The following is a 60,948-nucleotide window of genomic DNA, read 5'->3' on the forward strand; positions in this document are numbered from 1 at the left end:
CCTAGGATATATTGTGTGCATCAATATATTTGGTGCTATTATTTTGCTTTAAAATCTGCTTGCTACTGCCTTGTATAGAATGTATGTTACACACATGTAATATAGTTTATTCTGCCAATACTGACTAGACACTCTTTTTTGAAGTTCAAACTAGTACTGAAAATCACATTTTCAGCCTGGTGCAGTGGCTCACACCTGTAATCCTCGCATTTTGGGAGGGTGAGACAGGAGGATTTCTTGAATTCAGGAGTTTGAGATCAGACTGAGTGACATGGCGAGACCTCTAGAAAAAATAACAAGAAATTAGACTTCAGTGAGCCATGATCACACACTGAGTGACCAAAAGAGACCCTGTCTCAACAACAACAAAAATATTTGTATATATGTTTGAATATTTGTTCAAGTCATCTGCATTTTTATAGGATTAGCATTGTCGAATTACAATGGCAAAGGAAAAACTTTTTAAGTATTTTTTTGTTTTTTGTTTGTTTGTTTGTGTGCTTTTGAGATAGCAGTCTAGTCACCCAGGCTGGAGTGCAGTGGCGCGATCTCAGCTCACTGCAACTGCCGCCTCCTGGGTTCAAGCGATTCTCATGTCTCAGCCTCCCAAGTAGCTATTACAGGCATGTGCCCCCATGCCAGGCTAATTTTTTTTGTATTTTTAGTAGCGACAAGGTTTTGCCATGTTGGCCAGGCTGGTCTCGAACTCCTGAACTCAAGTGATCCTCCCACCTCGGCCTCCCAAAGTGCTGGGATTACAGGCGTGAGCCACCAAGCTCAGCCTTTGTTTCTACTTCACAGTCTACAGTGTTGGAATGTCTACATAACTGTTGCTTCTATGCTCGTTTGGAGAGCATGTTCCCATACATTGGGAATATGTTCAGTTTTTGTCTTTTTATTTTCTTATCTTGTAGGTATTTTGCATTTAGACATAATGACATTTTAATAGTAAATACTGAAAGTATTTTTGCAAATTTTGTTTATATTCAATGTGTTATCTCGTTGGGTTTCATTTCACAAATAGATAAGTCTTCTGTGGCCTGTTCAACTGTAGAGAAGCAAGGATGTAAGAGCAAGGTAAATTTGGTAGATGTGATTTTGAGCCATCAGAAAGACTTTTTTTTTTTCTAATTAGAGACAAGGTCTCACTCTGTCACCCAGGCTGGAGTGCAGTGCCACAATGACAGCTCACTGAAGCCTTGACCTCCGTGGCTCAAGGATGCCTCCTGCCTCAACCTCCCAAGTAGCTGGGACTACAGGTGCGCACCATCACGCCCAACTAATTTTTTTTTTATTTTTTTTATTTTTTTATTTTTATTTTTTGTAGAGACGGGCTCAGTCTACGTTGTCCAGGCTAGAAATAACTTATCAAGACAAAAGTTTAAAGGCAGATTGTCATTATTTACCTGATTCCAAGAATTTGGGATGTAAAGCAAATTTCTCCAAGTTACAGAGATAGGTAACAAAGGCTGTATTTTAATTTGGGTGGTCTCTATGCCTCAGGGCCTAAGCTGTTCCCACAACCCCAGTTAGGATGACTGGTAAGTAGATGGGATGTGGGGATTGTGGTTCCAACTATGTGGAATAGCTAGGGCACAATAATAAAGGCACGGAAATAAAAGACTAGGGCTAGGGGAGGATAATTTGTGTTTGGCTAGAATGTGGTGGAGGTTAGGACCACCTGAAATAAATTCAGGTTTGTTTCATCTTGTTTTGTTCTTAAGAAAGAAATATCTTCCCACCCACAGCAACCAATGATTTGAGGCAACAGCTGTTTTCCTAACAGCTGCTTAGCTTGGCATCATTTTCTCTGAGCAGCCAAAGGCTGGAAGAGCAGTTGTCTGGCTGAGCTGTGACTGTCGGCAGGCTGTGTGTGGGACCCCTTTTGGCAGTTGGAATTAAAGGGTCCGAAGATTCAAAGGACTTCAAGGGCTGCCACCAATGTGAGAAATCAGTGGGACTGTAGTGAGGTCATCAGCTGCCTCCAGGAAGGACAGTGAGATCTGAGAGCATATCTGCTTCCCACTGAAGAGTACCCACAGAACTCAACCTCTTGAAGAAAGCCCACCTTGGTCCAGACCTTCACCGACAGCCCAATGGCAGTGGCAGCAGCTCTGACCGGACTCCAAGCAGAAGCTAAGTGCTCCATCTGTCTGGATTACCTGAGTGACCCCGTCACCATCGAATGTGGGCACAACTTCTGTCGTTCCTGCATCCAACAGTCCTGGCTGGATCTACAGGAATTGTTCCCTTGCCCTGTCTGTCGTCACCAGTGTCAAGAGGGGCACTTCAGGAGCAACACCCAGCTGGGAAGGATGATTGAAATTGCCAAGCTACTCCAGAGCACCAAGAGTAATAAAAGGAAGCAGGAAGAGACAACCTTGTGCGAGAAACACAACCAGCCCCTGAGCGTTTTCTGCAAGGAGGACCTGATGGTGTTGTGTCCCCTGTGCACTCAGCCCCCTGACCACCAGGGCCACCATGTGAGGCCCATAGAGAAAGCTGCCATTCATTACAGGAAAAGATTCTGCAGTTACATCCAGCCCCTGAAAAAGCAATTGGCAGACCTCCAAAAATTAATAAGCACTCAAAGCAAAAAACCCTTAGAACTGAGAGAGATGGTGGAAAACCAAAGGCAGGAATTATCCTCTGAATTTGAGCACCTCAACCAGTTTTTAGACCGTGAGCAACAGGCAGTTCTCTCCAGATTAGCTGAAGAAGAGAAGGACAATCAACAGAAACTCAGTGCAAACATAACAGCATTTTCAAACTACAGTGCCACACTCAAAAGCCAGTTAAGTAAGGTAGTAGAGCTCAGTGAGCTGTCTGAACTGGAATTGCTGTCACAAATTAAAATTTTCTACGAATCTGAAAATGAGAGTAGCCCATCGATCTTTTCAATTCATTTAAAGAGAGATGGCTGCAGTTTTCCTCCCCAATATTCTGCTCTGCAGAGAATTATAAAGAAATTTAAAGTAGAAATAATTCTAGACCCTGAAACAGCACACCCTAACCTGATTGTATCTGAAGATAAAAAATGTGTGAGATTTACAAAGAGAAAACAAAAGGTTCCTGGTTTCCCAAAAAGATTTACAGTCAAGCCAGTTGTTCTGGGTTTTCCGTATTTTCATTCTGGCAGGCATTTCTGGGAGATTGAAGTGGGGGATAAGTCAGAATGGGCTATTGGCATTTGCAAAGATTCTCTTCCCACAAAGGCGAGGAGACCCTCATCAGCCCAGCAGGAATGTTGGAGAATTGAGCTGCAAGATGATGGCTATCATGCACCAGGGGCTTTTCCAACCCCTCTGTTGTTAGAGGTGAAAGCCAGGGCCATTGGCATTTTCCTGGACTATGAGATGGGTGAGATCTCATTCTATAACATGGCTGAGAAATCTCACATCTGTACTTTCACTGACACTTTTACTGGGCCTCTTCGGCCTTATTTCTATGTAGGACCAAATTCACAACCTCTCAGAATCTGTACAGGGACAGTTTGTGAATGAAAACCCACCTGTTAGGCTGAACTATTTTACTAGTTGTTGTCGTCGTTTTTTTTTTTTTTGTTTTGTTTTTAATGGAAGATGCAGAGGCTATTGTATTAAAATATGTATGAATGCAATCCCTCTAGGTTTTTTCTTTTACAGTTTCCAAGAAGAAAACTTTATGTTGCTCTAACAACTATCTATAAAACAGTGCTAAGAATAGCTCCCTCCCAGGAATGTCGTGGGGGTTACCTATCATGTGCATGGACCTGGCACATTGCTGAGTATAAGGGTGATTATTTCTGTTTTTCAGAAACTGCAGATGGAGCTTGCAAGGGATGAACCAGAACAAACTTACCAATTTTGTCTCCTCTGTATAAAGGTTGGATTGTGCTATTCCTGACACATACTAAGCAGGGAGCAGGTTGTAACCCTTAGTTAAACCACAAGGCACAATTTAAAGGGATGGAGTGGGCACCACAGGGAGAGGGTAAGCATTTTTAGCCTTTAACATGTGGGGCTTTGACAGTTTTTTCTGTTATCCCCAGAAGCCACCTACTGGTGGCACTCACTACATTAGGTTTCTGCTCCCAAAATTTTCATTTCTTCCTGTATTCTTTGCTATTGTGCATAGTACTTTGGAATACAGTGACTTATTATGACACTGGAGAGAACTGGAAAATCTTGTTACTAATGGACATTACCATTAGATACCATGTCAGAGACTAAAAGATGAATCACTGGGCAGGATGGTATACCTATATTTACTCAGAATGTTTTCTTATAAAGACAGCTAACATTTATTGAGCCCTAACTATGTCCCAGGAGTTGCAGTATTTTCAGAACAACTCTGAGATGTAGGCAGTGTGCTGTTAAAAAAAAAAGAGTTTAAAATCAAGAAAACAGTTTCAAGACAAAGTATCCTAGTTAAGATGACTCAGCCAGTGGTAAAGAGATGTCCAGGGGTGCCTTCAATCACTGACAAACCAGCCCCTTAACTGGTTTGTCAATGGAATGCTTTATTACACAGAAAGTAATAAGGTATTATTTTTCCCTCTGACTATGAAAAAGGAGATGTGCACAGGTCCATGTATAAACTCTTAGGATGCTACACTAACTTAACCAGAAGGATCTGGGTTTATATCTAGGTTCTGCTAATGTCTGGTAGTGGGCTTACACTCGGGCGTAAAATGGATGTAATACTTTATTTTGCATGAAAGTTATCAAGGTGAAGTTATATATGTGTGTGTATGCGCCAAAGTTAATTTATATATATATATATGTGTGTGTGTGTATATATATATATATATATATTTTTTTTTTTTTTAATAGAGACAGGGACTCACTATATTGCCCAGGTTGTTCTTGAACTCCTGAGCTCAAGTGGTTCCACCTGCCTCAGCCTCCCAAAATGATGGGATTACAGATGTAAGCCACTGCGCCCAGCCCTTATCTACTTTATTTTATTTATTTTTCAATTTTTTCAGAGATGAGGTCTCACCCTGTTGCCCAGGCTAGAGTGCAGTGGCACAATCATAGCTTACCGTAACCTTGAACTCCTGGGCTCAAGGGATCTTCTCACCTCAGCCTCTAAATAGCTTGGATTGTGGGCTCATGCCATCGCACTTAGCCATTTTTTTTTTTTTTTTTTTTGAGATAGGGTCTTGCTCTGTTACTCAGGCTGGAGTGCAGTGACAGGATCATGTTCACTGCAGCCTGAACCTCCCAGGCTCAAGCAATCCTACCACCTCAGCCTCCCGAGTAGCTGGGACCCCAGGCATGTACATGCCACCGTGCTCGGTTAACTTTTTTTTTTTTTTTTTTTTTTGAGACGGAGTTTTGCTTCTGTCACCCAGGCTGGAGTGCAATGACGCGATCTAAGCTCACTGCAACCTCTGCCTCCTGGGTTCAAGCGATTCTCCTGCCTCAGCCTTCCAAGTAGCTGGGATTACAGGCGCCTGCCACCCAGTTACCTTTAAATTTTTTAATTTTTTGTAGAGACAGGGTCTCACTTTGTTGCTCAGCCTGGGCTCAAACTCCTAGGCTCAAGTGATACTCCCTCCTCCACCTCCCAAAGCACTGGGATTACAGCATGAGCCACCACGCCCAACCCATCCAGGCAATTTTTATTTATTTATTATTTTATTTTATTTTATTTTTTAGTAGAGACTGGGTCTCACTACGTTGACCAAGCTCATTGTGAACTCCTGGCCTCAAGTGACCCTCCTGCCTTGGCCTCCCAAACAGAGTGCTAGGAATATAGGCATGAACCACTATGCCCAGCCCAAAAAAAGATATTTCTGACTCAGCGAGGGAAATGTGAGTATGGCAGGGTGTTAGGTGACAACAGGGAGCTGTTAATTCTGCTAGGTGTGACAGCATTGTGATTGAGGAAATGCTCTTATCCAGAGTAAAATATTTAGGGGTGAAATTGTATTTCTATGATTTTCATTAAAGAGCTCCAGCCAAAAAAAAAAAAAGAAATAAACGAAGCAAATGTGACAAAATGTCGATAATTGTCAAGTCTAGGTGATGGACGTTTTACTTTATGTACTATTCTTTGTACTTTAAATAAAAAGAACAAGCAAAAATGTTTCCCTTTATCCATATGTTCTGAGTTAAGGTTTCTGTATGACTGCCACTTCTACCTGAAGTTTAACTGGGCCCACTTACAGTTGAATGAACATATTTATCCCTACTCTCCCGTCTAAAACTCAGTGAAATTGTGTATTTTGACTAGTTTTAAATTTCTTAAGATTTGAGAAACTAGCTATTGAGCTATAAATATTAATAACTGTCCATTTCCTTAGAATTGGACCCAGTGCAAACTGGATCACCTTTAAATATTTGTTATCAAACGGGATCTGTATTGGCTATATACACACACACACATATCTATATATACATATACACTTTTTCCTTTTTTTTTTTTTTCGTCTCACTCTGTTGCCCAGGCTAGAGTGCAGTTGTGCGATCTCTTCTCACTGCAACCTCTGCCTCAGCCTCCCAAGTAGCTGGGATTACAGCTGCCTGCCACCACGCCTGGCTAATTTTTGTATTTTTAGTAGAGATGGTGCTTTACCATCTTGGCCAGGCTGGTCTTGAACTCCTGACCTTGTGATCCATCCACTTCAGCCTCTAGGATTACAGGCATGAGCCACTGCATCCATCCATATATAAATCTTTTCTAACCACTAGGCAACCAGGTATATATATACATATATATATATATGATATAGGTATCATATATATGAATATCATATATTCTTTTAATAAGATAGTGTAAGAAAAAACCTGGTGCCTTTTTTTTTTTTTTTTTTTTTTTTGAGACTGCTGTTGTCATCCAGGCTGGAGTACAATGGCCTGATCTCGGCTCACTGTGACCTCCGCCTCCTGGGTTGAAGCAATTCCTCCTGCCTCAGCCTCCCTAGTGACTGGGATTACAGGCATCTGCCACCACACCCAGCTAATTTTTGTATTTTTAGTAGAGACGGGGTTTCACCATGTTGGCCAGGCTGGTCTCGAATTCCTGACCCTAGGTGATCTGCCCACCTCAGCCTCCTAAAGTTCTGGGATTACAGGCATGAGCCACCGCGCCCAGGCCAGCCTCTTCTATTGTTTAATACCTAGTTTTCTATTTAAATTATGTTATAAACTTTTCAGGATTACACTTCACCTTTTTTTTGAGACAGGGTCTTGCTTTGTCACCCAGGCTGAAGTGCAGTGGCGTGATCTCGGCTCACTGCAACCTCCGAGCCCCTCTACCACACCAGTCTCAAGCGATCCTCCCACCTCAGCCTCCTAAATAGCTGGAACCACAGGCCCGCACCACCACATTTGGCAATTTTGGGGGGTTTTTAGTAGAGACGGTCTCTACCCAGCCTGCCCAGGGTGGTCTCGAACTCCTGAGCTCAAGCGAACCACCCGCCCCTAAAGTGCTGGGATTACAGGCACGAGCCATTGTGCCTGGCCACATTTCACTTTTGGTTTCCAATTGGGTAACTACTTCTGATTATTATACTAGTAATTTTACATCCTTACTAAAAATCAAATAATAGGCATATATAAATAAAAATTATTAGTGTAACCTCACCTATCCGTACATGTGCACCCATTTTTGGTATATATCTATAGAGATTTCTTTGGCCTACATAAACTAGTTCATGTAAGTTCTTTTTATATGAACTAATCTGTAATAAGGCCAATGTTAGAATTCTAATGATAGGAAGAAAGTAGATCATAAATTTGTTAGTACATTTTGGGACCTTAAGAATGGGAAGCTAATGAGAAGCTTGAACCAGGGAACTGATACAATCAGATTTTCCTGTCTCATTGGCTGTATCACTCAAATTCCGAATATTAGTCTTAGCTAGATATATAAATTTAGAAGTCAGCAGTAATTGCATAGAAACTAGGCTGGGTGCTGTGGCTCATACCTGTGATCCCAGCACTTTGGGAGGCCGAGGCAGGCAGATCACTTAAGGTCAGGGGTTCAAGACCAGCCTGGCTAATATGGTAAAACCCCGCCTCTACTAAAAATACAAAAATCAGCCGGGCATAGTGGCACGCACCTGTAGCTACTCAAGAGGCTGGGGCAGGAGAATGACTTGAACCCGGGAGGCGAAGGTTGCAGTGAGCCAAGATTGCGCCACTGCACTCCAGCCTGAGCATCACAGTGAGACGCTGTCTCAAAACAAAACAACAAAAAAAGTGAAAACTACAACTTTAAAGTTCCAGAAGCAGAGAGGATGGTATACAGATCACAAGAGGAATGTTCAACCTTTGACATGTGGAGAGGTAATTCCTTGATTTTAAAAAAGGTTCCTGGCTGAGGGCCGTGGCTCACACCTGTAACCCCAGCACTTTGGGAGGCCAAGGCGGGCGGATCACCTGAAGACATGAGTTCAAGACCAGCCAGGCCAACATGGTGAAACCCTGTCTCTACTAAAAATACAAAAATTAGGCCAAGCACAGTGGTTCACGCCTGTAATCCCAACACTTTGGGAGGCCGAGGTGGGCGGATCATGAGGTCAGGAGTTTGAGAGCAGCCTAGCCAACATGGTGAAACCCTGTCTCTACCAAAAGTACAAAAAAATTAGCCGGGTATGGTGGCACATGCCTGTAATCCCAGCTACTTGGGATACTGAAGCAGGAGAATCACTTGAACCTGGGCGGTGAAGGTTGCAGTGAGCCGAGATCGCGCCATTGCACTCCACCCTGGGCAACAAGAGTGAAACTCCGTCTTAAAAAAAAAAAAAATTAGCTGGGCATGGTGGCATGGGCATATAGTCCCCAGCTACTGGAGAGGCTGAGGCAGGAGAATCACTTGAACTCAGGAGGTGGAAGTTGCCCCACTGCACTCCAGCCTGGGTGACAAAGCAAGACTCCATCTCAAAAAAATAAAAAATAAAATAAAAAATAAAAAAGGTTCCAGTGGAATTGTAAAAACATAAATAATAGAAAATTTAAAAAGGTAAGGAGGAGTGGATGGGATCAATATAGGTCTCATAAATTCCTTATGAGAAGTTGAGGGATTTCCCATCTCATGACCTCTTTTTTGTTTTTGAGACAGAGTTTCACTCTTGTTGCCCAGGCTGGAGTGCAATAGTGCGATCTCGGCTCACTGCAACCTCTGCCTCCCGGGTTCAAGCGATTCTCCTGCCTCAGCCTCCTGAGTAGCTGGGGTTACAGGTGTGCACCACCACGACCGGCTAATTTTTTTTATTTTAGTAGAGACAGGGTTTCACCATGTTGGCCAGGCTGGTCTCAAACTCCTGATCTCAGGTGATCCACCCTCCTCGGCTTCCCAAAGTGCTGTGATTACAGGCGTGAGCCACCACGTCCGGCCTCATGACCTCTATTTTTAATCCTGATACACACCATTTTTTTCAATTAAAAATTTTTTCTTGGTGTAAATTACTACAAAACATTATACATATTGTGGATCTGGTTTCAAGTCATATAGAAAGTCATTTCCTATACCACGATTGTAAAAATGGTCTCCAATATTTTCTCGTATCTTCATGCTTTTTAGAAGCATGCTTTTGGATGGGCATGGTGGCTCATGCCCGTAATCCCAGCACTTTGGAAGGCCAAGACTGGAGGATCACTTGAGGCCAGGAGTTCCAGACCAGCCTGGACAACATAGTGAGACCTCATGTCTACAATAAATAAATAAATAAATTTAAAAAATAAACAGAAAAAGGACCTTTTAGATTACTGTGGGCCCAGAGAGCTGAGTAAAGAAAATCTCACTATCTCTCTTGATTCCTAATTTAATCACACTGCAAATTCTCTTGCTATGTAAATTAAAATATTCACAGGTTCTTGGGATTAAGACATGAACATCTTTGGGGCCGGGACATGATTTTGTCTACTATAGTCCATCTTCTGGTGCCAAACATGCACATCTGTCTTACATGCAAAATACTTTCACCTCATCTCAACATCTCCAGAGTCTCAACCTGTTACTATTGTAATATTGGTTATACAACTTTATGACCATTTTTCAAAAATCATAGAACTATATACCAACAGTGAATTTTATTGAATATAAACATTAAAATGGGTATAGAAAAAGAGGAAACAGCAAAGGAGACTGAGAAGTCACCAATAAGGTGGGAAGAAACCAAGAGATTGTGCTGACCTGGAAGCCAAATAAAGAAAGTATATTAAGGAGGGTGTAATATGGCCGGGCAAGGTGGGTCATGACTGTAATCCCAGCATTTTTGGAGGCCGAGGTGGGCGGATCACCTGAGATGGGGAGTTCGAGACCAGCCTGACCAACATGGCGAAATCCCGTCTCTACTAAAAATACAAAATGAGCTGGGTGTGGTAGCACACACCTGTAATCCCAGCTACTTGGGAGGCTGAGGCAGGCGGATCTCCAGAGGTAGGGAGTTCACGACCAGCCTGACCAACACACAGAAACCCTGTCTCTACTAAAAATACAAAATGAGCCGGGCATGGTGGCACGTGCCTGTAATCCCAGCTGGTCAGGAGGCTGAGGCAGGAGAATTGCTTGAACCCAGGAGGCAGAGGTTGCGGTGAGATGAGATCACACCATTGCACTCCAGCCAGGGCAACAAGAGCAAACTCCCTCTCCAAAAAAAAAAAAAACCAACCAGTTTTTTTGTTTTGTTTTTGTTTTTTTTGAGACAGAGTCTCGCTCTGTCACCCAGGCTGGAGTGCAGTGGCGCGATCTCGGCTGACTGCAAGATCCGCCTCCCGGGTTCATGCCATTCTCCTGTCTCAGCCTCCCGAGTAGCTGGGACCACAGGCGCCTGCCACCACACCCAGCTAATTTTTTGTATTTTTAGCAGAGACGGGGTTTCACCGTGTTAGCCAGGATGGTCTCAACCTCCTGACCTTGTGATCTGCCTGCCTCAGCCTCCCAAAGTGCTGGGATTACAGGCTTGAGCCACCGTGCCCGACCATTTTTTTTTTTTTTTTTTGAGGAAGAGTCTCATTCTGTCACCCAGGCTGGAGTGCAGTGGCACAATCTTGGCTCTCAGTAACCTCTGCCTCCCGGGTTCAAGCGATTCTCCTGCCTCAGCCTCCCGACTAGCTGGGACTACAGGCACGCACCACCACGCCCGGCTCATTTTTGTATTTTTAGTAGAGACGGGGTTTCACCATATTGGTCAGGCTGGTCTCAAACTCCTGACCTTGTGATCCACCCACTTTGGCCTCCCAGGGCTGAGATTACAGGTGTGAGCCACCGTGCCCAGCCTGAAACAACATCTTTTATATACTAAATTCTCATATACACTTTGGTCTATTTCTAAATTTACTATTTTGTTTCATTGATGTAATTATTCATGGGCAGTAGCACACTGTTTTAATTATTATATTATTATAATACACTTAATACCTTGTAGAATTAATCCTCTCATACATAGAGAGAGAATTGCCATGTTTATGACGTCAAGACTTTCCATCCAAGGACACAGCATACCATTTCAAGTCTTCTTATTCTTCTTCAGTGGTGTTTTAAAGTTTTCTTCAAAAAGATCTGGGTACTTCATCTTTTTTGTTATTATTGTAAATGGGGCCTTTTCTTCAATTGTGTCTTCTAACTGGTAGTTGCTTGTATTAAAGCAACTGATTTTTACCTATTAATTTCGCACCCAGAACCTTACTGAATACTCTTATTTATATATTTTTGTGATAGTTTATCTTTTCTTTTCTTTTTTTTTTTTTTTTTTGAGACAGAGTCTCGCTCTGTTGCCCAGGCTGGAGTGCAGTGGTGCAATCTCGGTTCACTGCAACCTCTGTCTCCCAGGTTCAAGCAATTCTCCTGCCTCAGCCTCCCAAGTAGCTGAGATTACAGGTGCCTGCCAACACACCCAGCTAATTTTTTAATTTCTCGTAGAGCCGGGATTTCACTATGTTGGCCAGGCTTGTCTTGAAATCGTGACCTCAAGTGATCCGCCCCCCTCAGTCTCCCAAAATGCTGGGATTATAGGCGTGAGACACCACACCCAGCCTGTGATAGTTTTTCTGCTTAGGTTCTTTGGAGTTAGCTGGTAGTCAATCCTTATTTGATAAGAAAATGCAATCTATATAACTCCATATGCTTTTTCTTATCTAAATGTTTTGTTGGATCTTCCAGAACAATAAGAAATAGCAATAATATGAGTGAATATTTTTATGAACATGTCTGGTGTTTCCTACTAACTTTATCCATTTATTTTATTTTATTTTAATATTATTTTTTAAAAGATAAAGAGATGGGGCCTCACTAAGGTGCCCAGGCTGGTCTCAAACTCCTGGGCTCAAGCAATCCTCATACCTCGTCCTCTCAAAGTGCTGGGATTATAGGCATGAACCACCATGACTGGCCATCTGTTTTCTTTTTTTTTTTCTTTTTTTTTTTTTTTTGAGACGGAGTCTTGCTCTGTCACCCAGGCTGGAGTGCAGTGGCACAATCTCAGCTCACTGCAAGCTCCGCCTCCCAGGTTCACGCCATTCTCCTGCCTCAGCCTCCCGAGTTGCTGGGACTACAGGCGCCCGCCACCATGCGCAGCTAATGTTTTGTATTTTTAGTAGAGGCGGGGTTTCACCATGTTAGCCAGGATGGTCTCGATCATCTGAGCTCGCGATCCACCCACCTCGTCCTCCCAAAGTGCTGGGATTACAGGCGTGAGCCACCGCGCCCGGCCTAAACTGGTTCTTTTTGGTATGTAAGAAAATTGTTATCTTCATGTTTTACAGTTTGCCACCCTTGCTTTCTAATAGTTTTTCTTAAATTCTCTAGATGTCTAATGGTTAATTCTTAAATTTTCTAGATATTAATATATAACCATCCCATGCACAAATTAATCCTGCTCCTTTATCCAACTGTATTGATGGGCACTTTTGGACAATAGTAAATAGCAGTGATTATAAAAACTAGCAGTCTTATCTCTTTTATTTCTGATATGTTGTTAGTTTTTAGTGTATCCTAGACATAAACTTTTAAACAAGACCTTAAAAAAATAATCTTTCAGTTCAGGACATCATAAACAGAAAGTGAAAACAGAGCCCAGGTTACAGCTGGATTACAGGAACAGGCTTTGAGCATGTGTGAGCATAGTTTTTCTACTACAATTCCAGTAGTGAAATCACTGAAGTTAGTGACATTAATTCATCAACGGATATTGAGTGCCTACTTTGTGCCAGACACTGTTCTATGTATGAAGGACACAGTAGTAAGCAAAAGATAGAGCTTACATTCTATCAGGAGACACAGACAAAGTAAACAAGTAAGTTACATGCAGTATTTTCCCCTTATCTACAGGGGAAACATTACAAGACCTCAGGTGATGCCTGGAGCCACAGGTCTGCAGGGGAATCATTGCAAGACCTCAGGTGATGCCTGGAACCACAGATAGTACTAAACCCTACGAACACTATATTTTTTCCTATCCACACATAACTACAATAAAGTTAAATTTATAAATTAGGCACAGACAGTAACAACATTAATAACAAAATAGAACAATTATAACAACATACTATAATAAAAGTTATGTGTGGTGTTGTGGTGCACATCCATAATCCCAGCTACTCAGGAGGCTCACTGAAGTGGGAGGATTTTTTTTGGGGCGGGGGGGACGGATTCTCACTCTGTCACCCAGGCTGGAGTACAGCTGTGCGATCTTGGCTCACTGCAACCTCCACCTCCCAGGTTCAAGTGATTCTCCTGCCTCAGCCTCCTGAATAGCTAGGATTACAGACACGTGCCACCACGGCTGGCTAATTTTTGTATTTTTAGTAGAGACAGGGTTTCATCGTGTTGGCCAGGCTGGTCTCCCAACTCCTGACCTCAAGTGATCCACCCACCTCAGCCTCCCAAAGTGCTGGGATTACAAGCGTGAGCCACCACACCTGGCCACAAGTGACATTTGAACAAAGACTTGAAAAAGATATATGGGAGTTGATCATTCCAGGCAGAGGGAACAGCAACCACAAAGGTCCTCAGGTAAGAATGTGCTTAGCAATCCAAAAGCCACAATGTGACTGACACAGGCTATACAAAGGAAGAGTAGGAGAGAGGAGGTGGGGTGGGGTGGGAAGTGGAGATTTTCTAGGTCCCTTAAGGCCACTGTCCAGGCTTTGGCTTTTACTGAATGAAAAAGGGAACCATCAGAGTAGTGTTTTAGAAGGATATTGTTGGCTGCTTTTTGTGTGTGTGCATGGGGCTGGGGGGTCACAGTGGAGAGGTAGTGAGAAGCAGAAAGACCACTTAAAAGACTCTTATAGGCCAGGTATGGTGGCTCATGCCTGTAATCCCAGTACTTTGGGAGGCCAAGGAGGGAGGATCATGAGGTCAGGAGTTCCAGACCAGCCTAGTCAGCATGGTGAAACCTCGTCTCTACTAAAAATAAAAAAAGCATGCCTATAATCCCAGCTACTCAGGAGGCTGAGGAAGAAGAACTGCTTGAACCTGGGCAGTGGAGGTTGTAGTGAGCCAAGACTGCGCCACTGCACTCCAGCCTGTGCGACAGGAGTGAGACTCCATCTCAAGAAAAAAAAAAAAAAGAAAGAAAAAGAAAAAGAAAAACACTATTATAATAGGGCCGGGCACAATGACTCATGCCTGTAATTGCAGCACTTCGGGAGGCCAAGGCGGGTGGATGACCTGAGGTCCGGAGTTCAAGACCAGCCTGGCTAACATGGTGAAACCCCCTTTCTACTAAAAATATAAAAAATTTACCTGGGTGTGGTGGTATGTGCCGGTAATCCCAGCTACTCAGGAGGCTGAGGCAGGAGAATCACTTGAACCTGGGAGGCGGAGGTTGCTGTGAGCCCAGATCGCGCCACTGCACTCCAGCCTGGGCAACAGAGCGAGACTCCATCTAAAAAAAAAAAAGCCAAAAAAACCAAAAGACTATTATAATAGTCTAGGTGAAGATTATAGTGGCTGGGGAAGTAGCATTGGGGGGTGCCAAGAACTGGTTGGACTCTGGGTATGTTTTAAAGGAAAAGCCAGCAGGATTTGCTGATTAATTGTCTATAGGGTTTGAGAGAAAGAGGAGCTGCCATTACAGGGGTGGAAGAGACTGTGGCAGATAGCTCAGCTGGGGACATGTTCTGTTTGAGGTGTATTTTTATATACCCAAGTAGTGATCTAGAAGAGGCAGTTGGACACATTAAGTCTGGAGTTCAGGGAGGAAGGCCTGGCTGAAGATTCACATTTGGAAATTATCAGCTCATAATTTCTATCAAAGTCATGAGATTGTGTGAGACCACCAAGAGAGTGAATGCTGATGGAGAAGCCAAGAGGCCGAGGGGTTGAGCTCTGGAGAATACCAACAAAAAGGAACTTGCAAAGCAGATAAAAGAAGAAGCTAGTGAAGTAGAAGAAAACTAGGAGAATGTAGTGTCCTGGAAGCCAAGCTGAAATAAAGAGTCAAGGAGGAAGTGATCAACTGTGAGGAAAAGAGAGAGAGATCAGATTGTTACTGTGTCTATGTAGAAAAAGAAGACATAAGAAACTCCATTTTGATCTGTACTAAGAAAAATTGTTTCTGCTTTGAGATGCTGTTAACCTATAACTTTAGCCCCAACCCTGTGCTCACAGAAGCATGTGCTGTATTGAATCAGTTTAATGGATTTAGGGCTGTGCAGGATGTGCCTTGTTAACAATATGTTTGCAGGTGGTATGCTTGGTAAAAGTCATCGCCTTTCTCCATTCTCGATTAACCAGGGACACAATGCACTGCGGAAAGCCGCAGGGACCTCTGCCCAAGAAAGCCTGGGTATTGTCCAAGGTTTCCTCCCACTGAGACAGCCTGAGATACGGCCTCGTGGGAAAGGAAAGGCCTTACCATCCCCCAGCCCGACACCTGTAAAGGGTCTGTGCTGAGGAGGAGTAGTGAAAGAGGGAGGCCTCTTTGCAGTTGAGATAAGAGGAAGGCTTCTGTCTCCTGCTCGTCCCTGGGAATGGAATGTCTCGGTGTAAAGCCGACCATTCCCATTCATTCTATTCTGAGATAGGAGAAAACTGCCCTGTGGCTGGAGGCGAGATATGCTGGCAGCAATACTGCTCTGTTACTCTTTGCTACACTGAAATGTTTGTGTAAAGAGAAACATAAATCTAACCTACATGCACATCTGGACACAGTACCTTTCCTTGAACTTATTCATGATACAGATTCCTTTGCTCACGTTTCCCTGTTGACCTTCTCCCCACCTGTTGCCCTGCTACACTCCCCTCGTCAAGATATTAAAAATAATGATCAATAAATACTAACGGAACTCAGAGACCGGCGCCGGTGCAGGTCCTCGCATGCTGGGTGTGCCGGTCCCCTGGGCCCACTGTTCTTTCTTTATACTTTGTCTCTGTGTCTTATTTCTTTTCTCAGTCTCTCGTCCCACCTGACGAGAAATACCCACAGGTGTGGAGGGGCAGACCCCCCCCCCCGCCAATCAACTGAGCCAAGTGTTACTGATAAGTTAAAAGAGGAGACCTATGCATTCATCTCCAATTTAAGCAATGTGGAAGGAAGCTATTGGTGACCTTGCCAAGAACAGTTTCAGGAGAGTAGTAGAGTGAAAGGTGAGACTGGATAGAGAGGAGGGGAGAAGAATTAGAGATAGGCTTCCCTGGTTTACGAATGAAACAATTTTCCTTAGGAAACCTAGGGAATGTTTTGAGATCTCAAATTTGTGATTGTCACATATTCAAAGTTTGATTCTTCAAGAACTCAAGAGCTTACCAGATGTGAGTTTTGTATTCAAGATTTATTTATTTATTTATTTATTTATTGAGACAGAGTCTCGCTCTGTCACCCAGGCCGGAGTGTAGTGGTGCGATCTCGGCTCACTGCCACCTCCGCCTCCCGGGTTCAAGCAATTCTCCTGCCTCAGCCTCCTGAGTAGCTGGGATTACAGGTGCACTTCACTGCACCTGGCTATTTTGTATTTTTAGTAGAGACGGGGTTTCTCCATGTTGGTCAGGCTGGTCTCAAACTCCTGACCTCATGATCCGCCCACCTCGGCCTCCCAAAGTGCTGGAATTACAGGTGTGAGCCACTGCGCCCAGCCTTAATTTTGTATTTTTAGTAGAAATGGGGTTTCTCCATGTTGGTCAGGCTGGTCTCGAACTCCTGACCTCAAGTGATCTGCCTGCCTCGGTCTCCCAAAGTGCTGGGATTACAGGCGGGAGCCACCACGCCCAGCCAGAAGATTCTATTTGTTAAGAAAAAGAATATCCTGGGACAATAATAAGCAAAGGACTTGAATATACATGTCATAAAAGATTTATAAAAGACCATATAATTTGGAAAAAATGTTTAACACTTCATTAGTATCCAAAGAAATACAATTTGAAACAATGACATACTCATCAGATGGGTCAAGACTTAAATAAGGTAACACCCACTATTGGTAAGGGTATGGAGACCAGGTGAGCTGGCTCATGCCTATAATCCCAGCATTTTGGGAGGCCAAAGCAGGTGGATCACCTGAGGTAAGGAAGTCAAGATCAGCCTGGCCAACATGGTGAATCCCCGTCTCTACTAGAAATACAATTTTTTTTCTTTTCTTTCTTTCTTTTTTTTTTTTGTGATGGAGTCTTGCTCTGCTCTGTCGCCAGGCTGGAGTGCAGTGGCACCATCTCGGCTCACTGCAATCTCTGCCTCCCAGGCTCAAGCAATTCTCCTGCCTCAGCCTCCTGAGTAGCTGGGATTACAGGCACGCACCACCACACCCAGCTAATGTTGCTAATATTTTTGTATTTTTTGTAGAGATAGGGTTTCACCATGCTGGCCAGGATGGCCTCGATCTGCTGACCTTGTGATCTGTCCGCCTCGGCCTCCCAAAGTGCTGAGATTACAGGTGTGAGCCACCGTGCCCAGCCGAAATACAAAATTTTTAGTTTTTTTTTTTTTTTTTTTTTGAGATGGAGCCTGCTCTGTGGCCCAGGCTAGAGTACAGTGGCATGATCTTGCCTCACGGCAACCTCCACCTGCTAAGTTCAAGCAGTTCTCCTGCCTCAGCCTCCAGAGTAGCTGGGATTACAGGCACCCTGCACCACACCCGGCTGATATTTGTATTTTTAGTAGAGATGGGGTTTCACCATCTTGGCCAGGCTGGTCTCTAACTCCTGACCTTGTGATCCACTCACCTTGGCCTCCCAAAGTGCTGGGATTACAGGCGTAAGCTACCACACCCGGCCCAAATGTTTAATATTTTTGTACTAAAAAATAGTGGCATGCGTCTGTAGTACTAGCTACTTGGGAGGCTTAGGTAGGAGAATCGCTTGAACCCGGTAGAAGGAGGTTGCAGTGAGCCCAGATCACACCACTGCACTCCAGCCTGGGAGACAGAGTGAGACTAAAAACAAAAAACAAAACAAAAAAAAGTGTACATTGGTATAATCCCTTGGTAGTGAGATTTCAAATAATTGTTTTGCTTTATATTTTTCCATATTGCCATTTTTAAAAAGATGAGCTTTTAACTTTATAATAAGTCATGATACTGTTGTCATTTGGAATACATATACATACATATATACCTATATCTATCTATATACCTATACACATACATACTTATAATAAAAGGTTTACTATACCTGCCCTAGTTCAGGGCCATATCTTTCTGCCACACATATTTCCTCCATATTGAACTACGATCTGATCCTGCTGAAACTAAAACTGATGTTGTCACTTCCTTGCTTGAAATGCTTCAGAGGATCCCATTATCAACAAGATAAAGTTCAGTCTTCCAGCATAGTATCAAGGCCCTCCAAGCTCTGACCCTGTCTACCTCTCCACCCAGGTCCTGCCTCACACTTTTGGTTCCAGCTGTACACAGTGCTTGTGATATTTTGTAGCTATTTGCCTTCCTACTTTACTCATTGTTTTGTCTGGCATTCTTAAAACCCTCTACCCTCCTGCCCCCAGGGTACCCCCTGACTTGGAGCTCCTACAGCACGTTGGGCCTACTGTCATTACTGCACTTAGCACAGAGTCTGGAAATCTATTCCTCGCTCTCTTTAGAATGTAAGCTGCCAACCAGAGTCTTTAATTTTTGTATCCTCAGTGCTAGCACAATTACCAGCCTGGTGAATAGAATGTTTAACATTTAAATTGTTTTGTTCATTTTTCTGTTTTGTTACTTCTTTTTTTTTGAGATCGAGTCTAGCTCTGTCGCCCAAGCTGGAATGCAGTGGTGCAATTTCAGCTCACCGCAACCTCTGCCTCCTGTGTTCAAGCAATTCTCCTGCCTCAGCCTCCTGAGTAGTTGGGATTACAGATGCGTGCCACCATGCCTGGCTTATTTTGTATTTTTAGTAAAGATGGGGTTTTACGATGTTGGCCAGGCTGGTCTTGAGCTCCTAACCTCAGGTGATCCACCTGCCTCAGCCTCCCGAAGTGCTGGGATTACAGGCGTGAGCCACTGCATCAGCTGTTTTGCTACTTCTGATACTTAGTTTCATTTTCATTTATTGTTTGAAATGTTCATTATTGCATTCAGAAAAATGTTGATGATTATACAACAAACATGTTGATGATTACATGAGAACATAGGCACCCTAACTTTTTAACTACACTGTTCCCTGTAAACCAAAGTTCATCCCATAAATCTCAGATACTGACTATAGATCCAAATTAAATTTTAAAAATAAATAAGAGTTAATCATCTACCACTGGTGTTCCCTTTTGAAAAGAAAAACAACTGAAGGCAAAGTTTATACGCTCTTCCAGAACAGAGAAACAGATTTCTAGAGAAGGCAATGGCTTTGAGATACATACACTTATTAAAAAGAAAGGAAGGCCAGGCACAGTGGCTCATGCCTGTAATCCCAACACTTTGGGAGGCCAAGGAGGGCGGATCAAAAGGTCAGGAGTTTGAGACCAGCCTGGCCAGCATGGTGAAACCCCGCCTGTACTAAAAATACAAAAATTAGCCAGGCATGGTGGCATGTGCCTGTAATCCCAGCTACTCAGCAGGCTGAGGTAGGAGAATTTCTTAATCCCAGGAGGTGGAGGTTGCAGTGAGCTGAGATCATGCTACTGCGCTCCAGCCTGGGCAACAGAGCGAGACTCCGTCTAAAAAAAAATGAAAGAAAGAAAGGAAGGCGCCATTGCACTCCAGCCTGGGCGACAGGGTGAGACTCTGTCTCAAAAACAACAACAACAAAAAAACCCCAAAAAACAAAAAAAAAAAACAGAAGGGAGAAAGGAAATTTTAAAAATACAATTTGGCTTTAGTTTGTGAATGTTGTGTGCAGGTGACACACGATCTTTTTTTTTTTTTTTTGAGAGACAGTGTCTCATTGTTGCCCAGGCTGGTCTCAAACTCCTGGCCTCGAGTGATCCTCCTGCCTCAGCCTCCCAAAGTACTAAGATTACAGGCATGAGCAACTGCTCCCAGCCATACACAATCATCTTTATCTTAGTAGAAAACTTTTAGAATGCCCCGGCAATGGCTGTATCTAAAAGAAACAGGTATTTGTCCTCCATAAATCAACTAGATGTGGCCAAATCAATATATCCCTTGCCTATATAGTTATATCGAACACATCCCTATATGGTTACATATCAAATATTGAATATTCAGCTAATGATCAAAAAAGATTAACACAGTCACAAATATCCCCTCCCCTCATATTCAGCCTTCAACCAAAAGTCTTTCTAAGGCAGCATATAACAGTGCTAACAGCAAATTGACAAATTAAAGGGGCATACTAGGAAAAATGGAGAAATAATGCCATTTGCTCTGAAAAATACTTCATTTTTATCTTCAGAATCAGATATGTTTAATATCTGCATATAACTTAATATACATTTCTTCCATTACAGTTTTTAAGTATAATCCAAGGCTTTAAAAGGTATCTTTTTTTAACAGTAATTTAAAATTATAGAAGATGCCTTTCCTATAATTGAAGTTATTGATCAATTGAAGGTATAACCAGACTGAAATATACAGCAACTTCTTGAAGAATGGCAAAAATAAAGTGAAAATTCTAAATTCTTCTCTGAATTTTTCAGCTATTGCTAATGGAAGGTGCTGCCAATATAATAGGCAACACAGGTTTGTCTAACACAGGTCGGTCTAACATTGGTCCAAGTAATCAATCATCATATCTTATTTCTTTTCTTTTTCTTTTTTTTTTTTTTTGAGACGGAGTCTCGCTCTGTTGCCCAGGCTGGAGTGCAGTGGCGTGATCTCGGCTCACTGCAAGCTCCGCCTCCCGGGTCCACACCATTCTCCTGCCTCAGCCTCCTGGGTGGCTGGGACTACAGGCGCCCACCACCATGCTCGGCTAATTTTTTTTGTATTTTTAGTAGAGACAGGGTTTCACCGTGTTAGCCAGGATGGTCTCGATTTCCTGACCTCATGATCCGCTGCGCCCGGCCCTTATTTCTTAAGAATAGAAAACTGTAGGAGTTTGCATAGTAGATCACCTGGTGAGACCTCAGTCCTATGGTGAGAAAAATTCTCTATAAAAGCTATATGGTCCATGATGTCATCCAACAGCACATAAGCATATAAAATACATGATAAGGCTCTCCAGGAAAAAACATCAGCTTCTTTCATCAGCTTAAAAGTGGGAAGAACTTATTTGATTAAAACCCTGTTTAAAATCGATTGTCTTGTTAAGACTTCCCCTATCCATAATGAAATCATTACAGGGTTCTAATGTCAGGTGGAAAAGTGTTGACTATGGAGTTGTTTAGCCTCTGATCCTAGGATAAACCAAGCAGTTAAATAATTTCCAAAAGTACAAAACAGACATTCCCCTCAAGTTATCCAGGCTTCTACAGGTACTTTTCAAGTGACCCACAAGCCCTATATTTTAAACAGCCACAGAAGTCAGAACCAAATTCAGGTTTCCGACAAACACTGTAAAATGCTATTCAGCAAGAGCTGCAGTTCCCCATGGCAGCTTGTCAGGTGGTCAGTCAGTCTCAATTACTCTGGGTTCCTCTGCAATTGCTGTCATGACCGTGAGCCTCTCACGTTCTACTTGGCTGACAGCCCAGGTCTGAGGAAGTGAGAGCCAACAATCGCTTACTCAGCAGCGCATTGTGTCGCTTCAGGTATTCAATGGTGTCTCCTTGCTTTTCAACAATTTCTTCTAGGCTTGAAATAGTCCTGCAAATAATCAAGATATAAATGGGTTACACATATTCACCAATACTCATTAGTGTCTTTGCAGACGAGTACCTACTAGTTTTTAGTAAAGCATATTGTATTTGTCACCTTTTCTTAGATGTCAGAAGCCAGGGTACTATTGCCAAATAAGATTATTTTCATAAATCATTTTAGTAACTTCTACTCTTGAAATAAATTTAAAATGTTATAAACTTTCACACCTCTATGTTTTAAAAAAGGCCATCATTGCTTTATTTAAGAAGGATCCTAATTTGTTAGAGTAAGATAATTGAGTATAAGTAATCAACTTAAATGGTGTTTAAAGATAAATAAATGCAAAATTCATTCAATAATCAAATGACGATTAAAATAGACTACTCTGACCATGGGAAACAATTTTTTAAATGTATGGCATTTGTTTATTTTTGCATTTCTCCTTTTTTCTCCCATACCACAAAAATGTATCTTTTTGCACCTGACACAAATAAAAATATTATATAAGTATATAAAACAAACAAAAAAAATCTAACTCCTTCCTACACTACTGCCCCAACCCACTTTGGTCTCACTGCTCAGAAGTAATAGCTATAAAGTGTTTTTAATTTCCTTCCACTAATTTCAGATATTAGTACTAGGAATAGTGATGATGATAATGATAATGACAATAATATGCCAGATGAATTTTAATGTTGACTAAAAATTGCCTATTCAAGAAATAAAATGTTATTGGATGTGTTTTACTCAGATATTCTATATGTGCTAAAAGGGAACTATTTCAAGGCATGGTAAGTGAGAAATTCAGCATGAAAAATATCACATGGGAATGGTCCCATGTGAACAAAAAATATTTATTCTTAGAAATAAATAGTTATGCTTATAAATAATGTGGTTACAGGAATGGGCTATGTAACCACATTACTATTATTATTATTTTTTGAGACAGAGTCTAGCTCTGTTGCCCAGGCTGGAGTGCAGTGGCATGATCTCTGCTTACTGCAACCTGCACCTCCTGGGTTTAAGCAATTCTCCTGCCTCAGCTTCCCAAGTAGCTGAGATTACAGGCGCCTGCCACCATGCCCAGCTAATTTTTGTATTTTTAGTAGAGACAGGGTTTTACCATGTTGGCCAGGCTGGTCTCAAACTCCTGACCTCAGGTGATCTGCCCGCCTCAGCTTCCCAAAGTGCTGGGATTACAGGTGTGAGCCACCGCGCCCGGCCAATAACCACATTATTTATAAGCATAACATTAAAAAAACTTTGAATATGCTATTATTTATAAGTATGTTCAGAAAAAGACTATCTGAATTCTAATCCTGACTTTGTCACCCACAGACTGTGTGAATTTAATAAGTTACCTAAACTCTCTGGTCTTCAGAGGTTAACACAACAACAAACATTTAGCACTTAATATGTATAAACCACCTAGGAGCCTCCCACTCTTTTTTTTTTTTTTTTTTTCTGAGCTGGGCTATTCACTGAAAAGTTACTCTTTATATAAAGGTTTTCAAGTTATCTTGATGGAACTGAGAAGGGATATGCTCTGAGTAGAGTCAACTCTTGTATATACTGACTTTTTTTTTTGAGACTGAGTCTCTATTTTTTTTTTTTTTTTTTTGAGACGGAATCTTGCTCTGTTGCCCAGGCTGGAGCACAGTGGTGCGATCTCGGCTCACTGCAAGCTCCGCCTCATGGGTTCATGCCATTTTCCTGCCTCAGCCTCCTAAGTAGCTGGGACTATAAGCGCCCATCACCACGTCCGGCTAATTTTTTTTTTTTTTCGTATTTTTCAGTAGAGATGGGGTTTCACCGTATTAGCCAGGATGGTCTTGATATCCTGACCCCATGATCCACCCGCCTCAGCCTCCCAAAGTGCTGGGATTACAGGCGTAAGCCACCGCATCTGGCAGAGACCGAGTCTTGCTCTGTGGCCCAGGCTGGAGTGCAATGGCGCGATCTCAGCTCACTGCAACCTCTGCCTCCCGGGTTCAAGCTATTCTTCTGCCTCAGCCTCTAGGATTACAGGCATGTACCACCATGCCCGGCTAATTTTTGTATTTTTAGTAGAGACGGGGTTTCACCATGTTGACCAGGCTGGTCTCAAACTGCTGACCTCAAGTGATCCGCCCTCCTTGGCCTCCTGTAGTGCTGGGATTACAGGCGTGAGCCACCATGACTGACCATCTTCTTTTTTTTTTTTTTTTCAACACAGAGTCTCACTCCATTGCCCAGGCTGGAGTGCAGTGGCATGATCTCGGCTCACAGCAACCTCCGCCTCCAGGGTTCCCGCGATTCTCCTGCCTCACCCTCCCGAGTAGCTGGGACTACAGGCGTGCACTACCACACCCAGCTAATTTTTATATTTTTAGTAGAGATGGGGTTTCAGCACGTTGACCAGGCTGGTCTTAAACTCCTGACCTCAAGTGATCCACCCGCCTCAGCCTCTCAACGTGCTGGGATTACAGGCCTAAGCCACCACACCCAGACCTGGACATCTTCTACATACAGTAGACTTTCAATTAACATCCCTGTTCCCTGCCCTATGTTCCACTCCTGGGCATCCTGTTCATTTCTGAGTTCCAAGTCTCTCTGGGGCTACACAAAAAGAGTGGCTGCCTCCTTGGCTTTATTTCTCCCCGTGTCCTCTAAATGTAGCCTCTCTGCCCTGTGGTATTGTTTACTGCTCCTTCATCTGTATTCTGTAGCTCATACATTTTCAGAAATCACTCAACCATCGATGGTCCCTTTCTCCTCCAGTTTTCCTGCTAGTGTGGGTAAGGTGGTCTTTTTTAATCCTTCACTATCCTTTTGGAAGGATCTGGGGAGGGTGAAGGGATAAACGTGTGGCTAGATTTACCTTCTTTCATTGGAAGCTGATTCAAATTTTCAAACTGAGATGCATTTTCAAAGAAGCATTCCATACAAATTTTAAAAGTAAAAGAGGAATATAAACTGAATTTTTCTTTTTTTTTTGGAACAAAGTTTCACTCTCGTTGCCCAGGCTGGAGTGCAATGGCGCGATCTCGGCTCACTGCAACCTCTGCCTCCCGGGTTCAAGCGATTCTCCTGCCTCAGCCTCCTGAGTAGCTGGGATTACAGGCACACGCCACCACGCCCGGCTAATTTGTGTATACTCAGTAGAGACAGGGTTTCACCATGCTGACCAGGCTGGTCTGAACTTCTGACCTCAGGTGATCCATCCGCCTTGGCCTCACAAAGTGCTGGGATTACAGGCATGAGCCACCACGTCCGGCATAAACTGAATTTTACTGCCCCAAAGTTAACCCCATGAGGTGAAGGGAATACATTTTAAAAAGCTTTCCATTAAGTCATAAGAGAGCAATAAACTCTTCAGTGCTCAGGGGGAACAAAATGAAATATGAAAAGGGTCAAGCTCAGGAAGAACAGTCTGAATTTAATAAGCCCAAAAGTCAACAAAGAGATAATCAACAATTGACACTAAAGTTATTCCTCTATTTAGGTTAGAATGAAGAAAAAGAGTAAACAAAATAAGAAGGTAGATCATGGTAAGTGAAAAGTGACAAAAAAAGTTGTATTTTCTAGGGGAAAGAATCTATTTCACTAAAGACACCTCCGTTTTCATAGTTCTGTACCTATTGAGAATTATAGACGGTATAATCCAGGCTTCAAGAAACCAAGGGTAAAGGATTCTAGAACTATCAAGATATCATCAGTTTACACTGTGGGACAGAGATAACGATCCCAAGATGAAGAACCTTGGACTTGCTGCTCATTAAGTGTTTGTTTTTGTTTTTTGTTCTTTTTTCTTTTTATTCATTAAGTATTTATATTCCACACTATAATAAAAAGCAATGTGCATCCTGATTCAACACTGTCACACCTGTGTTGTCACTTCACACCTGTGCCTAACAACAGTTCAGTTTATAAAAGCTAATTTAAAAATGACACTAATTCGAAAATTGGCCTTACTAAAAGCCAATACATTATATTTATTTCAACAAGTGTTTTTAAAAGTATCTCTTTCCTTTATCTATAAAGTTTTTTGTTGTTGTTGTTTTGTTTCGAGACAGAGTCTTGCTCTGTTATCCAGGCTGGAGTGCAGTGGCGCAATCTTAGCTCACTGCAACCTCCGCCTCACGGGTTCAAGCGATTCTCCTGCCTCAGCCACCTGAGTAGCTGGGACTACAGGTGTGCATCACTTTGCCCACCTAATTTTTGTATTTTTAGTAGAGATGGGGTTTCACCATGTTGGTCAGGCTGGACTCAAACTCCTGACCTCGTGATCTGCCCACCTCAGCCTCTTAAAAGTGCTAGGATTACAGGTATGAGCCACCGCGCCCAGTCATGTTTTTTTCTTTTTCTTTTTTTAACTAGTACACCAGTAATGGCACTGAGTCCATTTCTTAAGCCCCTAAATAATACACTTTCTTTTTTTTTGTTTGAGATGGAGTCTCGCTCTGTTGCCCAGGCTGGAGTACAGTGGCGCCATCTTGGCTCACTGCAACCTCTGTCTCCCGGGTTCAAGCGATTCTCCTGCCTCAGCCTCACAAGTAGCTGGGATTACAGGTATGCGCCACTGTGCCTGGCTAGTTTTTGTATTTTTAGTAGAGATGGGGTTTCATCATGTTGGCCAGGCTGGTCTTGAACTCCTGACCTCAGGTGATCTACCCACCTTGGCCTCCGAAAGTGCTGGGATTACAGGCGTGAGCTGCCCCACCTGGCCCACACTTTCTTTATATATACTGACTATATTCTTACGTCTGTTGCTATCCACTTCAGATGATGTTAAGGAATAACTTGTGTCCCAGATTATATAGATCCAAAAGCAGGATGAGAAGAACCACAGACGTGGCCAGGAGTGGTGTAATCATGCCTGTAATCCCAGCACTTTGGGAGGCCGAGGTGGGTGGATCACTTGAGGTCAGGAGTTTGAGACCAGCCTGGCAAACATGGTGAAACCTTGTCACTACTAAAAATACAAAAATTAGCTGGGTGTGGTGGCACATGCATGTAGTCCCAGCTACTTGAGAGGCTGAGGCAGGAGAGGCTGAGGCAGGAGAATCACTTGAACCCAGGAAGTCAAGGCTGCAGTGAGCCAAAATCACAGCAGTGCACTCCAGCCTGGGTGACAGAGCTCTCGCCCTGTCTCAAAAAAAAAAAAAAAAAAAAAAAAAAGGGCTGGCCGCGGTGGCTCACACCTGTAACTCCAGCACCTTGGGAGGCCCAGGCAGGCGGATCACTTAAGGTCAGGAGTTCAAGACCAGCCTGGCCAACATGGTGAAACCCTGTCTCTATTAAAAATACAAAAATTAGCTGGATGTGGTGGCGGGTATCTGTAAACCCAATTACTCACAAGGCTGAGGCTGGACAATCACTTGAATCTGGGAGGCAGAGGTTGCAGTGAGCCGGGATCGTGCCATTGCACTCCAGCCTGGGCGACACAGTGAGACTCCTCTCAAAAAAAAAAAAAAGAGGGCAGGTGCGGTGGCTCACGCCTGTAATCCCAGAACTTTGGGAGGCTGAGGTGGGCGGATCACGAGGTCAGGAGATCAAGACCATCCTGGCTAACAGAGTGAAAGCCAGTCTCTACTAAAAATACAGAAAAAAATTAGCCGGGCGTGGTGGCGAGCGCCTGTAGTCCCAGCTACTCAGGAGGCTGAGGCAGGAGAATGGTGTGAACCCGGGAGGCAGAGCTTGCAGTGAGCTGAGATTGTGCCACTGCACTCCAGCCTGGGCAACAGAGTGAGACTCCGCCTTAAAAAAAAAAAAAAAAAAAAGAAAGAAGAACCACAGACATGACACAGATAAAGAAGAAAAGAGGCCTAAAGCCTGAGCTTTGGGCACACCAATCTTTAGGAGTCTTGAAGGGGAAGGGGAGCAGGATAAAGAGACTGAAAAAGGAAGGGAAGGTTGATGGCAAGGAAACCAGGAAAGTGTCATGCCCCAGAGCCCAGGGAAAGAAGCATTTCAAGGAAAAGACAGTGATTAACTGTGCCCACTGCCATTGAGAGGGCAAACACAAGGACCAAGAGTCAGTTCACTCTGGATTGGGCAAAGTAGAGGCCTTCGGAGGGACTGCAGGGGAAGATGGGAGTGGGGCGACCAGTAAGGAGACTCTTGCACATCCAGGTGAGAGATGTTAGTGGCAGTGGAGGTAGAGAGCAGTGGTTGGATTATTACCTTATTTTTACTTTATTATTATTATTATTTTTTGAGACAGAGTCTCACTCTGTTGCCCAGGCTGGAGTGCAGTGATGCAATCTTGGCTCACCTCAACCTCCGCCTCCCAGGTTTAAGTGATTCTTCTGTCTCAGCCTCCCAAGTAGCTGAGATTATAGGTGTGAGCCACTGCACCCAGCCAGATTATTATTTTAGAGACAGACCCAACAGGACTTGCTGATGGGTTATCTGGGTGGAGGTGGGGTGAAGGAAACAGGAGTCAAGGATGATGCCAGCTTTCTGGCCTGAGCAACCTGTTGAATAGCGATGCCACTTCCCAAGATGGGAGAAGGCTGGATTTGAGTTGGGGGAGGGCTCTGTGTTGGACACATTAAGTTTGCAGACATCCAACTGGAGATGCTGATGGCTAATGAGAAAGTCAGACACACAAATCTGGACCACAGGGGAAATACACAGATGGAGATACATGCTTGGGAGTCAGCAGCATATTTATGGGATCTATTTTTTTTATTGTTTTTTATATCTACTTAATACTCATACAGAGTTTAAAAAAAAAAAATCACAATGAAAAACAACAATCCCCCCTTCACTCCTCACGACCCACCACCTCTGAGTTTCAGGCCCAAAGGTAGCCACTTTCAACTCTTTGTAACTGTTTCTTCTGTATTTCTCTATATATTTCTAAATAACGAGATTATACAATTTCTTGATTTTTCAATTTTTGCTATTATCTGTGGACTTCCTATATAAGAAATTAGAATTTAGCTTTCTCACTTTCCCCAAATCCATATACATATACATTTATGTCTTCTTTCTTGTAGCCTCTCAATCCAGTAAGCAATATTACAATTTTGGGTTAAATCAATATTCAGAAACTGTAATATCACTATGTAGATATTAGCCATGGTTAAACATGTAACAATTGGCTAAATATTAGTTAGAGTTAAGCCATGTAAATCAGCCTTCTGATTTACCTAGAATTAATAATCACCTCATTTTTTGGTTTACATAGTCTTGTTTTTTGATTTTTGTTTTTTGTTTTTTGAGTCAGGGTCTCACTCTGTCACCCAGGCTGCAGTGCAGTGGCACGATCTCAGCTCTCTGCAGCCTTAATCTCCTGGGCTCAATCAATCCTCCCACCTCAGCCTCTTGAGTAGCTGGGACCACAGGTGTCTGCCACCACACTTGGCTAATTTTTTTGTACTTTTTGCAGAGACAGGGTTTTGGCATGTTGCCCAGGCAGGTTGTGAACTCCAGGGCTTCGGTGATTCACCCACCTCAACTTCCCAAAGTGCTGAGATTACAGGTGTGAGCCACCACACGGGCATGTATAGTTTTTTACATCTACTTTAGCCCCAAGATCTCCAACAGATATGAATGATATTTTAATTACCATGGAAGTCACTTAGGGAGAGACTGGATAGAAACAAGGGTGGGCAGACCGGGCTGGCTGTTCGGGAGGCTAAAATGGGAGGATTGCTTGAGCCCAGGAGTTTGAGGCCAGCCTGGGCAATACAGAGAGACTCCATCCCTTAAAAAGAAAACAACAGGCCGGGCGAGGTGGCTCACACCTGTGATCCCAGCACTTTGGGAGGCTGAGGCGGGCGGATCACCTGAGGTCAGGAGTTCGAGACCAGCCTGACCAACATGGAGAAACCCCATCTCTACTAAAAATACAAAATTAGCCAGGCGTGGTGGTGCATGCCTGTAATCCCAGCTACTGGGAGGCTGAGGCAGGAGAATCGCTTGAAACTGGGAGTGGAGACTACGGTGAGCCAAGATCATGCCATTGCACTCCAGCCTGGGCAACAAGAGCAAAACTCGATCTCAAAAAAAAAAAAAAAAAAAAAAGACACCTATAAAAAAAGGTGCTTCAAGGAGGGAGTAACCAGTTAATGATGTCAAAAGCTCTTGAGAGGTTAAATAGGTTGGCTAAGTGGCTAATTTTTTGCATCAAATATATGGCCTATTTAATACATTTACACATCCTGATTTAGACTTGATTTTACCACAGCTGAAAGGAAATAAACAAATCAAACAAATGTAAAAGTACAAATACACAATCATAAATTCCAAGCATCAGAATGGTTTCTGGCTTTCTAGGGGAAAAAACTCAATTATTTTATTCTCACCTAAATCTTACCTGAATCCAGTCTCTGAGGTAATATTGCTGGGGTAAGCATAGATTTTTTCTTCTTCAAGTATATCAGGCTCTGGTTTAGCTTTATTAAATCTCCGGATTTTCACTAAAATAATAAAGTCATTATTAGATCGAATTCTGAAAGACAAGTCTAGTTTCATTTTTTCAAATTATGCTAATTTGCTGTTCTTATTAACGTCCTCGAATATTTCAAAGTCTACTATGTGCCAGGCCTGTTCTAAGCCCTGGGAATATAGGGATTACATTAGTATTGAAAATAGCAATAATAGCTGACATTTATTGTGCACTTAGAACACATGAGGCACAGTTTAAATGTTTTACATGGATGCCCTCATTCAGTTCTCATAACCATCTGCATGAAGTGGATGCTCCTATTACCCCACAGTGAAGCCCAGAGAAGTTGAGCAACCAGCCAGCCATCTAATTCAGAAATCATGACTTCCTCTGGTCCAGGGGAAAATACAGATAATAATCCTACATTCTAAGACAGTATGGAAAGTACCTTCAATAGAAGCTTGTGCAAGAGGCTTGCACAAGGAGTTGTCGAGCTGCTTTTTGGCCTGGAAAGCAGTGCCTAACTCAACAGGAGGTATCAGAGAGGGGAAAAGAGGATAGAGTTTGAGCCCACCCTTGAGAGAAACACAGGAATTAATCACACAGACCAGGAGAATAAAGAAGGGTGCTTCAGGTGCAGGAGGAGTCTGAACAAATGCTATGGTCTTGAGAAGCTACACGTATGTATGGGTGTGAGGGTGTATGGACAAGGGGTGGGGTTGGGAAGGTGGGCAGAGAATGCATCAGGAGTGGCTGGTGGGCCATGCAAGGCATTTACACTTTCTTTTTTTTTTTTTTTTGAGACGGAGTCTTGCTCTGTCGCTCAGGCTGGAGTGCAGCAGCACAACCTTGGCTCACTGCAACCTCTGTGTCTGCCTCCTAGGTTCAAGCAATTCTCCCACCTCAGCCTCCCGACTGGGATTACAGGCATGCACCACCACACCCAGCTAATTTTTTTGTATTTTCAGTAGAGACGGTGTTTCACCATGTTGGCCAGGCTGGTCTCAAACTCCTGGCCTCAAGTGATCCGCCCACTGCGGCCTCCCAAAGTGCTGGGATTATAGGCGTGAGTCACCAGGCCCGGCCTAAGACATTTAGATTTTATCCTCAGAGCAACTGGCAGTCTTTGAAAGGATCTCACCATCATCCCTGAAGAGCAGGCTAGGTAGAGGCCATTCAAGGAGAACCTTTCAGGCTGGGCATGGTGGCTCATGTCTGTAATCCCAGCACTTTGGGAGGCCGAGGCGGATAGATGACCTGACATCCAGAGTTTGAGACCAGCCTGGCGAACACGATGAGATGCTGTCTTTACTAAAAACACAAAAATTAGCTGGGTGTGGTGGTAGGCGCCTATAATCCCAGCCACTCAGGAGGCTGAGGCAGGAGAATCGCTTAAACCCAGGAGGCGGAGGTTGCAGTAAGCTGAGATCATGCCATTGCACTCCAGCCTGGGAGACGAGAGTGAAACTCCGACTCAAAAAAAAAATAAAGAAAACGCCTTTTATGCCACATGAAAACATTAGATTTTTTTTCCTTCAGCTATTAGAAAACTCTGGGCAGGGAAGCTGTTAACAATCAAAGTTAAGTATAAACAAGATCATGTTGGCAGGAATAAGAAATATGAATCAGTGGACAGAGGGAAAGAGACCTGTTATGTGTCTCCTGGATGTAGCCATGCAAGAGATGATGAGTACCTAACCAAGGCAGTGGCAGGGACCAAAGAAAAGAGACAGAGCTGAAAGACAGGTAGACTGAATAAGACTGATGACTGACTGATCACCAATGCTATCCAGTTCTTGGGGAGTGAGGTAGAAGGAAGAAGGTAGATGACTCCTACGTTTCTAGGATTCTGATTTATCAAGTGGATGCAGGCTGGTATTGTTAACTGAGCTAGAAGAGGACGGTTAGGATAGAGGGAAATTTTGAAGAAAATTATGTTCTGTTCAATTTTGATCTTGTTGGTGCCTGTGGGACATGTGGATGAAAACTTCATTAAGCAGATAAATATATAAAATTTGGGGCTGGGTGCGGTGGGTCATGCCTGTAATCCCAGCACTTTGGGAGGCCAAGGCGGGCGGATCACCTGAGGTCAGGAGTTAGAGACCATCCTGGCCAACATGACGAAACCCCATCTCTATTAAAGTGCTAGTCTCCTAAAGTGCTAGGATTACAGACACGAGCCACTGTGCGCGGCCTATTTCTTAATTTTTAATTTTAAATGGCAAGCTGACATTTCAGCTGCCTTCAGAGAAGCAAAAGTTTGTGGATGTTTTTGTTGTTGTTGTTTTAGGAGACAGGGTCTTACTCTGTCACCCAGGCTGGAGTGCAGGCACGTGATCTTGGCTCACTGCAACCTCTGTCTCCCAGGCTCTAGTGATCCTCCCACGTCAGCCTCCCGAGGGGCTGGGACCACATTTGTGCACCACCATACCTGGCTAATTTTTTGTATTTTTTGTAGAGATGGAGTTTCATCATGTTGTCCAGGCTGGTCTTGAACTCCAGAGCTCAAGTGATCCTCCTGCCTCATCCTCCCAAAGAGCTGGGATTACAGGCTTGAGCCACCATTCCCAGCCCAAAAAGTTTGTGTCTTGTTTTAATGGAAAAGTTTCACTTGCGTTAACAAAAATTTATTAATGACACAATCTTAAAAGAATGGGGTCTCACTGGTGGTGGCTGTACCTTCCAGCTGGTTTGAAATTAAAGAAGTCTGCATGTGGTCACCACTCAGATACACAGAGAACTTCTTTGTCGCTAATGGGCTATACTTTAAACTGGGAGGAAAGGAAGCAGTTCGAGGTTCCTATAAGAACAGGCTTGTTGTAATTCTCACCTGTGTAAATGAGGAGACATATCAGGGAACAGATGAGTTCCAGTGCCAAGATGGCCAGAATGAGGTCAAGATACAATCTGCCAGGCTCTGGGAAGGAGTGCTGCATGCATAGTATGAGGAGAAGCACTGTGTTGCCTGAGGAGGAGAAACATAAAACACAGCATGTGATGAGAAAGACATATATGGTCTTTGTCCAATAGATAGTTGGTCTTTGTCTGGTTCCTTACACAGAGCTCCTAAAACACTTGTAATTTCCTGAGTGATCAGAGCCTTCAGAAATGAAGACCCAGGCCAGGTGCAGTGGCTCACACCTGTAATTTCAGCATTTTGGGAAGTCAAGACAAGAGGATTGCTTCAGCCCAGGTGGTCGAGACCAGCTTAGGCAACATAGCAAGACCCCATCTCTACAAAAAAATATAAAAAATTAGCCAGGCATGGTGGCACACATCTGTAGTTCCAGCTACCTGGGAGGCTAAGGTGGGAGGATTGCTTGAGCCTGGGAGGTTGAGGCTGCAGTGAGCTGAGGTGGTGCCACTGCACTCCAGCCTGGGCAACAGAGCAAGACCCTATTGCAAAAAAAAAAAAAAAAAAAAAAAAAGAAAAGAAATGAAAGACCCAGAGAAAACTATTCTTATGCTTAGGTTTGATGAAGAATGGACAGCCATGTAGAAATGTGAGTGGACAAAGTATGATCTACTGGGAATAGACTGAAGGGGCAAACCCAACAAGGCCTGTCTATTCAGGTTCTTCTTGGCCTCTGTGTAGATTCCTCACCCCCAACCCTCCTGCCATATAGGGCAGGACCCCTCTGAAATAAGGGTCTTCAAGGGAAAAGGGTAAAGGGAGAAAGTGTTCCTTTTTTTTTTTTTGGAGACGGAGTCTCGCTCTGTCACCCAGGCTGGAGTGCAGCGGCACTATCTCGGCTCACTGCAAGCTCCGCCTCCCGGGTTCATGCCATTCTCCTGCCTCAGCCTCCCGAGTAGCTGGGACTACAGGCACCCGCCACCACACCTGGCTAATTTTAAAAATATTTTTAGTAGAGACAGGGTTTCACCATGTTAGCCAGGATAGTCTTGATCTCCTGACCTCGTGATCTGCCCGCCTCGGCCTCCCAAAGTGCTAGGATTACAGGCATGAGCCACCGTGCCCAGCCGAAAGTGACCTTTCTAGATTTTATGGCCTGCTTTGGGAGAGAGGAATCTAGTTTCTATGGCCCGCCTTTGGGAAGAAGAGTTCTGGTTTCTATGACTGGCCAGGGGAGAAAGAAGGACAAGAAACAGGAGGGCAGGAAGGCAGAGAGACTTTGCTTCTGAGCCCCTCCCAGTCTCCTTTAGTTTGGAGTACTCAGCATGCCAAAGCCCTGCACTTTGGAGTACGGTGTTCTGAATCCCAACAGGTATATTTGCTTTTTGTATAGAGTTCCTAAAACCCTTGGAATTTCCTGATAGAAGTGTCTTTTAGGCCAGGCGTGGTGGCTCACGCCTGTAATCCCAACACTTTGGGAGGCCAAGGTGGGCAGATCACCTGAGGTTGGGAGTTCGAGACCAGCCTGACCAACATGAAGAAACCCCGTCTCTACTAAAAATACAAAATTAGCTGGGCATGCTGGTGTATGCCCGTAATCCTAGCTAATTGGGAGGCTGAGGCAGGAGAATCACTTGAACCCGGGAGGTGAAGGTTGCAGTGAGCCAAGATCGTGGCACTGCACTCCAGCCTGGGCAACAAGAGTGAAACTCCGTCTCAAAAAAAAAAAAAAAACAAAAAAAAACCCAAAAAGGCATGGTGGCAGGACATGCCTGCAGTCCCAGCCACTTGAGAGTTTGAGGTGGAAGAATTGCTTGAACCCGGGAGGCAGAGTTTGCAGTGAGCGGAGATCAAACCACTGCACTCCAGCCTGGTGACAGAGCGAGACTCCATTTCAAAAAAAAAATCTATTGAACAATGATTTCTGATGAACTTCTGGGTTGCCAGGAGGGTGGTGCACCCCAACTCCATGTGGACAGAAGCTCCTGTACTTGGGACCCTGCTGGATCTCATGCAATGTACCTCTTCATCTGGCTGTTCATCTATCTCCTTTACAACAAACCATAAAACATAAAAGTGTTTCCCTGAGTTTTGTGAACCATTCTAGCAAATTACAGAACTCAAGAAGAGAGGGGCCAGGTGTGGTGGCTCACACCTGTAATCCCAACACTTTGGGAGGCTGAGGCAGGTGGATCACTTGAGGTCAGGAGTTCGAGAGCAGCATGGCCAATATGGCGAAACCCTGTCTCCATTAAAAATACAAAAACTAGCCGGTGTGGTGGTGCACATCTGTAATCCCAGCTATTTGGGAGGCTGATGCAGGAGAATCACTTGATCCTGGAAGGCAGAGGTTGCAGTGAGCTGAGATCGTGCCACTGCACTCCAGACTCCACACTGGACGACAGAAAGAGACTCTGTCTCAAAAAAAAAAAAAAAAAAGAGGTCATAGAAACCCTAGTATATAGCTGGTAGGTCAGAAGTATGGGAAGCATAGCGGCCAGGAGCGGTGGCTCAAGCCTGGAATCCCAGCACTTTGGGAGGCCAAGGCGGGCAGATCACAAGGTCAGGAGATTGAGACCATCCTGGCTTACACAGTGAAACCCCGTCTCTACTAAAAATATGAAAAAAATTAGCCAGGCGTGGTGGCGGGCGCCTGTAGTCTCAGCTACTCAGGAGGCTGAGGCAGGAGAATGGCTTGAACCCGGGAGGCGGAGCTTGCAGTGAGCCGAGATAGCGCCACTGCACTCCAGCCTGGGTGACAGAGTGAGACTCCATTTCAAAAAAAAAAAAAAATACAGAAGTATGGGAAGCATGGTCTTTCAATTGACATCTGAAATAGGGAGAGTCTTGTGGGATTGAGCCCTTTAATTTGTGGGATCTAAGACTATCTGAGGATAGATGGTGCTATAATTGGATTAAGTTGAAGGACACCCAGATGGTTTCTGCTGAAGAACTGAATTAAACTGTTGTAGGGAAAACTCCACACATCTAGTTTAGTAAGAAGTGTTCTGTGTAGGAATGTAGAAAAGCAGTTTTTTCAGACAACATGTTAGAGCTCAGCACTGACACCCACAAGGGCATACCCACACACAAAACTATTTATTCTTAGCAGCAAAGGAAGTTAAAGGATAAAAACAAGATACTGCTAAATTTGGGGGAAAATGGAAAAAAAAGTCTACACATCTAAGAGTTAATAATGGCCCATAATACCACTATATAAAAACCTGGACTTTCTTAAAAACTTAGGAATGATTTTTTGCTTTATAGAATTATTGACAATTACTTCCTTTAGGTACCCAATGCAAGTAAAAAGTGATGCCATTTTTAGAAGTTTGCATTTAAGACACAAAAAAGAAAAAAAAAAGTTTCCATTAGACCAGTTCTTCAGGACCCACATGGTGGGAATCCTAGGAGCCATTCTGGCCACCTGGTACAGCAACAGCAGAACTAAAGAATGATTAAGAGTATGCCCATGATCCAGACTACCTGGATGAAAATCCAGGACAAGTTACCTAGTATCTCTGCTCTTCGGTGTCCCCATCTAAAAAACGGGGATAACAGTACCTTTCTCACAATGCTGTTCTTTCTTAAAGCTGTTCTTTTATTTTATTTTATTTTATTTTGAGATGGAGTCTTGCTCTGCTGCCCAGGCTGGAATGCAAAGGTGCAATCTCAGCTCACTGCAACCTCTGCCTCCTGGGTTCAAGTGATGATCCTGCCTCAGCCTCCTGAGCAGCTGGGATTACTGGCGTGCGCCATCACGTCCAGCTAATTTTTGTATTTTCAGTAGAAACGGGGTTTCACCATGTTAGTCAGACTGATTTTGAACTTCTGACCACAAGTGATCGCGAGCCTCGGCCTCCCAAAGTGCTGGGATTACAGGCGTAAGCCACTGCACCCAGCCCACAGTGCTGTCCTAGGGAGTGAGTTAATATGTGAAAAATACTTAGAACAGTGCCTGGCCTGTAAATATTCAATAAATATTACCTGTTTGCACCCCCTACCACACACTCAGCATATCTATTATTTACTTATGAGGACCATTTTAACCTCTTTTTGCACTTTTATTCTGACAAATATCAAAGAGAAGTTTAGGGGCAGACTCTGTAGCATCTTATCTTAGATTTTTCTAAAGCTTATTTAACATATTTATGTGAGTCTGATCCTGAGAGGGAAAATGCTTTTTTCATTTATCTTCTATTGCTTGATACAAAGGAATGATTGTGAGCCAAAGAGCCTTGCTGAAAGAACCCCCATCCAAACTAACTACACAAGCCTAGGAGTTTGAGGCTACACTGAGCTATGACAGCACAAATGACATAGCTACACTGAGCTATGACAGCACTCTAGCCTAGGCAACAGAGCGAGACCTTGTCTCTTAAAAAAAAAATAATAAAAATAAATAAAAAAAGTTTTGACAAAATATCACTGGATTAAAAAAAAAAGTAACAACACAAAGCTACCTTCTAGCAAGCCCACTCACCCAATGACCTGCCACAGTATATTAGCATATTGACAGATTCTTTGTAAATCAGTTTTGTGAACAAGATAAATACAGTTTTATGGTTTTTTTCTTCTTTTTTTTTTTTTTTTGAGATGGAGTTTTGCTCTGTCACCAAGGCTGGAGTGCGGTGGCACGATCTCGGCTCACTGCAACCTCTGCCTCCAGGGTTCAAGTGATTCTCCTGCCGCGGCCTCCTGAGTAGCTGGGATTACAGATGCCCGCCACCACGCCTGGCTAATTTTTGTGGTTTTAGCAGAGACGGGGTTTCACCATGTTGGTCAGACTGGTCTCGAACTCCTGACCTCGTGATTCGCCCGCCTCGGCCTCCCAAAGTGCTGGGATTACAGGCGTGAGCCACCGCGCCCGGCCAATACAGTTTTACAACATTTAGGAAAGAAATACATGCTAGGAAAAAAAACTTCTGCAGAGAAATGAAAGAGTTTTCAAAGGATTTTCAAGGTACTGGGCAAATCCTATGTACTAGCAAGTTTGCAGTCTGGTGGGAAAGCCATACTGAAAGAAAACATTCCTTATAATGGTATGTGCTGTGGACATTACACAAGCACCCTCCTTGAAGAAGATCACCCCATACAATATCTTAGTTCAGATGAAAGTCACTTCACCTCTGGGTTACCACACCAGCCTCCTTATCAGTTTTGTGCTAACCAAATACACTCTCCAGTTATACAGTTATACAGTAATAGTCTAATAATGGTGACTTTTTTTTTTTTTTTTTTTTTTTGAAACAGTCTTACTCTGTTGCCCAGGCTGGTGAGATCTCAGCTCACTGCAACCTCTGCCTCCCCAGTTCAAGCAATTCTTGGCCTCCCTAGTAGCTGGAATTACAGGCGCCCGCCACGCCACCATGCCCAGCTAATTTTTGTATTTGTTTTGTTTTGTTTTTTTGAGTCGGAGTTTTGCTCTTGTTGCCCAGTTGGGAGTGCAATGACACGATCTTGGCTGACTGTAACCTCTGCCTCCCAGGTTCAAGCGATTCTTCTGTCTCAGCCTCCTGAGTAGCTGGGATTACAGATGCCCGCCACCACACCTCGCTAATTTTTTGTATTTTTAGTAGAGAGGGGGTTTCACCATGTTGGCCAGGCTGGTCTCGAACTCCTGACCTCAGGTGATCTGCCCGCCTTGGCCTCCCAAAGTGCTGGGATTACAGGCATGAGCCACAGCACCTGGCCTAATTTTTGTATTTTTAATAGAGACAGGTTTTCACCATGTTGGCCAACCTGGTCTGGAACTCCTGGCCTCAAGTGACCCACCTGCCTTAGCCTCCCAAAGTGCTGGGATTACAGGTGTGAGCCACCATGCCCAGCCTAGTTTGGTGTTTTTTAAATGATTTTATAACCATAGACATAGTCTAAGTGTTTTTTGTTTTACATCACTCACCGTTTTAAAGATTCTAGGCTGGCAGTGGCTCCTGAGATTGAAAGTTCAAGACCAGCCTGACCAACAGGGAGAAACCCCATATCTACTAAAAAAACAAAATTAGACAGGTGTGGCGGCGCATGCCTGTAATTCCAGCTACTCGGGAGGCTGAGGCAGAAGAATCGCTTGAACCCGGGAGGCGGTGGCTGAGATCGTGCCATTGCACTCCAGCCTGCCAGCCTGGGTGACAGAGCGAGACTCTGTCTCAAAAAAAAAAAAAAAAAAAAAAAAAGAACATTCTAGGCCAGGTGCAGTGGCTCACGCCTGTAATCCCAACATTTTGGGAGGTCAAGGCAGGTGAATCAGTCGAGGTCGGGAGTTCAAGACCAGCCTGACCAACACGGTGAAACCCTGTCTCTACTAAAAATACAAAATTAGCTGGGCATGGTAGCGCACACCTGTAATCCCAGCTACTCGGGAGGCTGAAGCAGTAGTATCACTTGAACCCAGGAGGTGGAGGTTGCAGTGAGCCAAGATCGCACCATTGCTTTCCAGCCTGGGCAACAAGAGTGAAACTCAGTCTCAAAAAAAAAAAAAGATTCTAAGGTTAATGCTTGTTATTCATTAAGAATATTTGGAAGAAATAAGTTCCTGTGGGCTGGGCGGTCCTGTAATGACCACAGGCTGAGAGCTACCATGCCTGGGCGGTCCTGTAATGACCACAGGCTGAGAGCTACCACGCCTGGGCTCCAGTGTAGGATCTGCTGCCTCCTAGAAATGAAACCCATGATCTCACCCAGACCTGGACTCCTAGACTATAAGATGGGGGAAATAATGCTTATCACACAGGGTTCTGGTAGGAAGAAATGAACTAACAATGCCTAAGTAGACATGTAGTAAATGCCATATATCATTATTATTATTAAAACAAGAATTCTGATTTTCAATTCCAGGCACATGCTATGCAGCCCCTCCTCTAAACAAAACTCACAGGGGACTTGCAGTCAGATGCTATGCTACAGGAGAGACCCAGCTGCTCTGGCTCAACCCAGGGCACCAGGCCCACCCGAGGGCACCAGGCCCAGACATCAGTGAGGACTCCAGCAGGCATTTCTACAAGTCAACTAAGACAGTCTCTGGCCCTCCCAAAGAATGTGGGCCATGAGAACTAGAGGTGAGCAGGAAGGACACAATCACTATGCCCTCAGGTCCTACAATTCCTGCCAGGAATTCCTTCCAGAATTTTCCTTCAAGAGCAGTTTCCTTGAACTGCACTTTTGCATGTCCTCAGCCTCTGGCTTTACACTTTTAGGCCCCAGAGAGACTGACTGGACCCACATGATGGGTTGAAAATTACTATTTTCAGTGAAGGACCAAGTTTTCATTTCAATGTGAAAAAAGCCCCAAATATGCAACTTGGCTATGTAACCAATAATAATTCATTTAAAAAATTTTTTTTTTTAACAATGGAGTCTCACTCTGTCGCTCAGGCTGGAGTTCAGTGGCGCCATCTTCGCCCACTGCAACCTCCACCTCCCAGGTTCAAGCAATTCTCCTGCCTCAGCCTCCTGAGTAGCTGGGATTATAGGCGCCCACCACCACCCCAGTCATGCCCAGCTAATTTTTTTTTTTTTTTTTGTATTTTTAGTACAGACGGGGTTTCACCATGTTGGCCAGGCCTGTCTTGGACTCCTGACATCAGGTGATCTGCCTGCCTCGACCTCCCAAAGTGCTGGTGTTACAGGCGTGAGCCACCGCACCTGGCCCAAATACATTTTGAACTCAAATATTATTAGGCCGGGCGCAGTGGCTCATGCCTGTAATGCCAGCACTATGGGAGGCCAAGGGGAGCAGATCACCTGAGGTCAGGAGTTCGAGACCAGCCTGGCCAACATGGTGAAGCCTCGTCTCTACTAAAAATATAAAAATTAGCTGTGTGTGGTGGTGCGTGCCTGTAGTCTAGCCTGGAGAGGCTGAGGCAGGAGAATCAGTTGAACCTGGGAGGCAGAGGTTGCAGTTAGCTGAGTTCATACCACTGCACTCCAGCCTGGACAACAGAGCAAGACTCTCAAAAAAAAATTATATATATATATATATATATATATATATATACATGTATTTGGATCTAAGGAAGGAGAACAGATTAATCAGGTAAATATTTTCACTTGGTAGGAAAGCAAAGCCCTTTCTCCCATCTCCACCCAAAGGTAAATAATTTTTTTTCTTCTCTGGAAAATAACAAAATATATCAGGCTGAAGTTAATATTATCAGTACTGTTATCTGTAAGTCCTACATCCTACATCTCCATAGATTTATCTTGTCTTTTTTTTTTTTTTTTGCAAATAAGAAAAAATATTTTAAAAAATAGAAATAAGGTAAGTACCTGCTCCATTCCGTTTGATTTTCTGGGTTTTCACATGAGCCACATAAACGTGATATCATCTGTGATTCTAAAGGTCCAAGTGTCCAGAAATAGATTATGATTACGGCTCACATGTTTAACAAAAATTTGAAAGGCAGATTTTGGAAAGGTAAAGATCAAATAATCTCCTTGTGAGCTTCCAAAATACTATTTCCAGACCATCACTTGAGAAACTGAGTATTATTTTGGTCACAGATCATATAAGACCTTTTGTAGTTTAAAAATAAGTTTTTTCTTTTTTTTTAATCTTTGTGTTACCCTGACATCTTCTGGCCGAAAGAGAGAGCTGCACATTAACAGTTGAACATTCTCAAGCTCATTCTCACAAGAGGCAGGGAGCAAATAAATGCTCCCCCTTCAAGAGCAGTCAGGATCACCCAACTCTATAAACTGCTTCACGCTGATATAGCATAGCCCTTCAGCTTCCACTGAGAATTTCACTGAGTAGATGAACTTGCAGCATGCCCTTTAAGAAAATGCACTAACAGGCCGGGCGCGGTGGCTCACGCCTGTAATCCCAGCACTTTGGGAGGCCGAGGCCGGCGGATCACAAGGTCAGGAGATCGAGATCATCCTGGCTAACACGGTGAAACCCCGTCTCTACTAAAAATACAAAAAATTAGCTGGGCGTGGTGGCGGGCGCCTGCAGTCCTAGCTACTCGGGAGGCTGAGGCAGGAGAATGGCCTGAACCCGGGAAGCGGAGCTTGCAGTGAGCCGAGATAGCGCCACTGCACTCCAGCCTGGGTGACAGAGCGAGACTCCATCTCAAAAAAAAAAAAAAAAAAAAGAAAATGCACTAACAGAACAGAAGAAAAATAAAAGTTAAATTCTGTAGAGCCTTTTTTTTTTTTTTGGAGAAAAAAAAAATCTCTAATTTGATCCAATTTTTTTTTCTTTTTTTATAGAGGGGGGTGTCACTCTTTCACCTAGGCTGGAGTGTGGTGCATAATCATAGCTCACTGCAGCCTCAAACTCCTGGGCTCAAGTGGATCCTCCCACCTCAGCCTCCCAAGTAGCTAGGACTACAGGCACAGGCTACCACACGACTAATTTATTTATTTTATTTTATTTTACTTATTTATTTATTTTGAGATAGAGATTTATTTATTTATTTAGAGATGGAGTCTCACTCTGTCACCCAGGTTGGAGTGGCACGATCTCAGCTTATTGCAATCTCGATCTCCCAGGTTCAAGCGATTCTCAGCCTCCTGAGTAGCTGGAATTACAGCCACCTGCCATCACACCCAGCTAATTTTTGTATTTTTAGTAGAGATGGGGTTTCATCATGTTGACCAGGCTGGTCTCAAACTCCTGACCTCAAGTGATCCTCCCGCCTCAGCCTCCCAAAGTGCTGAGGTGCTAGCATTACAGGCATGAGCCACCGTGCCCGGCCTTAATTTTTTTTTTAGACACAGTTTCACTCTTGTCACCCAGGCTGCAGTGCAATGGTATGATTGCAGCTCACTGCAACCTCTGCCTCCCGGATTCAAGCAATTCTCCTGCCTCAGCCTCCTGAGTACCTGGGATTACAGTTGCCCGCCACCACGCTCAGCTAATTTTTGTATTTTTAGTAGAAACAGGGTTTCACCATGTTGGCCAAGCTGGTCTCGAACTCCTGACCTCAGGGAATCCACCCGCCTCGGCCTCCCAAAGTGCTGGGATTATAGGCGTGAGCCACCACGCCCAGGATTTTTTTTTTTTTTTAAACTTAACTTGGTGCTCATTTGTTATAGCACTAAATTTCTCATTTTTGGTAGAGATGGGGGAACTCACTATGTTGCCCAGGCTGGTCGCGAATTCCTGGCCTCAAGCAATCCTCCTACCTTGGCCTCCCAAAGCTCTGTGATTATAGGCATGAGCCACCATGCCCAGCCTGGATTCAAAAAAAATTTTTTTTTCTTTTTCCCTCTTTTTCTCGCCGCCTCCTCCAAGTAGGAAGACTACATATGGATTCAAGTTTTTTTTTCTTTTGAGACAGTGCTCCGCTCTTGTTGCCCAGGCTGGAGTGCAGCGGCATGACTTTGGCTCACTGTAACCTCTGCCTCCCAGGTTCAAGCGATTCTCCTGCCTCAGCCTCCCAAGTAGCTGGGACTACAGGCGCGTGCCACCACACCCGGCTAATTTTCATTTGTATTTTTAGTAGAGACGAGGTTTCACCATGTTGGCCAGGCTGGTCTCAAACTCCTGACCTCAAGGGATCTGCCCACCTCAGCCTCCCAAAGTGCTGGGATTACAGGCATGAGCTACTGTGCCCGGCCATTTACCATAACTTAATGCCAAATTTACCTAAAGAAGTTCAATTTAATTCCATTAAATCTTTAAAATGTCTGCAACGATAAAAAAAAGCAAGTACTCATGCATTCTAAGTCTCATGTGGACCTTCTGATCTTGCCTTCATAAATTAGGACCTGTGTGTTTTTCAAGTTTTCTGTTTGATATAATGCATCTCACTGCATAACAGTCCTCTTTTCTAGGAACTAACCATTACTGTCTCCTACTGCAAGAAAAGCACTGAGCTTCATTTTTAAAAAGTTCCCACCAGGACTGGCTCACACCTGTAATCCTAGTGCTTTGGGAGCCTGAGGCAGGAGGGTTGTTTGAGGCCAGGAGTTCCAGTGACCAACCTGGGCAACACAGTGAGAACCTGCTTCTACATAAAATGTTTAAAAAAATTAGCCGGGTGTGGTGGCATGCACCTGTAGTCTCAGCTACTCAGGAGGCTGAGGTGGGAGGATTGCTTAAGCCCAGGAATTCTAGGCTACAGTGAGCCATGAAGGCCCCACTGCCTTTCAGTCTTGGGTGACAGAGCAAGGCCCTGCCTCAGAGAAAATAAAATAAAATTAAAAAATTCCCTCTCCCTATCCTCAGAAATATCAAATAGCAACAGCATTTCTATCTTTATGAGATGAGTAAACCACCTGGTAACAAAAGAGGGTATAATTCCACACTTCACACATGCTATGAGGACACCATGTTCATAACAAATAACAGATTTCAAATGAAAATTAAGGCTATATATTTCATAATAAAAGCTTTTTTTTTTTTGAGATGGAGTCTCACTGTGTTGCCAGGCTGGAGTGCAGTGGCACGGTCTCGGCTCACTGCAACCTCTGACTCCCTGGTTCAAGCAATTCTCCTGCCTCAGCCTCCTGAGTAGCTGGGATTACAGGCACGCACCACCATGCCCAGCTAATTTTTGTATTTTTAGTAGAGACGGGGTTTCACCATGTTGGCCAGGATGGTCTCGATCTCCTGACCTCGTGATCTGCCCACCTCAGCATTCCAAAGTGCTGGGATTACAGGCGTGAGCCACCGCGCCCGGCCAAGAAAAGCTTTAAGACATTAAGGTGATCCAAATTTTAGTGGTCAGAACACACATCAACCTTACAAAAATGAGAGAATATATTTGATTCTAAAATCAAACTTCATATATTCTTTCTGCTGTCATTTTTGTCCCTCAAGCACCCAAGTAGCTGAGAGAAAATTGGACATACCAGAGGACTGTATCATCAATGCAAGTCTCTTGAGATGCCTTGTTGATCGGTAGATCAAGTTATAGCCTCGGTTTCTGATTTTGCTGTGGTGATACTGGATGTAGCATTCAAGGAGTAAATGGAGGATCCACAAAATAACTTTCCCAAGGATTATAACCGTCTGAACTTTCAGTGGGTTTGTGTAATTTCCTGGGCACTTGTCCTCATTTGGATTAGGATAAGAACAAAGCACACCTGTTAAAAATGCTAAAACAACAAACACGAGCTGGGGGAAAGGAGAGCAGAAAGATTAATATTCAATATTGTAATTAGGAAGCAATAACTACCATCCCAGCATACATTCTTTTTTTTTTTTTTTTTCTGAGACGGAGTCTCGCTCTGTCGCCCAGGCTGGAGTGCAGTGGAGCAATCTCGGCTTACTGCAAGCTCCACCTCCCGGGTTCACGCCATTCTCCTGCCTCAGCCTCCCGAGTAGCTGGGACTACAGGCGCCCGCCACCACGCCCGGCTAAGTTTTTGCATTTTTAGTAGAGACGGGGTTTCACCATGTTAGCCAGGATGATATCGATCTCCTGACCTCATGATCCACCCGCCTCAGCCTCCCAAAGTGCTGGAATTACAGGTGTGAGCCACTGCACCCGGCTTCCCGGCATACATTCTTATACCTACAGCTTCCCCTATCCTATTTTTATAAATGAGTTTTTAAATGTATTTTCGTTTTGTTTTGTTTAAATATATTTTTGTTTTCTGTGTGAGATACGGTCTTGCCCTGTTGCCCAGGCTGGAGTGCAGTGGTGCCATCTCTGCTCACTGCAGCCTCAACCTCCTGGGCTCAAGCGATCCTCCTACCTCAGTCTCTGGAGTAGCTGGAACTACAGGCCTGTGCCACCATGCCTGGCCAATTTTAAAAAGTTTTTATAGAGACAGGTTCTTGCTATGGTACCCAGGCTGGTACAGAGTATGTTACACAAAAAGTAAAAGGAAAGAAGAAAAAGAGGTCACCATCTGGAAACCACAAGGCCACCCCTGCACATGGTGGTACCAAGAAGAAAGCGCTTCAGCTGGGATCTGGGGATCAGGAAGCCATGGTGGAGCCATACCACAGCTACTAGTTCCCTCAAGGAAAGGGGATACCACCTCTCTCCCCAGTGATTCAGTTCTGAACTCAAGTCTCCCACAGTGCACTTCACTGGAGAGGAATCCCAGCTGCAGGGGAAGCCAGGAAATGTGCTGGGGGATACGGTCCCTGCAGACAGGCAAACCTATCAGTAGGAGGCTGAGCAGAGGCTGAGCAAGTCAATCAACTCCATTCACAGTCCTCATAAATACTCAAGGAGTGGTGAGAATGAGCCCTCTTGATTTTTCACATTGCAGCAGAGAACAACTATAACCCCTAGTGCTTCTGACTGCAATCGTCGAAAGGGAGGAACTGATTAAACAGACTGGCAGTGGAGTCACCACCAGTGAGGCCTGCGATAAGACCTTTTGCACATGTGTTTTTATAAACTCCAGATAGTTGTAATTTTGTCATCATACAAAAATTGTACATATTATTCCACTGCAACTTGATTTGTCTGCTAAACATTATTCCCTAGGTATAAGTAAATTGATAAATTCCTGTGTCAACATATGTAGACTTTTCTGCATCTTTTTTGTAACTGAAAAAGTAATACAAGCACGTGGTTAAAAAATCAAGTAGTATTCAAAAGTAAACAGTAAATTATATTAGTGTCTCTTCCCCCAAGACCCTCAGTCCTCATTTCAGAGGCAACTAGGTCTGTGAATGCTTCTAGAAATATTCTATTATATACAGGAAAACAGGTCCACAACAGCCCTCTCAACTCCCTTTTAAAAACTGCAGATAGGAACATTCTGTACACAAGGTTGAAAACTTGATTTTTTTTCACTCGACAATGTAATCATGAAGGCTATTCTATGTTAATATACTGTATACCTATCTACCCCATTCTTAACAGTTGCATAGCATTTCCTTATATGAATGGGACACACAGTGTCTTCTGGATGCCAAGTAGCCAAGTAGTTTGTAGTCTCTTGATTGACAGACAACATGGCTATTATCAACAATATCTTTACATGTGTGCAAATATATCCACAATGAATTATTTGAAGATATAAGTAAAAGTGTACGTACTTTTTTTTTTTTTTTGCCCATGACACAGCCCTCAGGATGTCCTAAGAACATGTGCCCTACATTTTAAATGTTGATAGATACAGCACAACTGCCCTCTGAAACACTTATATAATTTTTACAAACATCACCTCTGGATAGGTCCCCTTCTTGCAGCCAACTTACATGAATAAACCACAGAAGATTCACTATGATGACTGTAGGAAGAGGATGGAATCGGGGTCTAAAGTGAGCTTGTAATGAGTGGTGTGGGAGAAGCTGGGCATCCAGAAGTGGGTCGTCTTCAATACTCTGGGTGATATCCAAGGAACCCTGGGGTGCAGAAAAACAAGCAAGCTATAATCACCACTTTCTAGATTATGTTTCTAAGACAAATCTACTAAACTATAGAGCTTTTTAACCACATACAAATTAAAGGCAAGAGAACACATTGCCTACCTGAATCCAATTTTTAAAAAATTAATTATTAATTTAATTTAATTAATTAAAAAATTAATTTTTAAAAAACTGTAGCGACACGGTCTATGTTGCCCAGGCTGGTCTTGTTTGTTTGTGTTTTGTTTTTTGTTTTTGAGACAGAGTCTCGCTCTGTTGCCCACGCTGGAGTGCAGTGGCGCAATCTTGGCTCACTGCAACCTCTGCCTCCCAGGTTTGAGCAATTCTCCTGCCTCAGCCTCCTGAGTAGCTGGGACTACAGGTGTGCACCACCACACCCAGCTAATTTTTTTTTTTTTTTTTTTTTTGAGATAGTTTCACTCTTGTTGCCCAGGCTGGAGTGCAGTGGCACAACCTTGGCTCGCCGAAACCTCCACCTCCCGGGTTCCTGCAATTCTCCTGCCTCAGCCTCCTGGGTAGCTGGGATTACAGGCATGTGCCACCACACCCGGCTAATTTTTTATTTTTAATTTTTAGTAAAGATGGTGTTTCTCTATGTTGGTCAGGCTGGTCCCGAACTCCTGACCTCAGGTGATCCGCCTGCCTCGGCCTCCCAAAGTGGTGGGATTACAGGCATGAGCCACCGTGCCCGGCACACATCCAGCTAATTTTTGTATTTTCAGTAGAGGCAGGGTTTCACTGTGTTGGCCATGCTGGTCTCAAACTCCTGACCTCAGGTGATCTACCCACCTCAGCCTCCCAAAGTGGTGGGATTACAGGCATCAGCCACAGTGCCCAGCCCCAGGCTAGTCTTGAACTCTTGGCCACAAGCTGTAATTCCAACTACTCGGGAGGCTGAGGCAGGAGAATCACTTGGACCCAGGAGGTGGAGGTTGCAGTGAGCCAAGATCGCGCCACTGCACTCCAGCCTGGGCGACAGAGAGACTTCGTCTCAAAAATATGGATATATACTGCATTGTATATACTTTTAATTTGCTAAGAGTGTAGCTCTTAAGTGTTCTCATCACATGTTAAAAAAAAGAAAAAAAGAATATGGTTCATGGGAAGCACATAACAAGTCATCAAATGAAAAGCATAGAAGACAATGCCAAAAAATTTAGGTCAGCTAATTGCACTACAATGAGTCAGAAATGAAGGATTCATGAATAGGTTTTGGCTACACAGAATGAGAGCTCTTTATTTTGGAAGTAGGTAGTAGGACAAATGATGTAAGAGATGGCTGTTGATTGCTAAGATTACAAAGATAAGGACAGTAATCTAGGGTGTAACCTAGCTCTGGAGTGGGCTCCTCAATTTCTAGTAGCAGGTATTCAACACTGCTCTGCAACTGTTTTTGTTGTTGTTGTTTTGTTTGTTTGTTTGTTTTTGAGATGGAATCTCGCTCTGTCGCCCAGGCTGGAGTGCAGTGGCTCCATCTCGGCTCATTGCAACTTCTGTCTCCTGGGTTCAAGCGATTCTCCTGTCTCAGCCTCCTGAGTAGCTAGGATTAAAGGCACGCACCACCATGCCTGGCTAATTTTTGTATTTTTAGTAGAGATGGGGTTTCGCCATGTTAGCCAAACTGGTCTCAAACTCCCGACCTCAGGTGATCCACCTGCCTCAGCCTCCCAAAGTACTGGGATTACAGGCATGAGCCACCGCACCTGGCCAAGTCTTTTATTCAATGCCTAGATTGCTTCCTGTTTAGTTTACCATAACTCATGGTACAATTCAGATTACTCCTGTTCTCTTCAAGACCCCTCTGCCTCTAGCTCATTCTCAGTCAGCAAATGTTGGAGCCTTGAGATCTGCTCTTCCCTTAGCTAATGTCTGTGCATTCTTTCATGCTCAGAAGGGGCAATTCCCACCACAGGGCCTTTCTGGATACCCCTAATCTGGATTGTGCCACCCTCCATGTTTTTCAAAGCATTCTGTGCTTGCCTCTTCTATCAAACTATCCTGTGATGGTCTCTTACTTATCTCTTCCCCACTAGACGTCATTGGACCCATTACCTTTACACCTCTTGTCTTTGTAATCCCAGCACTCAACACTATCTCATGGTTGTCACTCAGCAAACATTTGCTAGATGAATGAATGAGTGCCCCAAACCTGTTTCTGCAGTATTTTCTAATTCAGTTATGGGCATCATCAAAGACCTGGGCTAATTAGAAGAGATTATCAGGACATACAGGGGATCAACTGTGACCAAAGGCAGTAAGAGCTGTGGTTAAGGTCAGGCTCCTAAGGGCAAACTGCCTGGATTCAAGCACAAGTTCTACTGCTTTCTAGCTGAGAGCAAGTTACTTCACCTCTCATGCCTCAGTTTCCACAACTAAAAAGGAGACTAATAATAGCATCTGCTTCGTAGCTCTGTCAGGAATACTAAATGAGTCACTACACATGCAAGTCCTCATGACACTGCCTGACGCACAGAGAGCACTCAATAAGTATTAGCCACTATTATTTCTTTATTAACTCTTTCCTCTTTTTAATATTTTTTAAATTTTAAAATAAAAATCAACAGGGTCTCACTATGTTGGCCAGGTTGGTCTTGAACTCTTAGCCCCAAGCAATCCTCCCAAGTGGACTCCCAATGTGCTAGGATTACAGGTGTGAGCCATCACACTTGGCCTTTTTATTAACTCTTACTTTTGACTTGCACCCCGCTATGGTCTAAATGTTGGTGTCCCCCAACAGTTCCCTGCTTTCCTTTGGGAAGTAATTAAGCCATGAGGGTTCCCCCCCTCATAAATGAGATCAGTGCCCTTATAAAAGAGGCTTGAATGAGCTCCCTTCCACCTTCCACCGCGTGAGGATGCAGCAAGAAGGCGCCATCTTTGAAGCAGAGAGCAACCCCTCCCCAGGGCTCTTGGCACCTTGATCTTGGGCTTCCTGAATCCGTGGCTGCCTTAATCTTGGATTTCCTGTCCTCTAGAACTGTGGTCAATACATTTCTATTTGTAAATTACCCTATTTGCATTTTATTATAGCAACCCAAACAAAGACACCACCCCTATAATCATTACCATTCTATCCACTCAGTGCTGGGGCATGATAAAAAGAGAAAAAATCATTACCATTCTAACTCCTAAACCTGTTATTTCCTCTCTATTCTCACTATCTTAGTCCAGACCCTCCCATTTCTCGTGGCCTTTTATTAGAAGCTTCCAGTCTTCTGGTCTTGGCAATCTCTTTCACTGCTCCAAGACAAACATTCGTGTTTCTCTCCTCAAAAACTTTGGGTAGCTCCCTATGATGGTCAATATTAAGTGTCAAATGGATGGCAAAGTATTGTCTGTGAGGAGCCAAACATTTGAGTCAGTGGACTGGGAGAGGAAGACCCACCCTCAATATGGGCAAGCACCATCCAATCAGCTGCCAATGCAGCTAGAACAAAGCACAGAATAGGCGTATAAGCAGCTTGCTGAGTTTTCTGGCTCTCTCTTTCCTGCGTCAGATGCTTGCCTCCTTAATTCCTGCGTCAGATGCTTGCCTCCTTAATTCCTGCCTTTGGACATCAGACTCCAGATTCTTCGGCCTTTGGACTCTGAAACCTGCACCAGCAGCTTGCCTGGGGCTCTCACGCCTTTGGCTGCAGACTGAAGGCTGCGCTGTTGGCTTCCCTGGTTTTGAGGCTTTTGAACTTGGACTGAGCCACTACCGCCTTCCCTTTCCCCAGCTTGCAGGTGGCCTATCGTGGGACTTCACTGCGTAATCTTGTGAGCTAATTCTCCTTAATAAACCCCCTTTTTATATATACATATATCCTATTGGTTCTGTCCCTCTGGATAATCCTAATATGATCCCCAAATCCTCAGGACAAAGTCCAAATTCTTAGTCTATCGCTTTACAATCTGTCCCCAAGTAACTTCTCAGGATTTTTTTTCTCTCTTTTTTTTTTTCTTTTTTTGAGACAGAGTCTTGCTCTGTTCCCCAGGCTGGAGTGCAATGGCATGATCTCAGCTCACTGCAACCTCTGCCTCCTGGGTTCAAACAATTCTCCTGCCTCAGCCTCCCAAGTAGCTGGAATTACAAGTGCCCGACACCTTGTCCAGCTAGTTTTTGTATTTTTAATAGAGACGGGGTTTCACCATGTTGGCCATGCTGGTGTCAAACTCCTGACCTCAAGTGGTCCACCCTCAGCCTCCCAAAGTGCTGGGATTACAGATGTGAGCCACTGTACCCCCAAATTTTTTTTTCTTAAAAAAAAAAAAAAAAAACAAAACAGGGTCTCACTCTGTCACCCAGGCTGGAGAACAGTGGCACGATCTCGGCTCACTGCAGCCTCCGTGCCCCCCTCCCCAGGCTCAAGAAATCCTCCTACCTCAGTCTCACGAGTAGCTGGGACCAGAGGCACACTCCACTATGCTCGGCTAATTTTTGTATTTTTAGTAAAGATGAGATTCCACCATGTTGCCCAGGCTGGTCTTGAACTCCAAAACTCAAGCAATCCACCCACCTTGGCCTCCCAAAGTGCTGGGATTACAGGCATGAGCCACCGCGCCTGGCCAAAGATTTGCCTCTCACCATTTCCCTCCCTCCTGGTGCCATCTACTTATGATACCCATCTTTCATGAAACACTTTCCATCTCTACACCAGCTCTACTTATTCTTCCCCACCTGTCAAATGCTTGTCCCAGCAAAATCGCCTTCTCTGTGATGCCTTTTTAGCATTCCCAGCCCCAGCATCATTCCTACTGCACTCTTAATCTGACATTGTAGTTTTCATCTGTACAAGTTTGAGCTGGGTCTACTTTGTATCTTCCATGTCTCTATTTAACTTCTAAATATATAGAAGACATTTATAATAATGTTTAATGTTCACATGCTATTTCTAGCATATGTCATGTCTGAATCAGTTTCAGTGGACTCAGTACAGCTCGCATTTTCCTGCCTCTTAGCATGCCTTGTCATTTTTTATTGGATGCCAGATATTGCAAATTTTACCTCTGTGGGTGCTGGGTATTTTCTGTATTCCTTTTTTTTTTTTTTTTTTTTTTGAGATGTAGTCTTGCTCTGTCACCCAGGCATGATCTCGGCTCACTGCAAGCTCTGCCTCCTGCGTTCACACCATTCTCCTGCCTCAGCCTCCCAAATAGCTGGGATACAGGCACCCAGCACCACGCCCGGCTAATTTTTTGTACTTTTAGTAGAGACAGGGTTCCACCATATTAGCCAGGATGGTCTCGATCTCCTGACCTCGTGATCTGCTCGCCTCAGCCTCCCAAAGTGCCGGGATTACAGGCGTGAGCCACCACGCCCGGCCATTTTCTGTAATCCTATATTAGTGAACTTTGTTCTGGAGTGCAGTCAAGTTACTTGGAAACAGTCTTGCTGTTAAGAAATTAGGTGGGCTTCATCTAAGGCTAATTATACTCCACTACTGAGGCAAGACCTTTCTGAGTACTCTACCTACATGCTCTGTGAATTATGAGGGTTCCGTCTGGCTTGTGGGTGAAATAGGCAGTATTCTTGGCCCTGTATGGAGAAACTGTTCCTTCCAATCCTTTTAGGTGGTTCTTTATGAGGCCTCCAAGAGCTTCCTCATGCCCTGATTAGCACTCTACTGGATGCCTGGTAGGGGCAGGGCCGGGGGGCTCCCCCTGCATATCTTCAGAGTTCTCCCTCTTTGTAGCTCTCTCCTCTCTGGGTGCTCTGTCTTGTGAACTCCAGTTACCTCGATCTCCTAGACCCTCAACTCCATCTCCTCAACTCAGAAGTCTGCTGGGCTCTGCCTGGCTTCCCCCTTCCCTGTCACAGCCTGCACACTCTTTCAAGGCAGTAAGCCGGGGCAGTGATAGGGTTCACAGCATTTGTTTCCCATCTCTGAGATTGCTACCCTTCATTGTCTGATGTCCGGTATCTCACAAAGTGTTGTATCATATGTTACATCTAGTTTTTTGGTTGTTTCAGGCAGAATGGCATATCTATTCCCAGTTACTCCATGTTGGCTGGGAATGGAAGTCCCTACTGAACTCTCTTACATCTGTATCATAACCTACCATACTAAGCACATGGCACTGAAATTGTCAGAATAAAATGTGCTTTACAAGGGCAGAGACTCTTTTATATTATGTCCTTTGTGCTTTTAACACCTGATACACAGCAGATGCTAAGGTGTTCAATATGCGTGTTGAGAGAAAGAAAGACTGCTCAACTTCTTGTATGCTTCAGACCTGGGAAATTTTTATTTATTTATTTACTTTTGAGACAGAATTTCGCTCTTGTTGCCCAGGTTGGAGTGCAATGGTGTGATCTTGGCTCACTGCAACCTCTGCCTCCCAGGTTCAAGCAATCCTCCTGCCTCAGCCTCCTGACCACAGGCTGGGATTACAGGCATGTACCACCATGCCTGGGTAATTTTTGTATTTTTAGTAGATATCGGGTTTTGCCATGTTGGCCAGGCTGGTCTCAAACTTCTGACCTCAGGTGATCCACCCGCCTCAGCCTCCCAAAGTGCTGGGATTACAGGCGTGAGCCACCGCACCTGGCCAGACCTGGGACATTTAAACAAAGCTAGCATTGAAACCTTCACTATAAGACAATAATCTACTTTATCTCCTAATATGTCACTTTCATGCACCTTCTTCTCTCGCCTAAATGAGCTTTCTATAGAGCCCTACAAATATCCTCCCTTACCTTTTTCAGAATTCTATGCATCTTTCAAGGTCCTAACCAAGTTTATGTTCTCTATAAAACTGGCCTTGTTAAGTGTTTTCCTTCTGCTTTAAAATCCTATAAAACTTATTGCCCATAATATTCATTTGGAATATTTCTTATGCTGCCTTGTATTGTTTTCCTTTTCATGGGCGTATCTTTTGTTTTTCCTAACTACACTGAAGGAGTTGGGGACTATAATATGGTTCTTCTCTATGTCACTTAGGAGTATTTACTTTCCATTGAATCCTATAGGAAATATGCAGTGTAACCATACAAACAGCACCCAGTCATTCTATTAACTCACCATCTGCAAGTGAAGGGTGAGGGGAAGAGGACTCCTGAATCCAAATGATTTTTTCATTTCCATTATTAACTACATTACCACCTGCAGAAGATGTCTGTTGTTTTTGCCCACATGGTATCTCTTCCCTCTTCTGTGACAATAACTCTATTTCCTTTGAGGACCCACTGTCTACTTCTGCATTAAGTCTTAGTGGAACCATCCTTCAATACCCTTCCTCCTCCTCTGCTCTAGGAGTGGTCATGGAACAAAAAACAGTTGGGTGAATCCAACTCTTTCCATGAGCAGTAAAAGAAAGATCATGAGGCCGGGCACGGTGGCTCACGCCTGTAATCCCAGCACTTTGGGAGGCCAAGGCAGATGGATCACCTGAGACCAGCCTGACCAAAATGGAGAAATCCCGTCTCTACTAAAAATACAAAATTAGCCAGGTGTGGTGGTGCATGCCTGTAATCCCAGCTATTTGGGAGGCTGAGGCAGGAGAATCACTTGAACCCGGGAGGCGGAGGTTGCAGTGAGCCGAGATCGTACCATTGTACTCCAACCTGGGCAAAAAGGGTGAAACTCCATCACAAAAAAAGAAGAAAGATCATGATTTAGGCAGATTCATTCCAGGGTAGACCCTGAAAGGACTCCTGTCACTTCAATGCCTTGAGATGCCCTTGTTTGGGTCCTTTCAGAGGCCTTGGCATATAGCCTTTCGAATAAATCCTTTTCTTAAATTAGCCAGAGTTGGTTTCACTGCCTGCAAACAATGAATCCTTACTAACACAAAGTCTTTGACTCAACTCATTTAAGTGTCTGTAACTAAGGCATGGTCCAAAATTTTTAGCTTTTTCCTGAAGGCTAGGAATCATGTTTACAAAATACCAAAAGCAGGCAACTTACTCAGATCTAAAGTGACTCCAATATGTGGTTGGTAGCAAAACATTAATCTCTAATTAATTTTTATTTATTTTTATTTTTGAGACAGTCTCGCTCTGTCGCTCTGTTGCCCCGGCTGGAGTGCAGTGATGCGATCTTGACTCACTGCAACCTCTGCCTTCCGGGTTCAAGCGATTCTCCTGCCTCCCCAGTATCTGGGATTACAGACTCCCACCACCCCACCTGGCTAATTTTTGTATTTTTAGTGGAGACGGGGTTTTGCCATGTTGGCCAGGCTGGTCTCAAACTCCTGACCTCAGGTTATCTGCCTGCCTCGGCCTCCCAAAGTGCTGGGATTACAGGCATGAGCCTCCCAGACCATCCCCAGGCTCCAGTGTTTGAGGAAGCAGATTTCTAGTACTATATGCATCCTAAAGCTAAAAGCTACAGATCCAAGAACGCTAGAGCAGCTTAGCATCAACCAAGAAGCACTTACTGCATGTGTTTTTCTAAGAGACTCTCATTTTCCTCTTACATATTCGTTTTTTTCTGTACATTGTCAGCTCATGAAGCTCAGCCTTAAAAACTCAGAAACAATGAATTTTGCTTTAAATATATATGAGTCTCAAATCTACTTACAGGTCTTACAGTTAATTTTCCATTTTCTCAACTGGAAAAAATAGAAAATTTTAGTTTCATTAGAAATTGTTTGGTCTTTATTTCATCAAGATTATTTAACTGGTTACTGCACAAGAATCTAAGCTACCGTAATGCTGGAACTGTTTCATGTTTCTCTTCCTTTTCCTGATGCAGTTCATTCAGTGATAGGATCACAGTAATATTCCTACTAATTTATTAACCCAAATTAGTGCTTTAATGTAACTGTCAACTTTGCATTTCTCAAGAGCAAAAATTTTATTACTTGCCAGTGGAAAATCCAGTTAATTCTCAGCATACATACATGTTTCCCCTAAAAACACCTTACGATACTGAAGCAAAGAAATAAGATTTTTGTAATTATGCTACCATTCTGTACTATACACGCTGTAAACTAGGCCACTGGTTTTTTTTTTGTTTTGTTTTTTTTTTTTTTGGTAATCTGGTTTGAATCTATCAAAGATTTAAAAACCTTTGCATTCCTACCATGCTAGATTCAAAACAACACATGACACTTTTTCTCTCGTGTGGGTTTCCAGGCCATGATAGCGACTGGTCTGCGGGACGCTGGCGCCCGGCCCGAGCGTCGTTGTCACTCAAGTCCACAGCCTCTAGAGCCAAGGCAAGGGACCTCACCAGGAAGGGAGATTCGCCCCCTGTGCCCCTGGGACGTCCGAGCGGAACCCATCGGCCCCGCTCCCGGAGACTCGCGGGGAGGAAGGGCTGTCAGGCCAGGCGCGCATCACGTGAAGCTGCCAGTTCCGGGATCAAAGACGTACCCCGCACGTGGGCTGGGCGCCAGCCTGGGACCCCCGGGGGCCGCGCGCCCACCGCCCAGGAGCCCACCCCAGCCTCCACTGGGAAAATTAGCCCGGAGCCAACGTGTCGCGGATCCCACAGCCGCCTGGCGCCCTCCCACAGCCCCGCGCCCAGGCCTCCCCGGCACAGGCGGCGCCCCCTTCGGCCGCGGCCGCAGTCGCCAAGGGTGGCTTCCCTCTCTGAGTCTCCGCCCCGTGCGCCCCGGCACAAGAAAAAGGGGATTCCGGGGCCAACCGCCCGCCGCCTCCGTGCACTCACGTCCTCCATCCTGCCCCCCGCCGCCATTTCCCGACGCCGGAGGCCGAAGCCCTGGCCAGCCCAGCCTCTCCACCTGGACCTGTAAGCCTCTGGCCGCGAAACTCGCCACCTTCTGGGGCCTGCCAGGCCCCTCCCCAGACACACCCCCTCCTGCGTCCGCCCCGCCTCTGGCTGGCCCGATCCCCGCCCCCTTAGCTCCGATTGGCTGAGATGGTGGGAGGGGTGTGCCGGCCCAGAAGACCTGGACTGTGGGCGGTGGCTACCGCCTGAACCACCTCGGTTCCTGGTCTCTGGCCGCAGCCGCTCGGTGCGCTCTTACCCAGAGACTTGAGCATTTAAGGATGCCTTCCTAGTCCAAGAATTTAACTATTTTCGGGCTCCACTTGCATATTTTAAGAACATTAACTTTTTTCGGTCTTGCCTGGTTGTTTGCAGACACAGCTCTACGCCTAGGTAGAACCAGCGGTAAAATCCTATTCCGCCAGCAGAGGGACAGGAGCAGAATAAAGATTCCAATTTCCATGACATATTTACAGATTTCTCCAATGGGAAGCAAAGCAGCTCGGAATGCTTACGGCGTTTGTTTATTAAGACAGAGTCTCGCTCTGTCGCCCACTCTGGAGTGCCCTAGCACGACCACGGCTCACTGCAGCCTCGAACTCTTGGCCTCCTGGCCAGTTCTCCCACTTCAGCCTCTCAAAGTACTGAGATTACAGGCGTGAGCCACTGGGCCCTTGTTTCTTTTAAAATTGAATTTCAAAAAGAGAAAACTTCAATGACATTTTCTAAAAAGCTCATGATTGTAAAAATGTAAGCAAACAAGGAAAGAAATTTTCTGTTACCAGCTCCCGGAGAGAACTTTGATATCAGTTAGAATATATACACTCATACATTTTTTTGGTGGGGCGGCGGAGACGGAGTCTCGCTCTGTCGCCCAGGCTGGAATGCAGTGGTGCAATCTCGGCTCCCAGGTTCAAGCCATTCTCCTGCCTCAGCCCCCTGAGTAGCTAGGATTACAGGCGCGTGCCACCATGCCTGGCTATTTTTGTGTTTTTAGTAGAGACAGGGTTTAGCCATGTTGGTCAGGCTGGTCTGAACTCCTGAGGTCAGGTGACTCGCCCGCCTCGGCCTCCCAAAGTGCTGGGATTACAAGTTTAGCCACCGCGTCTTGCCCACTTTCATACATTCTAATGCTTATTTGTACATTGAGTATAGTGTGATCCAGTTTAGGATGTGTGAGATAAAACTACTCAAATGTTAGTGAAGGAAGAGATGGTGTAAGACTCCACGTGATCTTTTTTCTTTTTCTTTTTTTTCTCGTAGAGACAAGGTCTCACTATGTTACAGCCCAGGCTGATCTCATAATCCTGAGATTCTATGAATTATTTATCACAAGCCTTTTCTAGACGTGCAAATTTTCTTCTCTGCATTTTATTTTGAAAATTTCAAGCCTACAGAAATGTTGAAAGATTAATACAATGAACATCCATGTACCCCTCACACTTGATTCATTAGTTGTTCATTTTTTGTCTTGGTTGCTCTGTGTGTGGGTGTGTGTGTTCACACACTTTTTTTTTTTTTTTTTTTTTGAGATGGAGTCCCGCTCTGTCCCCAGGCTGGATGGAGTGCAGCGGCGTGATCTCGGCTCACTGCAAGCTCCGCGTCCCGGGTTCACACCATTCTCCCGCCTCAGGCTCCCCAGTGTCTGGGACTACAGGCGCCCGCCACCACACCCAGCTAATTTTCGTATTTTTAGTAGAGACGGGGTTTCACTGTGTTAGCCAGGATGGTCTCGATCTCCTGACCTTGTGATCCGCCTGCCTTGGCCTCCCAAAGTGCTGGGATTACAGGTGTGAGCCACCGTGCCTGGCCATTTTTTAACTGAACCACTTGAAAGTAAATTGAAGACAATATGAAGCTTCATTCCTAGATACTTTGTTGCCTAAAATAAGGATATTTTATATTTTCTTTCATAACCACAATATCAATATTACACACAACTAATAGTAATTCCATGTTTACTAATAACCAATCTATGGCAAAAATTTTCTAAGTTGTTTCCAAAATGTCTTTTTTAGCTGCTTTTTTTGTTTTATTTTGTTTTGTTTTGTTTTTGAGATGGAGTCTTGCTATGTTGCCCAGGCTGGATTCGCACTCCTGAGTTCAAGCAATCCTCCCACCTCAGCCTCCCAAGTAGCTTGGATAACAGGCATACACCACTGTGCCTGGCCCAGCTGCTGCTTTTTCTTTTTCAGTAACCAGAATCCAATCAAGGTTCACACGTTTCATTTCATTATTATGGCAAGACATGCTTTTCTGTTGTTGTTTTCAACACAGGATCTCATTCTGTTAACCAGGCTGGAGTACAGGGGCGCTATCATAGCTCACTGCAGCCTCAACCTCCTGGGCTCAAACAATCCTCCCTCTTCAGCCTCCCAAGCATCTGGGACTATATGTTCACACAACCATACCAGGCTAATTTTTAAGATTTTTCTTTTTGTAAAGATGGGACTTTGTTATGTTGCCCACGCTGGTCTCAAAACTCCTGGTCTCAAGCCACCCTCCCGCCTCAGTCTCCCAAAGTACAGGGATTACAGGTGTGAGCCACTGCACCTGGCCAAGACATTACTTTCACAGGGACAGCACACAGGTTAAGACCAGGGCTCCAGAATTAGTCATGGAGGTTTGAATTCTGCATCTTACTAAGCATGCGATATTGGGCACTTAGCTTAAGTTCTTAGGAGCTGACTGGGCAAGGTGCCTCATGCCTATGGCCCCTAGCATGTTGAGACACCAAGGCAGGAGGATTGTTTGGTGCCTGGAGTGTGGGACTAGCCTGGGCAACATGGTGAGTCTCTGTCTCTACAAAAGATTAGAACATTAGCTAGGTGTGGTGACATGCACCTGTAGTAGCAGCTACTTTGGAGGCTGAGGTGGGGAACTTTTAGTTTCCCTTTTACAGAAATTTTCTTTCCTTTTGCTTTTGTTTTGTTTTGAGATGGAGTTTCACTCTTGTCGTTCAGGCTGGTGTGCAATGGCGTGATCTTGGCTCAGTGCAACCTCTGCCTCCCAGATTCAAGTCATTCTCCTGCCTCAGCCTCCCAAGTAGCTGGGATTACAGGAGTCAGCCACCATGCCTGGCTAATTTTTGCATTTTTAGTAGAGACAGCGTTTCACCATGTTGGCCAGGCTGGTCTTGAACTCCTGACCTCAAGTGATCTGCCCACCTCAGCCTCCCAAAGTGCTGGGATTACAGGCGTGAGCCACTGTGCCCAGCCAGAGATTTTCTATTAAATAAAATAATGCATGTAATGCTCTTTATACAATGTTGTCTCTACAAAGCACTAAGCAAATGTTAGTCATTTTTTGTCTAAATCAGATTTATTAAGGCATTATTAACATACATAATCATTTTTGTTTGTTTTTTGTTTGTAAAGACAGAGTCTCACTATAGGCTGGTCTTGAACTCCTGGTCTCAAGTGATTCTTCTGCCTCGGCTTCCCAAAGTGCTGGGATTACAGGCAAGAGCCACCATGCCAGACCCATTGTTTTAATAATATATTAAAAATATGTTATGCAAGTAGTTCAGCATTTTTTTTTCTTTTGAGACACAGTCTTGCTTTGTGGTCCAGGCTGGAGTGCAGTGGCATGGTCTCAGCTCACTGCTACCTCCACCTCCCAGGTTCAAGCGATTCTCCTGCCTCAGCCTCTGGAGTAGCTGGGATTACAGGCACCCGCCACCACACCTGGCTAATTTTTGTATTT

The 60,948-nt window shown here is 44.2% G+C and overlaps 2 protein-coding genes across 3 annotated transcripts in view; one reads left to right on the forward strand and one right to left on the reverse strand.

Annotated features, from left to right (window-relative positions):
• The window catches only part of TRIM75 (tripartite motif containing 75), a 6,851-nt gene extending 3,348 nt beyond the window's left edge, over positions 1-3,503 (forward strand). The window contains exon 2 of the mRNA XM_019025236.3: positions 1,749-3,503. Coding sequence (XP_018880781.3) covers positions 2,097-3,503 — 1,407 coding nt within the window. The 5' untranslated portion in view covers positions 1,749-2,096. The remainder of the gene's footprint in view (positions 1-1,748) is intronic.
• A 17,201-nt stretch (positions 3,504-20,704) lies between these two features.
• Positions 20,705-57,365, reverse strand: TMEM192 (transmembrane protein 192). Of its 2 annotated transcripts, XM_031010013.3 has the most exons (6): positions 57,184-57,365; positions 47,414-47,560; positions 45,101-45,365; positions 33,278-33,412; positions 30,376-30,478; positions 20,705-22,073 (listed from the first exon to the last, which is right to left on the reverse strand). In XM_031010013.3, exons 1-6 carry the CDS (start codon positions 57,208-57,210, stop codon positions 21,935-21,937), a joined length of 816 nt encoding a protein of 271 aa, XP_030865873.2. In that variant the 5' UTR covers positions 57,211-57,365; the 3' UTR covers positions 20,705-21,934. The 2 variants fall into 2 exon arrangements, with proteins under 2 accessions (XP_030865873.2, XP_055240679.1); XM_055384704.2 differs by lacking the exon at positions 33,278-33,412 and having other exon boundaries at positions 57,184-57,343.
• Between the last annotated feature and the right edge of the window lie 3,583 nt (positions 57,366-60,948).

This window comes from Gorilla gorilla, chromosome 3 (genome assembly GCF_029281585.2).
Source record: "Gorilla gorilla gorilla isolate KB3781 chromosome 3, NHGRI_mGorGor1-v2.1_pri, whole genome shotgun sequence".
NCBI classification, from domain to species: Eukaryota; Metazoa; Chordata; class Mammalia; order Primates; family Hominidae; genus Gorilla; species Gorilla gorilla.

Coding starts and splice junctions, on each gene's coding strand:
- TMEM192 (XM_031010013.3), bottom strand. CDS start 57,210: ATGGCGGCGGGGGGCAGGATGGAGGAC. Junction 33,413..45,100: donor ATTGATGATACAGTCCTCTG/GTATGTCCAATT, acceptor TCTCCTCCTCAG/GCAACACAGTGCTTCTCCTC. Junction 30,479..33,277: donor ATGTCTCCTCATTTACACAG/GTGAGAATTACA, acceptor TTATTATTTTAG/TGAAAATCCGGAGATTTAAT.